Raw genomic sequence first — 65675 nt, 5'->3', positions numbered from 1 at the left:
ATCTATGGTAGGATTATTTCTCTAGGTAAGAACTGGAAGCAAAATGTGTATCTTGGGTAATGGCTAAACAGATTATACCATATGAATGTGATAGAATATCATTCCACCTATAAGAGATTATAAAAGGGACAGACTGAAACCTAGGAAGACTTGTATGAAGTGAACAAAACCAGGACTGTTTTTACAAGTATAGCACCCTAAGGAAAACAACAATGAAAGATTTAAGTACCATGATGAAAGCAATGACCAGTCATGACTCTAGAAAACTGGTGATGAGTTATGCTTGCCATCTTTTGGCAGAGAAGTGATAGAGTAGAGTTACTGAATGAAGCATCATTTCCAGGCATGGAAAATGTGTGTAGTTTTTTTGCTTGACAATATTTATTTTTAGCAAGGGGAGGAGTGTTGGAGGAGACTTATGGGAGGAAGATTGGAATGATAGTGATTCCCTCCTCCAAAAAATGGATGAAGAAGAAATGAAAGAAGAAAACATCAATGAAATGTTTAAAAATACACAGAAGGGAGAAGAAGATTCAGAAGTAAACACAGAAAAGCAGTAGTAGTGTTGGAACTACAGAGCTAAAATTAATATATACTTTAAAAGAAAAACCAAAATGTATGTAATGGAAACCCACAGTGTTACATACAAATATTTGTTCTCATTATAAGAAAATGTTCATGTTTGTTCATATTTGTCAAAGCCTTCTACACACACTGTTGATCTCATCCCATCCTGTCTTGTCAACCAAATTACCCCACCTTCATCTCCACTCTTTAATCTTCAGACTCTCCCAATCTTCTGGCTCCTTTCCTCTTGCCTACAAACACATTTACCTCCCTCCCATCCTTAAAAAAAAATCTCATTTTATCCACCCATCCTAATAGATATTATCCTATATCTCTTCTTTTGAGGCTAATCTCTTTGAGAAGCTGGTTTAAAAAAAGTTACCTTAATATGAATATAATAGTTTCCGTTAAATCAAAGGATTGAAAAACTCATCAGGCTGGCTATCCATGAAAACAACATAGCCCAGTCAGATATTCATTCATGCTGATGCTACACTGGCTAAGCAAAACATAGTTCTCAGCAAACATTCTCAGGGTAGGACAAACTAGCCAGAAAGCTCTTCTTGTACAGCAAAGCAACAGCAATGCCAAACTTTTCTTCCTTTCTACTATTCCATCTCAGAAAGGGACAAAAAGGAAAACACTCTTCTGAGAAGCTTCTCCCTTGGAAGAGCAATAACTACAATTTCCATTAAGCCAATCAGGAACAAGCAGCCAAAGCTTTCTTGTCACCTGTCTGCTGTTGCTACTGTCCTCTTCAGTCTCCTCTTATATCCTATGTAATTTAGGAGTTTAAATTATAGTGTCTCCATGACTCCTTTTTCATTTAAAAGGTAACAATTTACTAAATTTTCCCTATTAAATCAATAGTCCTTTTAAAAATCATCCCTCAATATTTGGTTTAGTTATATGATTTCTTTTTAAAATAATTTTTTCTAATTTTACCACTGAAATAATCAGATTGATTCCATGTCTTTTTTAAATTGACCCTATAACTGTCTAAGTCATGGTTCTTTGCCTGTGAACTTAGTTCAGAAATTCAGCTGACTTGTAATGAGTCAAGTTTAGAAAACTAGTTCTCTTGTTAATCACTGTTCCAGTCTTGTGTCAAGAAAATCTGTTACCCTTGAAGGAGGCAGGTGCACATCAGAGTTTTGGTCTAGTATTCTTTACACCATCAACTCATCCTTCAAGGATACCTAATTTGTTATCCAAATAAGTCTGGTCCTCTATATCTAACCCTGCAGGTGGACTTAAACAATGAACATTCTTAATCACAGGAGGGAAAATGGGGTTGTTGCTAGTTTCTCCTTACCATTTTAAAAATAATCATATTGCCTCCCATGCTTCAGCTCTGTAACTAATCATTTTGATTTCCTAATTCATGATGTTGAACACTTTTCACCAAGTATAACTTGTTTCTTGACTACAAAATCTGTTCTTTGTTCTGTTGTAGTTGTGGCATTTCAGCTGTACTCTTTGTGACCCCATTTGGGGTTTTCTTGGCAAAGATATTGGAGTGATTTGCCATTTCCTTCTCCAGCTCATTTTACAGATGAGGAAGGTTAAGTGACTCACCCAGGGTCACACACCTAGTAATTGTCTGAGGCCAGATTTGAACTCAGGGAGATGAGTCTTCCTGACTTCAGGCCTGGTGCTCTATCCAATGTGCCACTTAGCTTCCTCTTTGTTTTGAACTCCCCAAAATTATCAAAGAAAACTGTCCCTCTCATTTAGGGTCTTAACTTGGCTGAGGAAGCTGAGATTCTACTCATCAGTAAATTCGTGTTTTACTAATAAATTGATCATCTTTGGAATTTTTTTGCTTTAGTCTTTTAACTATTATACCACCTTTAACTTTTAAAATAGCAACATATAAATGATCTAGGAGACTATAACACCTGGTTGCTCTAAATCCTTCAGCAAGGTCCAACATGATGCTTTGTGCCCTTAAAACAATTTCTTTGTACTCATATTTTTCAGTTTTTAATAAGTAAAAATTATTTTGTCCTCCCTTTAAGATATCACAGAATTCGTATAAAAGTGAGGTGTCATCTTACATGTTTTACAAGGTGATTTAATTATATATTCACATAGCAGTTCATTTTCTGTCCAAAACTACTCAAAAATTATATAAAAGCTATTTCTTCAGAATACAATTGAAATATGTGTATTTTTAAATTTTGTCAATTGTTATTAAACCAAAGTTCTTTCCTACTCCTTTCAGGCATCAAAATTTTCAGTAGTAATAACAGTAATGATATCTTACATCTTTTGCAGTTGACAAATATTTTCCTTTATAAAAAATGACTTTTTCTGACCTTTTCTTTGATAAACCGCTCCATAGGAAAAGGACTTTAAAGGGACAGCACATTACATTACTTATATTTTTAATTCCCCAATAGAGAAGTGACCTTTGTACCAGGGCACAGAGGTGTGTGTGGGGGCATCTCCTCCCTGAAACCAGTTCTTGTACTTCACATTATAGTTCACCCTAGCCTGTGGAACAACCCCTCTCAGACTACCATTTTCAGGGATCTGTGAATGTGGCACCCCATCCCATGATTCCCCAGCCTCTAAGGGAATACAGGTTGAACTTTCTAGAGAAAATTACTCCATCTCCTAGTGAAGCTAGTTGTCCTCTCTATAGCTCCAATGGCTATCACCTCCTAACTGAATTTGCTTTAGGCACAAGAGTTCTTAGTAAGGTCTCCCCCTAAAACAGTACTCATGGGATCATAGGAGCATAGATCTTCAGCTGAAAGCAGCCTCAGAGGTCATCTAGTTCAATACCCTAATCCTCATTTTATAGGTGAGGAAACTGAGACCCAAGGAAGTTAAGTAATTTGTCTATGATCATATGCATAGTCATTTTTCAAATAGGATTTGAATCTAGGTTCTCTTTTGCCTAAAGCAGTGCTCTTCCCACTGGGCAAGTCATTCCCTTCCCATGACCCTACCCTGTAAGAACACTTTACAAAGCCTAAAAAGATCCCAGTTGACTTCAAAGCCCAGATGACCAGAAGTTAGATGACTTAAGACTTGGATAAAATGGGTTTAGAAATCCTCTCCTCCTCTAGTTTTTATGGCCTTGAGGTGCCTCCAGTACTAGAATATAATGAACATTTGTTGTTCAGACTCTTTGTGACCCCATTTGAAATTTTCTTGGCAGAGATACTGGAGTGGTTTGCAATTTTCTTCTCCAGCTCATTTTACAAATGAAGAAATTGAGGCAAACAGAACTAAATGACTTGCTCAGGGTCATACAGCTAGTAAGAGTGTGAGGCCAGATTTGAATTCTGGAAGATATCTTCCTAACTCCAGACCCAGCACTCTATTCACTCAGCTGCTCCATAATGAATTTCTCTGATGTCATGTTCTTCTTTGAAAACTAAGGATGAACACATAACAATCCATAATGAACATAGAACATGTTAAGTAAACTTATAGGTTGTTAGAATAGAAAGAAATCAGAGAGAGAATATCTTGTCTAATACCTATATTATGCAGAGTAAGAAACTGAAGCCCAGAGTTGGGATATAGCCTGCTATCCTTTGTTGTGTATCTGCATTCATGGGGTGTTCAGGGAGGACTAGCACCTCTGGTATGAGGGCTTGCTGAACCCTTTTCAGGTCTGTTTATCCACGTTTAGTGTCCGCTTGCTACCTAACTCTCGACTATGGCTTCAAGAAGCTGTGGCACGGGTAGTAGCCACACCATCTCAGCAGATGAGCTAAGCCAACTTGAGGGTAACGACAGACCTCAACTCACCCTCAGGGAGTTAAGAAACTGTTTACCCAAAGTATGTGAAGACTTCCTCCAGTGAAATGGGTGAATGAGAACAATTTGTTCCAATGGCCATGAAGGCAGTTGAGCTTAGAGCTTAGATCTTGGTCAGATATTTGGTCAAACATGGGAGATGTCAAGGTCATCCACTGCATCCTGGGCCATCACCAGTCATCTTGACTCTTGTCTTGCCACTAGACTTGGATGACTCTGGAAGAGAAAGTGAGGCTTGATAACTTTGTGCAACTCTGCTTTACTTAAATTCACTTCATAAGCAAGTCAAGACATCATCTGTCCTCTTCAAAAACAAAGGACAAATAGCAACAATCTTCATTTTCTGTACTATTGATACTGCTGATAAATTATTATATGGTCATGAATAGTGTCTAGTACAAACCTATGCATTTGTGGCTTGAAATTGAGAGGGGGAAGCCAGTCCAAAAGAGGAGAAATTTCTTTGGCTCCTAGTCTGGGGCAGAGGCAAGGAGTATATTTGAGAAAGTGTTCAGTTTGTACAATTTTGGTAATCTATGAGCCTATTTCAGGGTATGCCAGCTAGAATATTTTTGTTCTGGAGGAAGAGTTAATAAAGGGCTGAGACGGAGAGTGAAAAAAATGGAAATTGATCATGTGGTTTTTCCCCATGAACCTCTTGGCACTGCTACTGGCATGTAGCCTTGCTTGGTATTAGATGACCCTTCATATAAACTTTCAGTCTTTGCCTCACATGGGGGATATCCTGGGCTCTGAGGGAGATACAAAGTTATTTAAACTTTAAGTAAAACCCGAAACTTATTCTCTTACTTTTGGAGTTCAGCTCATATGAGAAGAGGTGAATACGGTTGTAAACTACAATGTTACATGATAAGGTAATTTATAGAGATAGGCAAAATAAAATTCTGTAGGGACAAGAGGAAGCCTCTGACTGACTGGTCCCCAGGAAGATTTTGTGGAGAAGGGGGGCACTGGAGTTAGGTTTTAAATAGGTAGGAATTCAACAGGCAAAGGGGAGGAATTTGAGTCAATGCTGCTTCCAAAGTTTACTTCCAGCATGACCTTGGTCAAATCACTTAGCTTTTGGGGGCCTCAGTTTCCTCATCTGTAAAAGGAGGGGGTTAGAATAGACAGCCTTTGAGATGCCTTCCGACTCCAGTTCTGGACGCATTTCATCCTTCTATAAAAGGCAGATGAAATTCCAGGGATAGGGAAAAGAATGAGGTGCGGAGATAGAGACTACTGAGAGAGTGGTCCTCTACACCAAGACTGTTTGCCTCAGTTTCCTCATCTGTACAAAGAGTTGGAGAAAATGGCAAGTCACTCCTGTACCTTTGCCCAAAAAAACCTCAGAAAGGATCAGGAAGACTCGGAAACGGCTGGAAAACGACTAAACGCACCAAAAAAGGTGAATGAATGAACGAATGAATGAACGAACGAATGAATGAATGAACGAATGTTGCTCCAAGCGAGCGCCTGTCTTCATTTGGAAGCAGGTTGTGAGTTTGAAGAACGCGCCGCCCCTTAGCCTGGACAAGCAGCGAGTCGAGCCAGCCTTCGCGGAGGTACCCACCCCGGCCCTCTAGGATACACTACGAACGCACGGCGCCTGCGCAGAGGTAGCGGCAGGCGCAACGGCGGCGGTTCATGGACAGTACTACGCCACGCCCTCCGCCAACTGGTCCGCCACGATCCCGTCAGCCCCTAGCAAGCTGAACTCCGATTCTCCTCGCCTCCTCTTTCCCGTCCTCCTTTGCGGCACAGCGGCTAGATGGCAGCGGAGAAGCAGGTCCCGGGCGGTGGCGGAGGTGGTGGCGGCGGGAGCGGGGGACGCGGCGGCGGGGAGGAGAACAAGGAGAATGAGCTTCCTCCCGCCGGGTCGAAGGGGAACCGACGGTTCGGGGACAGCCTGGGCCTGGAGAGTATCCTGGCCGGCGTGGGCTCAGCCGGGCCCCGGGCCGCAGTGACGACGTGTCTCTCCGACGGGCCGGGGGGCGGGGGAGGAGGTGCCGAGGGGAGCCTGGGCTCGGCGGGAAGGACCCGAGGGCCTCCTCGTCTCCCCCCAACCCCGGGTCTTCCGTTCTGCCAACCGCCCGGCGATCGCGGGGGTGGGAGGTGAGGACGAGATAGATGAAGGCTTGGGGGGGGGCGCCCTAAAAGTCCCCCTTCTCTGCCCCAGGCCCTGGAGGGGAGCTGTGCCCGCGCACACTCTTTCCTCTTTTCCTGCCCCCTTCCCACCTTCCGCATCTGAACGCCACCCTTTCAGCCCCTTTGTCATTGAACGGGCCTTTTGCCCACCTAGGCCCTGGTTCAGTGAGCCTTGTCCTCAGAAAACAGACTTTGTTGGTTCGGTGCCCCCTCCCCCTAAATTGAGGCAGGGTGTGGTCCTGCGTAGCTCTCGGTGGACAGCCTCTTAACTAGTTTTTAAAGCCTTCTAAAAGGATGATCTGTGTATGTTGGTGGGGAGGGGGGAAAGCTCGGATGTGCTTGGTAAAAAAAAAAAAAAAACATTTTCCCGTTTTCTTTGAAGTGTTAGGTTTGAATTGGTGTATGATAATTAGTTTGTAGCCTTTTATAAACTATTTGAAAGAGTAACGATTTCTCGATCACCTCCAGTGTGATAACTGAAAGTTGACATATGGTCTGAAGGCATACGTTGTCGTCTCTCTCCTGGCCCTATGGTGCTGACAGGAACTAAGGCCTTTTCTTCTTTTTTTAAGAAGTATAGCTGTACATTTAAATTCAGTGAAAGGCATGTGTAGATAGTATAAAGAACTTGAAATTCATTGGCTTAGAAGCCAGTTAAATCTTCTGGGGAGATAAGCATCTTGTTTTTGTTTTCTTTTTCATTTTTAAGATTGTACTTTAAGAGTGTTCATTTGTTCATAATCTTTACTTGGATTTGTGGGGATTGAGGGAATTTCTTGAAAAATATGAAATAAATGAGACTAGGAAAAAGTTGTCAAGAAGATCAATATATAAACTCAGATGCTTGGACATTTTTAATTTAAAAGGATTGTCCAGAGAGATCTTTTTAGAGAGGGAAATTTTGGATGTTGTAATATGTGTAATATTATTACTTGTATTAGTTGTGTATGGTGCAACTTCAAATCTGAGGAAAATCACCTTCCCAGTTGAGTAAGAAATGTGAATAGAAGACAGAGGACAAATCATGATAACATAAGGATCAGCTTGAAGAAATTGGGTATCTGGGTCCACTTTCAAATTAATGGCAGCAGACAGAACTGGATATTTTAGCATACCGGCACGTATGGTTTGGATACCAAGCATTAGCCTAATAGATCAATTAATTTTTTTTTTTTACGTGCTTACTGTATGTCGGGCACTGGGCTAATTGCTGGGGATACAAAAAGAGGCAAAAGTCCCTGCCCTCAGAGAGCTTACCATCCAACTGGGGAGACATCATACAAATATGTACAAAGGAAGCTATATAGAAGACAAATAGAAAATAAATAACAGAAGACATTGGAATTTAAAGGGGTTGGGGAAGAAGATGGGATTTTAGTTGGGACTTAAAGGAAGCCAGGGATGTCAGTAATCAGGAGCAGAGGATGGGGAACATTCCAGGCATGCGGGACATCCAGAGAAAATGCTTAGAGCTGAGAGATGAGTTTCTTTTTTCATGGAACAGCCAGGAGGCCTATGTCATTAGAGTGTCTGGGAGTAAGGTGTAAGAAGAAGGGAAAGGTAGGAGGGGGTTAGGTTATGAAGGGCTTTGAAAGCCAAACAGGGCATTTTGGATTTGCTTCCAGAGGTAATAGGAAGCCACTGGAGTTTAAGTAGGGTAGTGCCATGATCAGACCTGTGCTTTAGGAAAAATCACTTTAGTAGCTGAATGGAGTATGGATTGGAATGAGGAAAGACTTGAGGCAGGCTTATATACCAGCAGACTATTGTAGTAAACCAGATGTGAGGTAATGGTGCTTGGACTAGTGGTGGCAGCCAGAGGAGAGAAGGGGATGTATTCTACAGGTGTTCCAAAGGTGAAATTGATTGACATTGGCAACAGCTTGGAGATAGCGGTGAGAGATAGTGAGGAATCCAGGATGGCCCCTACATTGCAAACCTGAGGGGCTGGGAGAGTACTGTTTCACTCTACAGTAATATGAAAAATGGGGGTAGGAGGAGAGAGGGTTTAGGGAGAAAGATAACGAGTTCTGTTTTAGGTGTGTAGAGTTTAAGATGTCTTGTGGATGTCCAGTCCAAGAAGTCTGGAAAGCAGCTGGAGATGGAAGAATGGAGGTCAACAGAGAGATTGGGACAGAAAGGTAGATTTCAGAATCATCAGCACAGAGATAGTCATTAAATCCATAAGAGATGATGAGATCACCAAGTGAAGCTGTACAGAGAGAGAAGAAAAGAGGGCCCCAGATAGAACAGTTAGGGGGCATGATCTGGAAGAGAATCTAGCAAAGGAGACACAGAAGGAGCATGTTTTTAGACAGAGGGAAGTGAGCCAGTAGAGGGGAAGAAATTGAAAATAAGTGAAAGAGAAATCTGCTGGAGGAGATAGGATTGAATTGAATCACTTGAACAACTAGATGGGTTAACTTTTGTAAGGAATAAGTCATGTCAGATGGGTGAAGGAGGAGATGGTGGCAGAAGGCATTTGAATGATAGGATAGAGGAAAAGGGAGTTTATAGAGAGTGGCTTCAATTTTTCTGTACAATACGAGGCAAGATTCTCTCTTGGGGGGAGGTTTGAGGAGGGATAAAGAGGTTTGGAAGACCCTTTGTGGAGAGTGGGATATTGCCATTTGAAGTTGTGTAACATAAGCTTGTGAACTAAGAATAATTTCATGATTTTGTCCACCTCCAACATCCTATGTGTAGGAGCAAAGGTGAGGAATGATGCAAGACTGAGACTTGATTGGGCATAATTGACAATAATATGATAAGGAGGCTAGGGGATATAAGAGTGGAACACAGTATAGAGTTAAATTGGTTCACCAGGGGTTCAAGAAGAGAAGAGGAAAAAGTTGCTAGTGTAGGGGGAGATGGCTTGGAAAGAATGGATCATTTCCCTGAGCATCTGACCAGCCTGATTTTTTTCCACATCTTTAGACCTGCTCTTCGAGACTAGGGTGGATATGCATGTAGCATTAGAATAGGTTTCCTTTTGTCTTGTTGAAATATTTTAAATAAACCCTACCAATCTTTAGGCAATTGTCTAAACTGGACATTTACTCCAAGTGTTATGTGGGAAAGTGGGGTGGAAGGGAGGGCAAGAAGGGTAGGGAGTGGGGAATGAGTTTTTAGGAAATCCCAGTCATCTGCCTCAGTGGAGTTCCGTTTGTTTGGTAAACAAAAGGAAAACAAATGAGTAAATAAGTTTCTGATTTGGAAAGTAACTACACAGAGTCATATAAATGTAAATATTTAGCTGAGTTCACGTCCCAGCTTTGTTTCCTACTACCTGTACAACCTTGGGCAAGTCACTTAGTTTTGCTCAGCTCTCTCATTTGTAAAATGAAGTTGGTCCCTTCCAGTTCTCAATCTGTAGTCCTAGTGCATACAGCACTGGTTCTGAGTGGGAAGTTGGATATGTTTGGGTTTTGTTCAGGATCCTCTTAAAAAGTAGTCTTCAGTTCTTGGTATGCATATTTAAGCTATTTTGTGAAGTGATTCTTTGTGTAAAATAAAGAGCTCTTTTTTAAAGTTACAGAGTAGCATTTCAGTGGTTGATTGTGCTAAGGAAGCTTTTAGCTTACTCTTGAGTATTAAATTTAAAGAGGATGAACAAAATGAACAGTTAATTCATAGTAAGAATATTTAACAGAAATAAAAATCTGCTGGCTCATTTGTATTCATTGTTTTATAGAATCATTGGATTGAGAAGGACCTTCTAGATTATCTAGTCCTGCACAGCTTGTGACCCAAGGGTAGGCTTATGGCCCAAGGGCACCTCAAAGGATTTCCAGTGGCTAGTGTAAAATGTAGATGTTTTCCTCTACATTTTTCAAGGGCAGCCTGAAATCTTTTAGCAGGCCATACAGGTTGTCCAGGCCTGATCTAGGCCAACTCCTATAGATAAATGAATCTTCCCATCTTCCTGGGTTCAAATCTTGACTTTAATTACCTGTGTGACTTTGGTCAAGTCACTTAACTTCATCTGTAAAATAAAGGGATGAGAATAGGTGGCTTTTAATATCCCTTTTGATCTTTGACAAGTGACTTGCCTCTCCTTGACTGCTGAAGTCCCTTCTAGCCCCAAATCAATGATCCTGTGACTTCCAGTGACAGCAAATTCAGTATATCATTCTATTCTCCATTCTATTTTTGAACAGCTCTAATTAAAGGAGACTCAGCAAACATCTATTAAATATGTACTATATGCAAAATACTGTATTAGGGTTACAAAACTAAATATGACTTAAATTGTGCCTGCAAGGAGCCTAAAATCTGAAGGAGGTGGGAAAAGGAATGAAGACATGTACCAATAACTCATACAGAGGGGATTGAAATCATAAAAGAGAAGTCTGAGCAAAGTGAAATGAAAAATCTGAGGTAAAAAAGATGATCACTTTCTGCTGGGATGGGGAAATGTTGGGGACTGCTGTCTGGGAAGGCCTCGTAGGAGAATATGGATACCTAAATTGTTTGTTGAAGGAAGGGACTTCAGATCTAGATAGGGTGGTAAGATTTAAAAGGCATTTATGGATATGGAAGTAGCAACGTGATAGAAAGGGAGAGGCCATGTCAAGAATGTAGAATTGATTCTACAAGCTTTACTTGAGCTATTCTGTCAGGCATTATGCTAGACGTGGGGAAATGCAGATGAAAGCAGTAGTCCTTGCCTTGAAGAAACTTCGTGAGCTTTGAAGAAAACAAGGGATTCTAAGAGGTAGCCGTGAGAAGGTAATGCATTACAGGCATTGGGAGAGGGGGGACAGGGAAGAGCCCATGTAAAGGTATGCAAATGAGGTATGGAATATCTTGTTAGGGAGCAGCAAAAAGAGCAGGTTGGCTGGAATGTAGAATGTAAAGGATGGTAATATGAAATCAGTGTAGAAAAGCTGTTTGGAGCTAGACTGTGAAAGGCTTTAGAAGCCAGTCAGAGGTGTTTGCATATTATCCTAGTGGAAATAGGGAGTTGTTGGAGTTCCTTGGGTGTGTTAAGGAGGGAGAGTAACACAGTCAGGACAGTGGCTTAGGAAAATCATTTTGGTAGCTCTGTGAAAGATTAGAGGAGACATAGGTAAAGAATCTAATTAAGCTGTTGTAGTACAGGTGAGAGGTGATGAGGGCCTGAACTAGGGTGGCACCAACTATAAATAGAAGAGGATGGACAAAAATTATATTGTGGTTGTAGGATTTATAAGACAAGGCAAATGTATATGGAGGTTAAGGGAGTGGAAAAAGTCGAGAATATCAGGCTATAAACTTGAGTGACTAGAAGAATGATTGTATACTTAATCGAAGTAGGGTAATTAGGAGGAAAAGTGGGTTTGGGGGAAAAGATAATGAATTCCGTTTTAAACCTATTGTATTGAGATGCCTATGGAACAGCCTGTTGGAAGTGTCCTATTGCTAGTTGATGTGGAACTAGAATTCAGGAAAGAGACTGTATTGAAAACACTATTTTTTGTCTTCCACTGTCAATCCTTTATTCCTGTTTCCCTTACCCCCACTTCATCCCACCCCCCTTCCCTGCAATGTTTCACTCTAAAACTATCCACCCCTTCCTACTGTGGTCTCTGGAATGCCACAGGTAACAAACTTTTATTTTACATCTCTTCCTTTCCCAATTCCTTCCATCTTCTAGTTCTTATTGAGATTTGCCTCCCTCCTAATGACATGGTCTCCCCAGCTTCCCTTTCTAGAACTGACAGCCCTTTGACTTATTTCCCCACTTATTGGTTGAGATGGAAGAGTTGGGATACTTCTTGCTCCTGATTGCCACTTCCACCATTATTCTTTAACTCCTTCTCATTTGAGATTTACTCTTACCATATCTACTGCTCAGTCAAAATTCTGATGACTATTGTCTCCAAGACCTTTCCCTTCTTTCCTCAGTGACTTCAGGCTCACAGTCTTTATTCTTAACATCTGCCCTATTACTGGGGGGACTTCAACATACATATTGATACTTCCTCAAACACCTAAATCTCACAGTTCCTAAACGTACTTCACAAGACCTCCTTCCCTGCTCTCATTTCAGCCGCACATACCCTGGATCTTGCCATCTCCTATAAATATACCACTTTCATTCTCCTGAATTCTGAAATTCCCTTATCTGATTATAATCAATTGTCATTCCACTTCTTGTGCCTTGTAACCCTAATCCCTGTCCTTCATCCACACTGTGGCTCCCAATCCTTAGACCTCTCAGTTCTTTTCCAGACCATCACCTCTGAACTAGCTCTACTGTTCCTCCCTTCCTCATCTTGACCTCTTGGTGAACCACTTCAAGTCTACACTGTCAGATTCTCCTGAGTACCCTGCCCTCTTGTTGTATTATTGATCTTGCCCTGCTTCAGTCTTAGATTACTCTGGATTACTCCCACCATCAGCAGCCTTTGCTCCAATACTGCTGCTGAATGAAGCTAGAGAAAACCATTAAACGGTGTCAGTTTATCTTTACAGATTTATCTTACATAGCTGCCTTACTTCAAGGCAGTCCTCTCATATGTCCTTAACTAACTCACTATGCCCCTCACTTAAGTGACTTTTCCAAATCTTTTCATCCCTCCTCAAACATTCTAAGACTCTCCCTCCTCCCATCTTCCCAGCTAAGAACTTTGCTTTATATTTTACTGAAAAAATTTGAGGCCATTTGGTAAGAGTTCCCTTTTACTCTGTCATCACCCAGATGCCTTCTGCCACTGTCTTGTGGGAGTAAAAAAAAAGTAAAAAATGGCATAATGAGAGTCATATTCTTTTGACTGCAAATCCAGTCCATACTACTTGCATTATTGACTTGAAGTCCTTGTTTCTCTAGAATTGCATAGAATGTCTGATCTCTCTTTTACATGACAACCCTTCAGGTATTTAAAGAAGGCTGTCACATCTTCCCTTTAAGCTGTTGTTTCAGGTTAAATATCTCCAGTTCTCTCACCTTTAGCTCCTATGACATGGTTTTGAGACCTGAGCTTCATTATCAATTTTTTAGTGTCTGGATTTCATCAGTTTGGGAACACCCACTTTTGAAACTCCTTTCATCTATGTAGAGCAGCAACTCATCTGGAGCAGAGCAAAATAAAGTGACTTATCCATGGTCGTATGGCTATTATGTGTCAGGGATAGGACTTCCACCAGTATTGTGCCAAACTGCTTCTTATCTTTGTTAATGTCCCTCTTAAAATGTGCCAGGGCTTTTAGGCTTAGTCTGACTAACACAGTCCCAGTGGTATTTTCCCCCTTGTTATGGATATTATATTTCTAGTTTGAAGCCCTATAGCTAATAAGCTTTTTTCGTAGCAACTTGTTAACTCCTATTTAGCCTGCAGACAGCTAAAATCTCCAGTTCTTTTTCATGGAAAAAATTGACCTTTAGGCACACTTCTCTCATTTTATACTTGTTGGGTTAATTTTTTGAACTAAAATGTGGGACGTTACATTTTTCCTTTTCTTTGCTTTCATTGTTCTTTTCTGTGTCACAAAAAAATGACGTATCAAAATGATTTTTATAAATGGATTTAAAATATGGGGGACAGATGGTTTGGAATGTATCATTGTAAGTTTTTCCTTAATCTTAGTTCCAGTCCTTCAAATTATTAAGGAATCCCAACAGCAACATGGTTTACGGCATGGAGATTTTCAGAGATACAGGTTAGTATGTAATTATGTTGATAGAAAATGTGTACCACTTTGATATGCCTATTTTATTTTTCAAAATGTATATTGTACCTCCAGAAACAGTTAATTTTGAAAATTGGCCCCATACCTAAATCTTGTAAAAAGAGGCTTACCTATTCAATCTGATGGAATTACAGATTCATTTATAAGGAAATTTCCTAAAATTAAAACAGTTGCAGAAATAATACATTTATATAGTTTTTCATGGTTAGTGAGGTAATGTGAGTATTATTATTTCCTTATTATAGATGACAAGAGAGAGGCTCAGAGCTTAACTTGCTATACAGTATGTATGTTGCAATCCAGACTCAATTGCAGGTCTTCGGTGCCTAAGTTCAGTACTCTGTCCACCACACTGCACTATCACCAGTTGCTGGCTGAATTGGCAGAATTATAACCTCAAGTTATTTTTAGTAAAATGTAGGGCTTTGGGATGTTTTGAATATTGCACATGAGGATGAATGTTCAGAGGTGTCATTAAAGTTGATTTGTAACTCACATGTCATCCTTTGTTGGAAAATAAATCAGAATATAAATAATAAAATTTCACATAATAAGTTCATATTGTGTAATACTTTGATACTTTGGAATCATAAATATCAGTCAATTTGATTAGCCAAGTACAAGGTATCCTAAAAAGCCTTAGTGCAGTTTTAAGTGTAATCAAGCATTTTGGGACACCTTGTATTAAATGCTCTGAGCTTATATAAAATTTATGTAGATTTATGGTAATGGACTTTAAGTTTTGGTAAGAGAAGAAGAAGAACAAAAATTCATAATTGAACTATGATCCATTCCATTTACACTGGCAATATTTGCTGATTATTGAGGACTTTATGGAACACATTCTTCAATGTTAAGACTCATTTCTGGACTCATGTACAGACATGGATGCATGTTTTAGTCTGGATCTGTATTTTATAGTGGTGGTGCGTTAGGTATGTTTGTACAATTGTCAGTTTCATTTTTATTTTGGAAGCAAACATATTAAAATTTGTCTTATTGCATTATGTCAACTAGATATCTCAACTGGCAAAGATGATGTATTTAAAGATTTAGTATTTTAGAGGCAGTGTGGCAGAGTGGGTGGAGTACTGATCTCAAAGGCAGGAAGACTTGGGTTTAAATCATGCGTCAGATATTTACTTAGCCATGTAACTGGGCAAGTCACTTAACTTCTTTGAGCCTCGGTTTCATTATCTGTAAAATGGGTATCAGTAGCACTTACATCACAGGGTTGTTGTGAGGATAAAATGAAATAATGTATGTGAAGCGCCTTGCACACTGTAAAGCAGTATGTTAAAAAGGCAAATGATAAGTAAACGTTTCCTCTGAGTACTTAAAATTGTTTGGTATTTAAAAGTTGCCTCATGTTATTATTTGTCTATACTTTGTTTCCTCTGTTACGTATAAGATCTTTGCAAGGACTGATGCTATATACTTCCTTGTATATCACACAACATGTAGCTAAGTGCCTTGTATAATTTAATAAATATTGAATTATTTTTGGTCAATATATAGCACACATAGTAATGATCTCAATTAAAGTGGTTAGCCCCATTCCCTGACAATGTGAGAGTACTGTTATTGCTGTAAAAACAAACAGAAACTGCTGTTGTTTTGTTTGACTGTGTTTGATTTTTGTGATTACTTGTAGGGGCTATTGTTCCCGTAGGCAAAGACGACTACGAAAAACACTCAACTTTAAGATGGGGAATAGACACAAATTCACAGGAAAAAAAGTAACTGAAGAGCTTCTATCTGACAACAGGTATTAAGTGTTTGGGGATTCATTGCAGCTTTCCAAATATTTATTTAGAATTGATATAGTGGATGGTTAGTATTTGTCAGGCTTTGGGAATCTAATCCTTTTTAAGATTCTAACAAGAGATCAAAGCATAGGTACTTATTCAAGGACAAAGTAAGTTCAAACTTTTCTGTTTTATTTAGAGAAAATTAATAGAAGCCCTTGCTCTTGGACAACCTACAGCCTAGAGGTGGCATTAAACCACATGAAACAGAGAATAAAACATAAACTAATGAAGTACTAGGTTGACTGTAAGTACTATAGGAATTCAAAGAAGGAAATGAACTGGGTTGTACCAGCCAAAGAAGGTTTTATGGAATAGGTAGTACTTTTATGGAACAGCTTAAGTACAAGCTTAATGTTGACTGATGGCTGCAAATTAGGGTAAGGGAGAGGATATTTCAATTATTTCTGTATATACAACTCCCATCCCTAGGAATTGAACACTGCCTTGTAACAAAGAAAAACATTTAAACAAACAAACAAAAAAAACCCATAGTGAATGTGTCTGACATTTGGCCCCCCTCTATTCTCTGGGACTCTCGTTGGTTTTCATTTCCACAAGAGTTCAGCTTCCTTTTAAGTTCTCTTTGTTATTATCCATAATGTTCTTCTTGTTCTGTTTATTTCACACAAATCTTCCCATGTTTCTCTGAATTCCTCATATTTGTTATTTTTTACTGCACAGTAATAGCACATGACCTTTAGAGGTGTTTTAAAGAAGATTAATTTGGCAGAGGATGGTTTGGGAAAAGAAACGAGCAAGTTAGAAAGGCTGTCCAGGAGGCATCTTCTGAATTTGAGGAATGAAGTGGCAAGAGCTTGGATTTGAGCAGTGGTGGAGAGGAATGTAGAGGAAGAAATAGATACAAATATTAAGGAAGAATTGATAGCACTTGGTGACAAGCAAAGACACAAAGATGAAATTCCTTTTTAGAACTCTGGGACAATATGTCACTGAATGCAGCTAAAGGAAGTCTTCACAACCATGTTGACATTACAGATTTATGTTATTTAACCTCAACTGGGCCTTCAGTGCAGCAGGGCAGTGCTTTTTATTCCCTTCTAATTGACTCCCTATCTCATTCCCCAAAGAAGTTATTCCAAACCTTTTCTACTCTCCTAGGCCTCTCCCTCATCCCCCAGGTGAGGACCTTTCCCTTTATTTGACTGAGAAAACTGAAGTTATTCCAATGTGCTTCCTCTGATCCCATTCTCTTCATTTCAGAACCCTTTGACATCATTGCCTATTAGAAAGAGGTAGTCTTCCTCCTTGACGAGGCCAACCTCCATACATGTACACTTGATCTCATCCCCTTCTATCTTTTCCAGCAGTTTACACCCTTACTCACCCCCTCTTTCAAGTCGTTAATCTCTCCCTATTTACTGGTTCCTTCCCTGCTACCTCTAAAGATGCCCAAGCCTCATATATCCTTTAAAAAATCCTTCACTATAGCCTGCCATCCCATCAAGTTAGCATCTTTTCTCTCTTCTCCCTTTCTTAACCAAATTTCTTTTTTTTAAAAACTGTCTACACTCCCAAGTATACTTCCCCTCCTTTCACTCCTTAAAACCCTTTACAGTTTGCCTTCCAACCTCATCGCTGAAGTAAAACTGCTCTGTCCATATTTAACAAAAATCTCTTAAAATGTCAAAAATGGTCTTTTCTCAGTCTCAATCTTTCTTGCTCTACCTGCTGCATTTGAAACTCCTATTCAGTCTTTGCTCCTGGATGCTGTTTTTTCTTTAGGTTTTATGACGCTAGTCTCTCGTGATTCTCCTTCTACCTGTCTCATCTCTCTTCAGGTTTCTTTGCTGGCTTATCATCTATATCATTCCTCCTAATTGTGGGTGTTTTCCAAGATTCTGTCCTAGGCTCTCTTCTCTTTTCACCCTATATGTTCTCTTTTGTTAGCCTCATTAGCTCTCATGTTTAGTTATCATTGCTATTCAGTGACTCAACAGCTCGATATTTTATACCCCCAACCTATACCTAGAGCTTCAGTCCCACATCCCTAACTGCCTTTTAACATTTCAAACTTGATATTTTAGAGACATCTTAAATTCAACGTGTCTAAAACTGAACTCATTATCTTTCCCCTAGATCTTCCCTTTTTCTTTTTTTTTTTTATTTATTTTTTTTTATTTTGTAATGTTTAACAATCACTGCCATACAATTGTGATTTTATCCCCCCCACCTACCCCCCACTCCCCCCCTCCCTCCCCACGACTGCATACAATTCTGTATAGATTCTACATATACTTTCCTATTGAGTATATTTTCACTATAGTCATGCTATGTAGTCAGACTAAGATAAATGAAAGAAATCGTATAGCAAATCAGAACATGATACACAAACACATACACATACACAAACATGATCTGCTACAATATGTGAGTGACTTCCATATTTCTCTCTCTGAGTGTGGCAGGCATTTTGCCTTGAGATCCTCCATTGGGATTTTTTTTTTTTTTTTTTTGGTAAGAAGTTCTTGTGTTATTACACAAATCTAAGTCTACCAGAGAAAACTCTCACACACTGTGGTTGTTGCTGTGCATAAAGTTCTCCTGGTTCTGCTCCTTTCACTCAGCATCAGGTCATATAAGTCCTTCCAGGCCTCTCTGAAGTCTTCTTGTTCATCATTTCTTATGGCACAATAGTACTCCATTACATTCATATACCATAATTTATTCAGCCATTCCCCAATTGATGGACATCCCCTTGACTTCCAGTTTTTGGCAACTACATAGAGTGCTGCTATAAATATTTTTGTACATGTGGGACCCTTTCCCATTTTTATGATCTCTTGGGGATATAGTCCTAGTAGCGATATTGCTGGGTCAAAGGGTATGCACATTTTTGTAGCCCTTTGGGCATAGTTCCAAATTGCTCTCCAGAATGGTTGGATGTGCTCGCAGCTCCACCAACAATGAATTAGTGTTCCAACTTTCCCACATCCTCTCCAGCATTTATCATTTTCTTGTTCTGTCATGTTTGCCAATCTTATAGGTGTGATGTGGTACCTCAGAGTTGTTTTGATTTGCATCTCTCTAACCAATAGTGATTTAGAGCATTTTTTCATATGATTATAGATAGCTTTAATTTCTTCCTCTGAAAATTGCCTGTTCATATCCTTTGACCATTTATCAATTGGGGAATGACTTGTATGATTGTACATTTGGATCAGTTCTCTATATATTCTAGAAATGAGGCCTTTATCCCCGAGCTTAGCTATAAAAATTCTTTCCCAATTTACTACATCCCTCCGGATTTTGGTTGCATTGGGTTTGGTTGTGCAAAAACTTCTCAGTTTAATGTAATCAAAATTATCCATCTTGCATTTCATAATGCTTTCTATCTCTTCTTTAGTAAAGAATTCTTCCCTTCTCCATAGATCTGATAAATACACTATTCCTTGCTTCTCCAGTTTATTCATGGTATCAGTCTTTATACCTAAATCATGTACCCATTTGGACTTTATTCTTGTGTACGGTGTCAGGTATGGGTCTATGCCTAATTTCCGCCACACTGTTATCAGATCTTCCCTTTTTCTAAACTTCTTTTTTCTGTCAAAGATACTAACATCCTTCCAGTCTCTCAGATTTATAAACTTGGCATTATCTTGGATTCCTCAGTCTTTTTCATGTCAAATCATCTGCCAAACTTTGCTATTTCTACCTCTATAACATCTCTTGCATCTCATTCCTCTCTACTCACACAACTATCATCTTAGTTTAGGCCCTTTTCACCTCTTGATTAGATTATTACAGTAGCATCCTGATTGTCTACCTGCCTCAGATCTTTCCCCATTCCAATCTATCCTATACATTGCTGCCAAAATAATTTTCCTTAGGTCTATATCTGACTATATGGTTCCTCTGTTTTTCCCTACAGCAACTCCAATAGCTCCCATGTCTCTAAAATAAAATAAAAATTCATTTTAACTTTCAAAGTCCTTTACAATCTCACCTAAACCTGTCTTGACTTCCCCTCCAGTATTCTGTGATCTAGCCAAACTGGCCTCTTTTCTTTTTCTCACACATGACATTCCATGTCCTATCTCTGTGCCTTTTCCTTGGCTGCCCCACATACCTAGAACTTACCCCCTCTTTCTTCTGCCTCATGAAGTTCCTCTGTCCTTTAAGAAAGAGCTCAGTCACCATCTTCTGCATAAAACCTTTCCTGATCTCCCCAGCTACTATTGCCTTCCTTCCCAAATTACCCTCTGTTTAACTACTTTGTGTATATTTATATTTATTCACCATATGTAGTATATGTACAATCATCTTACATATGTATATGTGTTATTTATAATATATGTACATATATAGGAATAGAGACTATTTCATTCTTGATGTTGTATCCCCAGCACCTAATGCAGTGCTTGGTATGGAGATGGCACTTAATAAATGCTGGTTGATTGATTGATTTTTGAACCTATTGTTTCCCCCCATCTTATCCATTCTCATTGCCACAGATGCAAACTGAATGCTATATTACTTCCTCCTAAAAATCTGTCAGGTAGGTGGTAAAGTGGATAGAGTACCTAGCCTGGAGTCAAGAGCACTTCAGCTCAAATCTGGCCTCAGACACTTATTAGTTGTGTGACCCTAGGCAATTCACTTAAGCCTGTTTGCCTCAATTTCCTCATCTGCAAAATGAACTGGAGAAGGAAATGGCAAACCACTCCAGTATCTCTGCCAAGAAAACTGCAAATGGGGTCACAAAGATTCAGTCAATTTTAAAACGACTCAACAACAACAACAAACCTATGTCCCTTTTCTGATCAACCCTTAGAATGTGGGAACTCTTCCTGTGTCCTCAGCAAGTTCTCCTTTGTTCTTGAACTTATCAGTCAATGCCTTTTACCTCCTTATTTCAATTAAAACCTGGTTTTCCCCGAAGCCAAATGCTTTAAGACCTACTCCATTGGAGATGTCTTTATCTACTCCCCCAGATTCAGAAGGAAGGGATTAACCTGCTTCCTGCTCCTCACTGTCATTCCCATACATCATCCTTCAATACTTTTCTTCTCTGAAAGAAATCCATCTTTCTCACCTTGTTGTTATCAACTACTGATCTCTAGATTATTCTCCCAGCTCTCTGAATGAATTTGGTACCTGGCTTAGTCCTCTCTATTCTGTCCCTTGCTATCATCCTTAAAGACTTCAGTATGCAGACGACTCTCTCTAAAATCCTGACCAATATAGTTCTCAAATTCCAACTCCATATGCTTCATTCAACTTCATTTACATATCAGCATGATCATACCTTGAACCTCACCATTTCATAGAAATATACCACTTCCAAATTTTGAGAATTTTGAAATTTTCTTCTCTAACTACAACTGCCTGTCCTGTCTCTTATTCACTCATGCTAAACCTAATAGTTGCCTCTATCAGGACCTACTGTTTTTTGCCTCCTCTGCTTTTCTAGTTCTTTTCCTTTGTTTTGACTTCATTACTTATTCAGCCTTGACCATGTAATCTAGTACTCCACTATTTTACTAGTTCACACCTTAGAATTACTCTCTTCTCACTCACTGTATTCCTAACTTGCTTTCACTATTCCTAGGTAATAGCTATTCCAGTTTTTTCAATTCTCGTAAATTGCTGAGTGGTTCTATAGAAAGTCATAAAATCTGGCTGATTTTACCCACTATAAATTTATGGTAGATAATGTTAGTTGGGCTTTTACTGGTGTTCAACAAGTTGTCTATCTACTCCATCAAGTACTCTAGCTCATTACACACAGTGGTTATTTGAAACCTTATGCTCTATTTATAAAGTCTTCAACTCTAGTGCCCTACTACTTTGGTTTCCATTTCACTGAGGTTGAGGCCAGAATCTAAAGGGACCTCCTTAACATCCTCCCATCCTTAAAAATTTTTAGCAGCATTATTCACTTCTCTGTTGCAGTCATAGAAGAATAAATATCGCTTTTCTTATATAAAACTAATTCATTTATCCTTGTCCTTAATCTCTTTATACCTCTTCAAGGACCTTGTTCTAGCAATTATTCTGTCTTATACATCTTGTCCCAATTACATGGTTAACAAAATAGCCCTTCTTTAGACCTTTTACCCTTTCCTTCTTGTGCTGCATCCCTGGCCACCTTCCAATTCATACTTCATAATGTAATCAGCTTTATCTTTTTTTATGTGAATTATTTAACCTTATTAGGCCCTGTTTCTTTGATCTGGTTTTACTATTCCAGCTCAAAAACCTTCATTGATTCCTGATAATCTACTGAGTAAAGGTTACCCTTGCCAAGTGTTCATGTCCCTTCACAATCTGCCATCAGCTGTTTGCTGCCTACTATTTTCTACCTTGAACTCCATGATCTTGATAATGTGGACTTCTCTCTGCCTCCAGACATGTTCTGCATATTCCTACCTCCATATCTTTGCTGTCCACATTCCCTCTGGCTAGAATGCTTTTCCCCCTTCTACTATGCCTATTCAGTTCCTATCTAGCCTTCAAGCTCAACTCAAACACAACCTTTTTCCGTTTCTGACATCAAGTAGCAATTGTTTGAATGTCTGTAATAGATTTGTGTTTTATTTTATATAATAACTTTGTGTGTGTCCTGTCTCTCAGCTAGACTATAAGCTATATAAGTCAAGTCAGCAACCATTTATTAAGTGCCTAATATGTGCTAAATGCTGGGGATACAAAAAAAAGGCAAAAAAACAGTCCCTGTTTTCAATACAGTGGGGGAGATAGCATGCCAAAAGCCATAGACATGCAAGATATAGACAGGATAAATTGGATTTAGTCTTAGAGGGAAGGCACTATCCTATCTAAGTTTTGTATGTTCCTCCCTTGGCTAGCAGAGTGCTCTGTACACACATTAGGTACTTAATAAATAATTATTTGTTAAGTCGTGTGAAGGAAAGCTGGGTTATTTAGAGGTGATAAATTTTTGACTGGATTGTGGTATTATCAATGGAGAAAAGTTGGGAGAAAGCTAGTTTAAGGGTAAAGATGATTTGCATTTGTATTATGTTACGTTTTAGAAGGTGACATCTCAAGGAAAATTTCTAGTAAGTCTAGAAGAGGTCTAACTGAAGCATGTGAAGTCAGGACTAATAAAATTTGGCAGTTAGTGGCTTAGAGGTATTTGTTTGAAGCTATAAAGGTAGATAAATTTCCTAAGGGGCCAGTGTAAAGACCTGAGAAGGGGACTTTGGGGGAATGTATTTAAATCTGATATTCATGTCCTGTTTTCTTCCTAGTTTCCCTTTTTTCCTCCTCTTTCATCTTGTCTCCTCTGTCTAGATACTTGCTTTTGATTTTGATGGATGCTGAAAGAGCCTGGAGCTATGCCATGCAGCTCAAACAAGAAGCAAATACTGAACCTCGAAAACGGTTTCATTTGTTATCTCGACTTCGGAAAGCTGTGAAGCATGCTGAGGAATTGGAACGTTTGTGTGAGAGTAATAGGGTGGATGCCAAGACTAAACTAGAGGCTCAGGTTAATGTCAACATCCTATTTTGCTTTATTGAGTAAAGGAAAGGATAATTGTTGGTTTGGGTTGTTTTGTTTTGTTTTTTTACTGAATAGAGTTTCACATGTTATAAATTGAAATTTGGGAGAAACCACTTGTTCTCACTTTTTTGAAGGTATTAATTGGAGCTGATTGGGTTTTTGATGATAACTGAAATTACTGACTTTTCAGAGATAGTACCTTCTTTTCCTTTCATTATAGAAAACTTTTTCTTTTTTATCATTCTGACAAGAAATAACCAGACATGAAGGTACTTTTGGGGCGGTGGGGGGGGTGGATGAACATTTCTATTTCATGCTTATCTTCATATGACCACAAAATAATGTTTGTGAGCTCATTCTATCCAGTTAGTTGTAAGGCAAATTTTTTTTAAAAAAGTTTCCCATTAAGACATCACAATTGCTTAATTGGAAAATGAACGCCTGGTAGTTACAACAAATGTTTTAGATTTCATAACTTCTTTGGATTCGATTTTTGTTTTTAATAAAGAGTGATTAATATCAAATTTTGTACTAATAAGTAAATAGACATTCATTTCCAACACTGATTTTTTTTGTGTGATGCATTTTAATGAAGTTGAACTTCATTCCCTGCGAACTTTTAGGCTTACATGGCTTACCTAACAGGAATGCTGCGCTTTGAACACCAGGAGTGGAAGGCAGCAATGGAGGCTTTTAACAAATGCAAGTGAGTCTTCCTTTCCTAAAGCTGTTTTTGCTTTTAGTTGGTTATATTTAAATTGAATACATAATTTCATATTTGGTTGTGTGCTTGGTTTTACACCTGTTGGAATGGTTCCTTTTCTTTGGAATTAGGATTTTATAGTATCATTTATTGTGGGAGTAAGCAGCCTGTAGTTGTTACAACACCCTATAAAGAAGAAATGGAGTAAAGGATGCCATGAGAGAAATGTATTTTCAAAAAATATAAGATGGCTATCTTGGCAGGAACAAGGGACAACCTGTGGTCATGTAGCATGAGCAAGGGAGAACCTGTGGACAGTAGTGTTTTTTACTAGAATCTTTGTGATGTCCAGAGAAGATGGGGAAGGAAGACCTCTAGCCATTAGGTGTACTCTTTGTAGTGACCTTATTTAAGAACATGGACACAGGTTATATAGGAAGAGCTGGGATGGATAGGTTGTAAGCAGCATTATTAGAGGGAATATCCATTTTGATGATTTCACAGATCATTTTGAGTAATAGCATACCAATTTTGCTATTTTGGTACAAAGACTTCTGCCATGAATTAATAGCTTTCTAGTAGGATTTCTTTAGTTTTCAGCTATTATCCTCCCTATGTTTTGGTTTTTTTTTTTCAGGATAAGACTGATAACAGTCATTTAAATGTGACTTTTCTCTTTTCCCCAGAACCATCTATGAAAAGCTAGCTAGTGCTTTTACGGAGGAACAAGCTGTATTATATAATCAGCGAGTGGAAGAGATTTCACCCAACATACGCTATTGTGCCTATAATATTGGTAAGCAAAGTATTAAAATAGGACCACCTATTTTAACTTGAGACTCATCAGCAAGAGTGGTAGTAGTTGGGTCCCAGTGATTTTTAAAATTTACTTAAACTCTCCCCTTCTGCATTGGCATATTGTCATTACAACTTAAATGTAAAAGTCAACTGTTAGTCGACACAGAAGAAAATTTCATTTTCTTTCTTGCTATGATTTTACACCATTCTGAATGATGTCTGTGCACTGAGTGGTATGTTTTTGGTTTTTTTTTTTAAAGAGTAACTGATTATCTCGTTCAAGTTCATGCTTATAAAAGAATAAACCTTTGGATCAGGGATCAGTCTTATTGCTTGAAATGTTTAAATGTATTTAATATCTAATGGGGCTTGTATAAAATCCTTTTAAAGTCTTTTTGAATCTAGAGAGTTATTGAAACCATTTAGTAGAATTTCAATTCTTTCTTTCTCTTAGGGGACCAGTCAGCTATTAATGAATTGATGCAGATGAGACTGAGATCTGGTGGTACTGAGGGTCTTCTGGCTGAGAAATTGGAGGTATTTCATTATACATATTTTTTAAAATATTTAAGGCTTTCATAAGCTAAGTACTTTGTGTGTATCAAAAGGAACTTTCTTTATTATCATAAGTAAGTACTTTATTAATATATCCAAACATGTTTTAATTTCCTAGTCATTGATCACCCAGACGCGAGCCAAGCAGGCAGCTACTATGAGTGAAGTAGAGTGGAGAGGGAGAACTGTTCCAGTAAAGATTGACAAAGTGAGGATCTTCTTACTGGGGCTGGCTGACAACGAAGCAGCCATTAATCAGGTATAAATGAAAGTGCCACTTTTTTTCTCTTCTTTTTTTTGTGAGAGGGAAAGATGGGGTATATGCAAAGATCATTTTAATTAACAAATATTTATTAAGCATTTACTATGTATTAGGTATTGTGTTCAGTACAAAGAAAAAGCAAACAGATCCTGCCTTCTAATATGGGAGAGGAGGCAAAGAGACAACTAATAGAAATAAGAATGTACAAGATTTATACATGATACAATGGTTTTGACTTTGTGGAATCCATATATGCATTCCCTATTAAACTTTCTTAGGCAGGTAGGTGGATAGAGTGCTAGCCCTGGAGTCAGGAAGACTTGAGTTCAAATCCAGCCTCAGTCTCTTCCTAGCTGTATGACCCTGGACAAATCACCTATCCTTGTTCGTCTCAGTTTTCTCGTTTGTAAAATGAGCCAGAGAAGGAAATGGCAAACCACTCCAGGATCTTTGCCAAGAAAACCCCAAATGGGGTCATGAAGAGTTGGACACAATTTCAGACTTGAAGCTTTGAATGTCAAGATTTCTTATGTTTTGTTCAAATATAGGGTCCTCATTCTTCTTTGTCTAGGAGTTGTAAACATGGAGTAAGAACATTATTAAGTACGAGGAAAGTTTTATGTGATTTGAGGAGGCATGAATGATGGCAGAGACTCATAAGGCTAAGAAAATATTCCAAATTACTACCAGTATTAAAATCCACAACACATCATCCTTTCTCTTAATTCCTTTCTCACCAAACATTTTCAACCCAGCTTATTGAGAGATTTTTTTCTCTCATTTTAACATCAATGAGAACATGATTTGAATTATAAAAATTTACTCCATGGTTAACTCTCTTAGAATTTATTATTCCATAGAATAATGGATACCTGAATTAAATTCAGCAAACTTGTTAAACATTAGGAGTAGGGAGGAAGATGTACAAAATTTAGAAAACTGTAGATCTCTTCTTTCTGTAGCTTACCATTATAACAGGAATTAAGCAACATATAACAAATAATTTTAAAACACAATAATTGCATAGTAAATGCATTACAAAGTTGCAAAGCAAAATGCTACATGAGGTCTGAGGAAGAAAGTTAATTGTAATTAAAGGATCAAGGAAAACTTCATGGAACAAGTAATGTTTATGTTGAACTCTTAAAAGGATTTTAGGAATTTAGTTGGCAAAGGGGGAATGGGCGTACACTTTGAAGCAAAGGAAATAATTTGTGCAAAGACAATGGAGGTGAAAATGTAAAGGGTCTCTTTTAAGGTTAGTAGTTGTGTGGTTAAGAACATAAAATAATGGAAGAGGATCAGTATAATGTAAAGCTGGGAAGGTAGGATAGTGCCACATTGTGGAAAGTTTCAAATACAAGACAAGGGAATTTGAACCTTACTCAGTTATATTTAGTAAACTAATCTTCCCAAAATAAATCATCTCGTACCAGTATTAAGGATGGTTTGAGTCTCTGGAGAAAGTGGCCTAGAAGCAGTACTCAGACCAGAACACCCCTTTCCCTAGGAGTGCCAAAGTTCCTAGTATCCTTTCTATAGATGCCATGGAGAACCCTGAAGACACAGCTCTCTGAACACTAAAGAACTTGGTAACCTAGGACAAGACCAAGCAGGTTTGACCACCCCACCAAAAAGGCAATAGATCTTCAAACCTGGGAACCTGGTTCTCTGGCAAAAAGTTCCAGTTCAGGAACTAAGGCTGGAGAAAGGAGTAAATCAAAGAAAAGATCTATAAGTGTCTAGAGTTATTGTAAATCTAAAGATTATCAAAAAGATGAGAGTAACACTGTAACAGCTATAGGCAGAGGCTTAAAGGAAAAAAATGCCCTTTCCATAAGGACTATATACTTGAATAAATGAAGCAAAAACTAAAGAATGAAATAAAAACTTTTGAAGAAAGAATTGGAAGGAGAATAAATAAATAGCTTAGAAGAGGAACTTCTGGTAAACCTTCCCAAAGTAACAGACTCTCTGAAAACTAGAATAGACCAAAAAGAAATCAGTGACTCCATAAAGATAGCAAGAAATATTGAACAAAACTAAGAGATTTGGAAAAAAAGAAGAAGTATCAGATATTTGATATAAAAAAAAGTTGATCTGGAAAATGGGTCAATAAGAAATAGTTTAAGAAACCCAATAGTCCCTGAAAATAATAATAAATGAAAACTGCCCGAATCTTTTAGAATCAGGGGACTGAAGATAGAAAGAGTCCATTGATAAGCTTCGTAAAGAAATGCCAAACTGAAATCATTTGGGAATGTCATAGCCAAAATCCAGAGGTCCCACATCAAAGAAAAAAATACTACAAATATCCAGAAAGAAATGGTTCAAGTACCAAGCAACCACAGTCAGGATTACATAAAACCTGGCAGCTTCTGTTATAAATAGAGGAGGCCTTAGAATACATGCCTCTGAAAGATAAAATAACTTCCTCTTTCAATGGAGCAGAATCCTACAGGGGGAAAATGGACCTTTACTGGAATAGAAGAATTTTAAGCATTTCTGATAAAAAGATCAGAACTGAGTATGATCTAAGAATTGTAAATATGAGAATTCAGAGAAGTCTATGAAAGTACATTTATTTGAGCAATTGGAAAGAACTGTATGATGGGAAAGTGCTAATATTTGATTAGGAGGCGAATTAACTATCTCTTCAGAATCTTAATACCTTTAAAGGGTATTGAGGAAATCACATAAGAAAAACAGGTCATTGGATCTGGATTGGTTCTATTAGAATTTGAAGAGGGGAAAGAGAAGGGAAGATAAAAAGAATATACTAGTATAGGAAGGAGAACTAGTATGACATGGAGATTCATGATATAATAGAAAAGTTTTTTGTATTCTGCTTTTTGTATGGAAATTAGAACAACTATTCCCTTTTTTTCTTTGGTGTTCAAATACAGAATTTAAAAAAGAAGAAAGGGATTGGTTAGAATAGGAAGACAAGTTAGAGCATGTTGAAATACTAACAGATGGTTATGAAGGTTATTATTAGAGTAGCCATATTAGAAACAGGGAACAAATGGAAAAGATACTGTAGAGATAGAGTCATTAGGGGTTTGATAACTAATAGAAAATGAGAGGTAAAGGAGTTGGAAAGAGTCAAAGATAACATCCAAGATTTCAGAAATTGGAGACTAGGTCAGTGGTAATACCACTGACAGAAAGTAGTGAAATAAGAAGGAACCAGTAGAATGGGAAAGATAATAAACTTTGTAGCATTTGATGTGCTAGTGAAACATTCCAGTGGAAATGTACAATAGGTAGTTGGGAGAAGTGAGTCTGATTCTCAAAAGTGAGGTCAGAACTAAAGATAGAGATTAGGAATTATTTGCATAAAGCTTGTAGTTTTAATTCATGGGAGTGAATCAGATTTCTAAAAATGAGATAAAAGATAATACTGCTTGGGGTTGATTCTAAGAGCTGTGTTCTTGAATAAAATCTGCCTTTCCCCATCTGATTGGTACCTAGTGTTTCCAGTTTTAAGTATAATGCTTATTTAAAAGTGGAAAAGATGTATCTGTTAATTATAGGAGACCCTGTGTCATCAGTATTGGGGATGGTTGATAATCTTGAAAATTTCATCTTCATAGAAGAATTTTATAATTGGTCAGTGAGGTTTAGTCTAAAAATAGAAAAGGTGAGGGAGAGTCTAATGGCTTCTGTGACCTTGAAGAAGCCATTTTACTTCTTGGAACCTCTGTTTTAGGTAAAATGTAGGAGTTGTCAGTAGTAGGCAGTCTTTAAGGTTGCTCGTAGCTCTCATCCTAAAACTGGTGCTAGCTAATGTTCTGTGCCCAGTAGGTGGTGCATTGCCTCACTGTTTGTTTCTTTTTCCTCTTAGCTAAAGGAGCAGTGGAGATATTTACCTTTTGGTGTCCATTTATCCTTTTGTTGCTTGGACAAATCAGTCTCTCTTTTTTCTGTTCATTGAGAGAGTATATTCAAGCTAGAATATTTTTCTGTCATAGCCATACTATTTATATTTCTTCGTAGGTTGACCTTTATATTTGAAGGCAATATGACATGGTGATGATTGCTACCTAAGATCATTTATCCTCTGTTGAGCCTGATTTGGGTAAAACTGAGAATGTTTAGGAGAAGTTTATTAAACTGAGAGTCTAATCTGGGATAAATTATACTTCTTCAAGAGGACTGCCTAAATTGCTTGATGCTACTGAATGATCAGTGAAGTAGGAGAGACAATGTCTAGGGTCATCTACTTGTGTAGAACTCTTTGTATTGAGAAATCTTATTTCATCTGATCAGAAAGCCATACTTTCTTCATGCTTCTTTATCAGTAGACCAGAAATTACTCACATTTGCTATGTGTGATATTATTTTCCATTGTCACCTGCTTAATCAGGACTCAAGGAAAAAAAGTGAAAGAAGAGCACAGGAGAATCTTAGGTAACTTTCCTCTTTTGACTGTGGTGGAATACTTTCTTCTGGAGTCAGGCTATGGTAGTTAACATAAATTGTGTTTTTTAAATTAGTGTAATCTTGGTTTTAATTAATCAAAATAATTTATGCCTTTTTTCCTCTTAAAAATAGTACGTTCTTGTAGACCTTATTGAGTTAAAGAAAGTGTTCTTAGGTCAAAGAGAGATAAAAGGATCCTATACCTACCAGAATAGTTGTAGCAGCATTTGTAGTAGCAAAGAACTGGAAACAAAGTGATGCCCATCGATTTGGGGAATGGCTAAACAAACTGTGGTATATGAAAGCAATGTACGATTATTTCACTCTAAGAAATGATTAATATGGATAATAGAGGGAGGCATGGGAAGATTTATGAAATGATTCAAAGTGAAAAGTGTTGTTCAATCATTTTAATTGTTTCTGACTCTTCATGACCCCATATGGGTCAAAGATACTGGAATGGTTTGCCATTTCCTTCTCCAGCACATTTGAAGATGAGAAGACTGAGGCAAACAGGGATAAGTAACTTGCCCAGGGTCACACAGCCAGTAAGTATGTGAGGCCAGATTTGAACACTGATGAGCCTTCTTGACTCCAGATCCAGCACTCTATCCACTGTGCCTCCTAGCTGCCCCAAGTGAAAAGTAGGTTGAACCAAGAACATGATAGACATAAGGACTGAAGGATTGTCGATGCAGAGGCTGAGTTCTTCTCTGACACACCCTCACTCTGTGACCATTCGCAAATGATTAATCTCTTAGTGTGCCAGCTAGCTTTTTAAGTCTACAAATTATAGATGACTTATCTACCTGCATTGGTAGAGGCAGTTTCCACACTGGGAGTACCAATATTGATTAAATCTCAGGTATAGGCACTCCTCCTTTATAAAATTTGTATACATCAGTAACAAATAACTTCAAATTTGAAATTGTTCAGTTAAATTTATTGTCATAGAGAATGGAGATCAGTGAAATTTACAATTTAGGAGACACCAAGCCTAGTAGCCTAGTTAATCAGGAAGGACCTAGGTAAGCAAACGATCAAGGCCAATATGCCTTTTAGTGTAAGGAAGAGCAAGTGATTATTGTAGATTTAAGCAGGGAAAAAGTTCAGGATACCTTGGTTTAAGTAAGATGAGCCCAACTTCAGTAAAAAGTCAATACCTTTAAAGTAGCAGGAAAGGATCATGGATTCAGAAATGTGAGCCAAGTTCAAGGTCCCGAAGATCAATAAAGGCGAAGAAAAACAAGTGAATCAATATGAGATGAACCAGCAAAAACAATATTTTGTCTCTGACTCTAGGGCAGAATATGTTTACTCTCTACCTTGGTTTATGTTCTTTGCTGCATAGGCAGACAGGGAAGGTTTGTAGCCAGGAACATCTCTTTGATGGAGAAAGGGTTCTAAAATCAATTCATTTCATGTCTTTGCTGATTATTCTTATATTAGCTTCCCTATTTTGTTTGTTTCTTTCCCCACTTCACAATTTATTTCTTTTAACACTGAATTAGACTAGAGAAAAAGGTTAAAGTATCTGTAAAAGTTAACTTAATTTGGATAATTACTTCAATAGCCGGAATCCAAGTGTGACTTAAAAAAAAAAAACCCTTGTCAAACCTACTTCTCTAATACATTATTACCCTTAAGCCTTAGGTTTATTCTAGCTGAAAGAGGAGCTAATTTCTTTGTGTCTGTGTTATAGCCAGCTCTTCCAAAGTTGTTAAAAATTGATAGATTAAAGGAGAGTGAATGAAAGATAATGTGTGGCCCTGTAGAGACCACTTTTATTCTCTCTGTACAAATACAAAGTTAACAAAACTGGTTTCCATAATGCACAGAAAAACATCATCATTATTATTTTATAGTCATGTTTATCTAAGAAATTTCATATCTATTCATGGTAGCTTTACAACTTTTAAAACAAATATTTTAGCAAAAAGCAGAACAAGAAATTTGATTTAAATTTTTTAAAATATCTAATACTTTATGTTTTTTCAAAAATAATTTTTCAGTCCTGATTTAGTAGATATAGCTTCTTTTAGACAGAAGCAAATTTATGCATATCATGATTTTGTTTTATTTATTGTGTTTGGTTATGAATAGTCTTTTCAAGGGAAAAAATTTGGCAAGCTTAATTCAATAAACATTTATTACGTACCTGCTATATATGTAAGGCACTTTTTAATAAAGATATCTTTGACACAGACCCTATTTCTAAGGAAATTATAATAGCAAAGATACAAAGTAATAAAAATAAATACTAAAACAAATTCCTTTTAACAGGTATGAAGTTCTCTGGTAAAGATGAGATATTTTATTTTGTGATGACATCTTTTCCCAGAAAACCCCAAAGCATTTTATATCTCCTTATCTTACCAGCATCTTTTAGGTTTACTGTAATTATTGTATATCAGTTTTGTACATCTATAATTCCTTTCTTAGTTTTAAATGTGTATGATTAGATGTATATGTGTAAATATAAATGTATTATATCCCATTTATTCTCAACATTATTTTGAGGCAAAAGAGAAAAACAAGTCACTGTTGTTCTTACAGTTGGGGTAAACAGGCCCAATTTGGTTAAACAACTTGCTTGTTTAACCAGTAAATGGAATAGCCATAAATGGAACTGGGATTTTCTCAGCATTGTGCTCTTTTTGTTAGACTCCTGCTGTTCCATTTTTATATATTCATTAGAGTTGTGGCCAAAATCACACCTTGAATAGTATTCATTGGCATACTTTATTTAATCTCCTGACTCCATTTTAGGGTTACGTTACCAGTTCAAACTGTTTCTTAGTCAAACTGTACTGGCAGAAAATAGTTAGAAAGCATTAGAAACCACAATTTTAAATCCAAAATTATGTTATTGTCTAGTCCACACCTTTCCATCTTCTCCACAAGAATTATATGAGACACTTTCTCAAAACTTTGCTGAGATCTAGGTAACTATATCCATGTCATCGCCCCTCATTTGCTAGTTTAGTAACCCTGTCAAAAAGGTGAGGTGAGTCTGGCATGACCTGATCTGAATGAAGCCAATGCACAACCATCTCCTTAATGATGCATTTTAGACTTTTCCTGGTAACTGAAGTTAAGCTTCCTGGATTGTAGTTTGTAGATTATGTTTTCTTCCCTTTTGAAAGTTGACGTGTTTGCTCTTCAGTCCTGTGGCAGCTCCCCTGTTTCCCATGGAAGCATCCTATTCTTTTAGGAGTGAGGATGTCATTCATATGGGCCAGCTGACTTGAGTTTTATTGACAGCCATATGCACTCTTATGACCCTTTTACTTACATTGGATATCAACTCCTTGTTTGTCCATTTCTTCCTATCTTTCCCAGCGCAAAGGGAATTTTCTCCTTGGAAAAGAAAGCACAAGCACAGTCAGAATTAAGCATCTCTGTCCTCTCTCTGCTGTCACTTATCATCCTTCTACCAACCCCAGACCCAGTCTCATTCTTTCTTTGATCCTACAGCTCCCCTCCCCCAATGTCTTTAAAAAAAAACAAACCACCAAACACAACCCTTTTTTTTAAATTATATTTTGCTTTCCTCACCAGCCTTAGCTCATTTTAGACTTTAGTACACCTGACACTAATTTGATAAGACCATCATACATTCCTGCATTTGTTATTTTGCTTGCCTTTCATCTTTGGTACATTTCTTTTTAAAATCTGAGGTTGGTGAATTTCCTATGTATCTACATCAGTCTCTTCAAACAAATCCCATTTTTCTTCCTCTTTGAAACTGTCTTTTGACTTTCACTCTTAAGCATTTCTCATCCCTCCTGGGCTGACTTGTCTTACTCTACGTGGTCTTAGTTCTCCTTCCTCTGAGCCCTTTGAAATCTGCTTTTGCAAAATCTAGGGTGTATGTTAAAATGAACCCAGATTTCCTCTCCTTTATCACAAACTTTAGGAGGAAGTCACTTTCCCTCCATTTACCCCAGGTTTTCCATCATTTCTACTCCCCAGCAACTGTGTTACCTTGTTACACATGTTAACCATTTGGCAGTGGGCAGATCATTTAACCTCTCGATGCCTCAGGCCACTCCAGAATACAAATTTAAGATGAGCTGCTGCCCAGTTTCAGATGAAATTACAAGCCTAAGCCTCCCCACACACACCCCCTCAAAAAAGAATAAAAAGACCTGATTATTGCTAATTTTGGAAATAAACCCTTAAGAAGGAGGAACACATGGTAAAAAATGGTTAGGTTAGCATACTCATTAGCCAGATTCTACTGTACCAAAATCAATGGGCACCTCCTAAAATTTGAATCGGAGTAAATTCAATTAAAAAAAAATGAAGTAAAACAATAGTTAAAATTTAAAAGCTCACAAACTATATTTTAATTAAATAAATTTTCTGGTTAATTGAGGACTTAGCCAAACAATACTTTTGAAGTTTTTATTCTATTTTTAAAATAACCTTTCTAGAGTTTTAGTCTATTAAACTGTCTTAGGAAGTAGAACATAAGAAACCAAACTAATCTTCTGTGAATTCCTTACATTGCTTTGATAATACTATTCTGACCAACTCTGATCATTGTATCAGGCTGTAGAAGGTATAGGAAATTTGACTGAATGTGTCCTACACCCCGGGAGTTCCCCTGAAAGTTACCTTTTTTTTTTAACCAATTCCCCAGTACCATGGGTACAAAGATGGTCTTGGAGTCAGGAAAACTTGGTTTCAAGTCCTGCCTTTGGTCTGTCCTGTTATGTGATTACAAACAAACCGCTTAACCTCTCAGTACCCCCCAGGAATCTTTCTTAAGAAGATATATTGTTGATCTGCATTGGTAGAAGGAGTTTCCACACCAGAAATCCCCCGGGCTGATGAAATCACAGGTCTTGATTTAAATAACAAAACCTTAGCTTGATGTGAGTGCTTGATTTAGAGTCAGGATATAGAGTTAAATTCCAGCTCTGACCCTTTCTACCATTGTGACCTAGGGCAAAGTGCTTTTCTCTCTGTGACTCAGTTTCCTCATCTACAAAAAGAAGAGAGTTGGGCTAACTCGATTCCCTTAGATTCTAAATCTTATGATCTTTAATCCTGTGCAAATATAGTTGGTCAGCACTGTACTTGAGAGAATGAAAGGAAGAAGAAGTTTAGATATACAGAATACAAAAAGAAAAGTTGATCTGACTTTGTTGAGTGCCAGAGTTTAGTGGCAGACTCCTTAGCCTCTGATACCAAGCTTCAGACCTCTCTCTCTCTCTCTCTCTCTCTCTCTCTCTCTTTCTCTCTCTCTCTCTCTCTCTCTCTCTCTCTCTCTCTCTCTCTCTCTCTCTCATTCACACACAAACACACACACACACAACCTCATTCTCAGTTTATCCTACATTTCTGCTATCTACTTTTCTTAAGGTTGTACTTCAACTGAAATATTACTGGCAAATGCTTTGTAGTAATGTTTTGGGTCTTGTTTGAAACATTCTTTTTCAGTTTGAAACATTCAGTTATCCTTTTCAGATTGAGAAGAGGACAAGAACGGGTCTTTTAAAAAAGTTTTTCTAGCATGATAGCTTAATGCACACCCCTACCAATTCTTCTTTTATTTTTAGTACTTTAGGTGAAACTTTCTTTTGTTTCTGTCTTTCCTTCCTTCCCTCTTCTCTTCATCCCCTGCAAATGCTATCCTATCCTTCTGTGGGTAGGGTTCAGAATGCAACCAGACTTGCCTTGTTTTAGTACTTCTTCATCTTACCATCTTCTAGCAATTTCTGTGGATCGAGGAAAACAAAGTAGGAACTGAATGTGCTTTAGAAGCCAAGGGGTATCTCCAATCTATGGGCACTTTCCTAGGGTATTTGATTTTCCTTTTTATTGACCAGCCTTAAAAAAAAATATAGAAAATGACCTTGAGCTGTAGAAAAGCACATCCTGGACTGTTTCAAACTGACCTGGAATTGATCTTTTTAGGGCTTAAATAAAGCACAAGATGCTAGACCTTTGGTTTTCCTTTCTTTATGTCACCAGCTTATTATCCATGTTTCATCTCTCTCACTTGGAAAATTGGACCAGCAAGACCAGGATACCTTCTTCATTCTACTAGTGGCCAGTCTATTATGTGATTTTTGGAAGACCTAGGCTTAAATAGTGTTACCTTTAAAACATATTGGCAGGATGCCCCCCAGAGTGGGGTTTTGTTATTTATTTTGCTCTGTCATCTTTTCATTAGTTCCCTTGATGTTGAAGATAGATTTGCAAAAAATAGTGAAAGATCCCTAATAAAGGGAAGACTTCCTGTTTGAAAGACAGTTCTGCCTCACCCTGCCCTGCCCTCCTCTGCTGTGCCCTGCCCTAACAAAATCATTAGTAGCACCTCTCAGGAATAGTAGACTCTGATTCATCTTATATGTGGGTGTTTTGAAAATACAACTAGTCAATTACCTCTCATTTCTCTCATCTTCTTTTAAGGTTACCATTAAACACTCACTGAAGCTTAGAATTTTGCTTGAGTCGTCTGCTTATTCAAAATGATTATTAGATGACAGTTGGCAACTAAACTAATCTGAATTTTTACTTCTGAGCCCTGCCCTAGCCTCTTGTTGACACAAGCACAGAGGATATTCTTGTTAAGCTGGTAAAACAAAACTTTAGCTTTTCTCCCACCGCACCTCTCATACCTTTCTCCCCAACCCCTAACACCTGTTTTTAAAGAACCCACAACTTTTATATCATCTCCATTTCCTGATTCCTCTACCATCCTCCTCTAGGGCGTCCCTTTTTAAGAGTAACTAATACATCAGAAAAGTCCTCATCATTCCACCTCTCTTCAAAGGAGTGGGAGAGGCCTAGCTCCTACTTTAAAATGATGTATTGGTATATTTTTGCATTGTGTAAACTGATACAACATTTCCTATGCCCTGCTAATATTGATTTTTGTTGTTTTTTAAACAATGCTAAACATATCAAGGGCCACTAGGTGGCCTCGTAGATAGAGCCCCAGGCCTAGAGTCAGGAAGACCTGAGTTCAAATTTAGCCTGAGGCACTATTTGTGTGAACTTGCCTGGTCAAGTCATTTAACCCTGTTTGCTTCAATCTCTTCTCTGTAAAATGAGCTGGAGAAGGAAATGGAATACCACTCTCGGTATCTCCGCCAAGAAAACCCTCAAACAGTGTCACAAAGAAATCCATATGACAGAAATGACCAAACAACAACAACATTAATGGCCCATTAAAAACTACCACAAGCGTGCATAATTCCAGGAAAGTTTTTAGTTGGACACATTTGGACAGTGGGTTTGATTAATAAGTAATTGGAAAGCACTTAGTTCTGGAGTATGAAATAGAATGCATAATATGCAAAGGTGTATTTCTCTAGTGTTTCTCTTGGTTAATTTTGTTTGCCTTGTAGATTTAAATAAGTAGGTTACATTCCTATGGGCCTTTAGTTTTGGAAAGCTGGCCCAGATCTCTTATTATCTGTGACCAAAACTAGTGAGTTTTAAGTAGGTGAAGCATGTTTATGATTATGTCATTGATTTTTTAAAATTAGCAACAAGGAAATAAACCTGATTCTTCTTAAAAGAACAATATTTTCATTTTTCTTTCTCCCTGCCACCTTTTAAATGAATAGACTGCCCTCATTTTTCCTATGGAAATGTTTGTGGAAAGTCAGTTGAATGTCAAATGGCTTTTAAAGATTTTACATCTAGTTTCTGTGAGAAGTCAAATACCATAATGGAATGTTGTTTCTTTTCATTTCACAGCTGGTCTGCCAGTAATACAAGCCCAGCTTCTTTCTCCTTTCTTCTCATTCCTATCTGTTCAGTCAGATTCTTTAAAATAGTAACGTGGTTTGGCAAGGGTTCACTTAATGAAGCACGTTTTCATTTGCCCTGTAGATGTTCAGCCAGGTTACATGCCCAACAGTGCTGCTGAGAATGCTCCCCTAACCATCTTTCTTGTCTGTCCACATAGTCGTCCAGCAGGGGTCATATCTTTAATCTGCTTAATTTCTGTGGACAAGAAGAATATAACTTTGCCCACTGACAATGTTTGTTTAGACCTGGGGAAGAAATATAGAACCTCAGGGCTTGTTGCTTATTAGAAATGAGTAATGGTGCTCACAATACATGGTCGCTGGGTACAATCTGTGACAGGGGCAAGAAAGAAACAAAGGCAGACTCCTTCAGTCTACAGTAGGGAACCTTGATTTGTAGTTATAAAATATTCAGTTGAAAATTCTTTGCAGGCACGTGTAAGGGAAATTAGATTGAGTTTATCCAACGAGTCCCATGTTATTTACCCTTTCACATTTATGACCATTTCAAGGCAAATAGGGACATTGAGAAGATAAATTGTACATTAAACAATACCAATTGCAGTGACATTTCTAGTTGGTCTGATGGTGTGAGTTTGTGTGAATTAGTCACAGAGCTCTAAAGCTCTTTGTTCTTTGACTATGAAGTATCATGGTGGTCTTGAAAAGCTTATGTTTGTGTCTCCAACTCTTTATTTAGGCTGAAAGTGAAGAAACCAAGGAACGTCTGTTTGAGTCCTTGCTTAGTGAATGTCGGGATACTATACAAGCTGTCCGGGAAGAGCTCAAGCCAGACCAGGTAAAATCGCTGAAACTCCCCTCCGACATGTATTTCTATATTAACCTCTTAGTACATGCAACATCCTGTATATTCCTTTAGCTAGAATATTCATTTATAACCCTAGTCCACACATTCTCTTAGCCTCTCGTTTGCTTTACTTTATGTTCTACCCTGTCCTTGCCTCTGTCTTCAACTATTATCTCTTGGCAGCTGACTTCCAGATTTAGGTTTCTAGCCTTGAATATATAATCTGTTTCTTTTAAAAGCACCATGTTTTTCTAATCAGTTAAGCTCAAAACCTCAGCAACTTTTATTTTCCTTTTCTCTAACCTTCTATATCTAATCAATCACCAAGTCTTGATTATTTTTTTTAACTTTTTAAAAAATATTTTGTCTTAATCAACCAAGAGGCACATTCTCATCTCATCCTCCCACCCCATCCACTTGAGAGCATGAGAAAAACCAGACCTATTACAAACATGTATAGTTGATCAAAACAAATTTCCATGTAGGTTGTATCCAAAAAAATTTATCTCATTCTGCATTCTGAGCCCTTCACTTTTTTGTCAGGAAGTAGGTAACATGTTTCAACATTAGTCCTCTGGAGTCCTGGTTGGCCATGACACTGAGTTCAGCATAGAAGGATTCTATCACATTTATATCCCTCAGATTCCCATCCTTTGCCATCTCAAAAAGAGCTATAAGGTTTTTTTATACATCCTTAGAGTTTATTCTCACCGCTCCTTCCTCCCTATACACCACTTTACCTCCTATTTCCTTGTTATGCTAAATTTATTTCTTACCCACCTCTGTGTTTATGTATGTCTGTGCTGGAGCACATGCTTGTGTGTGTGTTTATTCTTCTTTTAAACAGTTCACATAAAAGTGAGGTTCAGGTATTACTCCACACCACCTCACCTCCTGGTTTGTATAGGTTTCTCCTTGTGCACACTCATTATATAAGACAATATTCCTTAACCTTCCCTTCTCTCCCCACCCCCTCACCTTATTCCTCTACTCCCTCTTCCTCTTGCTTCCATTCTTTTGGTCATCTAGACATAACTCCCAAGGGACTTCCTCTCTGAACTCTAATGATGCATAGGGTTCAGAAGGAACACATGTATCATCTCATATTTGTAGGTAAGGAGTTTATCCTTGTTTAGTTCTTTATCATTGTTCATTCATGTTTACTTTTTTTATTTTTCTCTTCATTTCTGTGTTTGAACTTCAGAGTATCTCCACAGCTCTGGTCTTTTCATCAGAAATGCTTGGAAGTCCTCTTTTTCATGAAAGGTCCATTTTCCCCCTGTAGAATTATACTGCAAAAGTTATTCTAGAAGTTATTGCCTTCCAGAATATTATATTCCAAGTTCTCTGCCCCATTGTATTAGTGGATACTAAATGGTGTATGATACTGACCGTGACTCCTCAGTGCTTGAATGCTTCCTTTCTGACTACTTCCAGAATTTTTATTTTGAGCCAGAAGCTCTGGATTTTGACTGTGATGTTCATGAGAATTTTCATTTTGGGGTTTCTTTCAGAGAATAACCAGTGTATATTTCTATTTTTACTTTAACATTTGGCTCTAAGTGATCTGGACAGTTTTCTTAGATTTCTTGAAATAGCTTGTGTAGCTGGGACTTGGCTTATTAGAACACCTGAGAATGCCTACAATGGCAGCGTGAGGAGGACACACCCCCACGAGGACTTTATTTGGACATTTTGTTTTGGATTGAGGAGAAGGAGCTGGTTGCTCACTCCTCAAAGATTGACACACACACACACCCCCCAAAGAATGATGTTATGTTATATATTCTGCAAATGTAAATAAAGTTCGTGATTTTGTGGGAATTATGTTGTATTTGCTTAAGAAATGTTAATGCCTTAAAGTTTATTATGGCAGATACAAGTTGCCCATGTAATGGATGTGATCTTGGGGCCCAATGTAATGGTAATTATGAGAGTTAAAGATTTCCCACCCATTAATGAGCTGTTCATTTAGGGAAGTTTAATTAGGAGAGATTTGTTTTTAGGAAGGCTCACACCTTTTGTTAATTTCTAATGAGGCACTGGTTCTCAAGGGTTGTGATACCCTCTGGCCCTGAAAAGTGTATAAATATTCTGAGCTGAGTTTTTGTTTTGGGGCTTACTAATTGGGAGTGCTTGTTTAGCCAGATGAGACTCTGAGGAGCCAAGGAGCCACCTGCTTTGAAAATCCAGGTGTTGATGCTTCTCTCTCTGGTAACTATGTATGTTCAGTCAGACAGTTGGATGTGTTTGTTCATCTGTAATGTATGTATTGCTTATGGTCAGACAGTTGGAAACCTTGTCTGTTGGTTTTTATTTCTCTGTATTTTCTCTGAAGTTCAGGGTGCTGACTTTTTCCCCTGAACTAAGTGAATTATGTATGTGTGCTTGATTAAAAAGATTGTTGACCCCTCAAAAAAAAAAAAAGAAAGAAAGAAGATGTCTAGGCTCCTTTTTTGGTCATAGCATTCATATAGTCCATTGATTCTTGAATTTTTACTCCGCTATATTCTAGGTCAATTGTTTTTGCTGTAAGATATCTTAAATTTTCTTCTATCTTTTCAGTCTTTTAATTTTGTTTTAATATTTCTTGTTGCCTCATGATTTCATGGCTTCTATTTAATCCATTTGAATTTTCAAGGAGTTTGATGCTTGGGCAAGGTTTTTTACCTCTTGTGCCAAGTTGTTAATTCCCTTTCTAATCCTTTTAGATTCCATAGCTCTCATTTCCTTTTCGATTTTTCCTCAAGCACTATCATTGCAGTTATAATTATATATCTTTTACTCTTTTTTTCCCGTTTAACTCTTGCTTCATCTCTTCTAGGAATTCTAGTTCAGTTTGTAGATATTTTGGAATTATTCTCTTCTGCCTTTGTGTCTTGAGCATTTTTGCCACATAGCTTAGTATGGTGGGGTTCTTTTTTGCTTTGACCATTCTTCTAGCCTACTTCTTGATTTGGGATTTGGTGTTAGGGCTGGGCTCTGCCACACTTCTGGAGGGAAGGACTAGGCTAACCCTGTTACTCCTTTCTTGGGGTATTGATTGTTGTGTTATTCCAGGATTTCTGGGACAATCCAAGGCCTTGTAGGCATTCAGTGTTCCCAAAGGGATCTGATCCATCGTATAGTGTCATTGCTGCCCAGCTTGGTCTGAGCTCTTCAAGTTTCTAACCTAGGTTTGGGTCTGTGCAAGAATAGACTGCTACTAGAATCTATCCCTATTAGTAAATTGGAAAACTTTTCTTGGTTCAAAGTGTCAACACTAGACTTTGCCTCATCCTGTCTTGGTTGTTCCTCTGCAGGCTGGGCTTGATGCTGACAATGAGACCCTGGCCTGAGTCATGCTGTTACTACTGCTAGCGTCTGAACTTACTCCTTTTTCAGTACACTGCCCAGGAACTGGGAAAGATAGTGGCATTGTGAAGCAGTGCACAAGTCCCCTTCTTAGTCTGCTCTGTATCTGTGACCCAGGATTGGGTAGTGGATGATAAAGCTACCAGTTGACACCTGTCCCGGTTGCAGCATCCTGGTGTGGGTCTGGGTGTGCCCCGGTATGGTTCTGGGACCTCCTTTTTTGCTGAGGTGCAGCCTCTCCCTGGGTGTTGGAGTGTTCCACAGCGCTCTTTCCCTAAACCTAGTATCTTCAGACTTCTGGATTTGGTCTGGTGCGTTTTATTTATCTTTTTGGAGGAGTTGCAGATGGGAATTCATCTGCTTTGCTTCTTTCTATGATTCTTAAAAATGTTTCTATCTCATACCTGCAGTAGTTTCCTAACTGAACTTCTTGCCTCTGATCTCTGCATACTCCAGCCTGTAGTGAAGCAAAATGAATCTTCCCTCTAGCTACTCTAGCTATTCCTTTACATGAATCCTCAGCCAAATTGATCTGCTCACTGTCCCTCAAATGCATCTTGGACTTTTGTCTTCTGTGTTTTCACCTATAATCCCCCACACCCCTCTCCATTTTTCAATGCCTTACCTAAAATGTAGCACCCAGAAGTGAACACAATATACCAGCTGCAATCTCTGCCCAGTATATCATAGTACTATCATCCACTTTGTTCTAGTCACAAAGGTCCTTTTAGTGTATCCTAAGATTGCATTTATTTTTTGGCTGCCATGTTATACTGTTGACTGACACTGAATTTGTAGTCTGCAAAAAGACATGAAGTTTTACCGAGCCATATTTCCCCCACCCTATATTTTTATATATGACTGAAACCAAGTGTACAACTTAAGATTAATTGTTATTAAATATTACCTAATTAGATAAGATTAATTGTTATTAAATATTACCTAATTAGATCTGGCTGATTTGTTCTAACCTTTTTGGATCCTGGCTCTGTTTATGCTACCATATTGTAATCTGAAAATTTGATGAACATGACATGTATAAGCCTTTATTCAAGTCATCAGTAAAAATGAAAAACAAACTAGAACTCTGGGACACTGTTCTAGAGACTCCTTTAGGTTGACATTAAATATCCATTAATCAGATAACTACTTAGATCCAGTCATTCTTCAAGCAGTCTTAAACCCTTCCATCTCACAGTGACCTACCAGTTTGTCAACCTTGTCATACTCACAAAGAAACCCTTTAATAATATATTCCAGATTTTTGGTTTTGGTTTTCTCATCTCTGCCAATCTTATGGGTATGAGTTGGAGCCTTGGATTTTATTTTGCTTTTCTTTTATTATTAGTGATTTGGTACATTCTTTCATATAGGTATTGATAACAAACCTTGCTTTTGAAAATTGTCTGTTCATATCCTTTGACCATGTGCCTATTAGAGAATAGCTCCTGTTCTTAAATATTTATATTAATACATTGCTTAGCATTTCAGATAGAAGAGTTGGGAGAAGTGGCAGGGGAAGGCATTCAGAACATAGAGAAGAATGTAGAGAAAGACATGGAGAAAAGGAAGCACAGAACAGACATCTGAGGAATAGAAGGAAGACAACTTGAGACATAGAACATATAAAGGGGATTAGTTGAAATTTAGTTTAAAGTGTAGGTTGGAGCCAGATTGAGGAATGCTTTTAATTGTTGGGCGAGTAACTTGGATTTCATTAAGTTGATTGCAGAAAAACAGTGTTTCTTTCAAATATGTTGAGTAACATTGAAAGATGTGCTTTAGGAAAATAATTTGTTAGGAACCTATTACAGTAGTCCAAATGAGAGATAATGAGAGACTAGACTAAAATGATAGCAGTGAAAATAGATGAGAGGACAGATGTGAGAGGCATTTCAGAGGTAGAATTAAAAGATTACTGATTAGATTTAAGATTACTGATTAGATGAAACAACAGTGTTTCATATGTGGGTGACTGATTGGTGCTGTTGACAGAAATGGTTTAGGGGGAATCAAGAGGATCATATTTCCGGGGGAGATGGATGATCTTAGTTTGAGACATATTGTATTAAAGTACTGGTGGGTGAAATATCCAAGTAGAGATACCCAGTAAGCATTTTGGAACCTGGAAATGAAAATCTGAAAAGGTCATAAGAGAGATAGAAGTTGGAGATAAGGACTTGGGAGCCATCTGCAGAGAGGTAGTAGTAGTCAGTGTCATAGAGTGTGTGAGGCCACCCAGGGATAAGCGTAAAAACAGAAGAAAAGACCAAGGAAGGAGACTTGGGGAAATGTTTGCATTGAGAATACAGAAAAAATAAGTCTCAGTATATTATCATTTAATTCTGTATTTTAATTGTTTATCTGTAAGTCATTGACCCTACTGGTTGCTAAACTGGACAAAAACTGTCTTATCTTTTTTTATTTCCCACAATGCTCTACACAGTAAAAAATAGTCAATAATGAGCTATTCATTTATTGGGTGGTTCATTGATCACTTAGTTATTTATTTGATTTATTATTTATTTATTTATTGGGTGCCTGATGTATGATAGACTATGCTAAGTGCTGGGTATTCAGAAAGAAAAAAGAAAAAACAGTTCTTGCCCTCAAGGAGTTTATAGTCTGATGGTAGTATTAATAATTACATCCCATTTTCTTTTCTTGATTATGGCTTTCAGAGTAGTCCAGTAATTCTTCCTGGATCACTTTTCCAGGTCAGTTGTTTTTCCAAAGAGATATTTTACATTTTCTTCTGTTTTTCATTCTTTTGATTTTGTTTTATTAATTCTTGATGTCTCATAGAATCATTAGCTTCCACTTGCCCAGTTCTAATTTTTAAGGAATTATTTTCTTCAGTTAGCTTTTGTACCTCCTCTTCCATTTGACCAATTCTGCTTTTTAAGGAGTTTCCTTTTTCCAACCTGTTCACTCTTTTCTTCATGATTCTCTTGCATAACTCTCATTTCTTATCCCAGTTTTTCTTTGACCTCTCTTACTTGATTTTTAAAATCCTCTTTGAGCTCCTCCAGGAAGACCGTTTGGGTCTGAGATTAATTCATATTTCTCTTTGAAGATTCACAAGTAGGTGGTTTGACATTGTTGTCTTCTGAGTTTGTGTTTTTATCTTCCCTGTTGCCATAGTAGCTTTCTATGGTCAGGGCTTTTGTTTGGGTTTTTTTGGTCATTTTCCACCATGTTTAGTGACTTTTAAAGTTGGACTCTGCTCCTGGGATACAGAGGCCAGTGTCCCAAGCTTCTTGCATGGGGGGGCAGGGCTTTCTGTACTGGGGCCTTTCGGTGCCGATTGTTCAAAGCTGCACTAGAGTCCCCTGGTCTAGTCTAGCTGGCTGTGCGAGGGCTTCTGGATCTGGCAGACCTTACTACTGGCCTGCTGCATCAGGGCTGGAGACCACTGGATCACTGTGCCACTGGCTTGCTGAACTAGGGCCATAGGGCCTCAGTTGTTGATCTGTGCCTCCTGCTTGCTTGTCCAGATAACGTCTGCACTGGGCTATACTTCCCTTTTACCCAAGTAAAACAGACTTTTCCTACAGTTCTTTTAAGTTATCTTGGGCTGGAAAATTGTTTTACCCCATGCTTTTGTGGGTTCTGTTGCCCCAGAATTCATTTTGAAGCCTGCTGTAAAGTTGTTTTGAGGGAAATTGGGGAGAGCTCAGGCAATATCCTGCCTCTTCTCCACCGTCTTGGCCCTTATCCTACCTTCTGCAGAAGGACTTTCTCAGTTCACCTTGATGCTAATGCCTTTTCTCTGAGATTAGCAGTGGTCTACTCTGTGTATATCTTATATGTACAATATGTATATAATTATTTATTGCTGTTTTCCCCATCAGAACATGAGCTCCGTGAGGGTAGGAATAGTATTTTTACCTTTCTTTGTGTCCTTAATCCTTAGCACAGTGCCTGGCATATAGTAAGCACTTAATAAGTACTTATTGACTGACTAATAGTAGCCCACTCTTATGGTTTATAAAGTTCTTTCTATATATTATTTCATTTGATCCTCACAACAATCCTATAAAGTAGGTACTATTATTATCATGCTCATCTTACAGATGAGGAAGTTTAGGTTCTGAGAAATAATGTGACTTGTCCAGGGCCTCATAGCTAGTAAATGTTTGAGGCAGGATTTGAATTTACTTTTCTCTGACTCCAAGTCTAGTAACCTGTCAACCAGCTAGAACAGTGCAATGAGGTGCTGATAAAAGTTGAAGTGGTCATTAGTGTCACATACAAAAGAAACATTAAGAGGAATGAAAACTGAGAAAAGGCTATTGATTTTTGTGTAGTGGGAATTATTGATAACTTGAGAGAGCAGTTTCAGTAGAATTGTAGCAATAAAAAGCAGATTACAAAGGTTGATGAGCTAATCTAGTGTCAGCAAATGGAAGAAGGCACATGGGTGCTGACTAGAGAGGTGACAAAATCAGAGGAATATTTGGTGAAAGATTTTGTTTGTTTGTTTTGATAAAGGGGAAACCTTTATATTTGGATTCAGAGAGAAAAAGAGATAGGAAAATATACAAGATATTGAGGCAAGAAAGGAAGATTTGTGTAATAAGGACCTGGAAGAGGTAATCTAGGGTGGGATTGAGAACACACATTCACAGGTTTATCTTTCCAAGGGAAGGAGCCGATGTCTTGTGAGATTAGAAGAAAGAGAGATGGGTGAAGGTACAGGAAAGTGTTGGGGTTTGAAGTTTCCATGGAATAGCCTAGATCTTTTGTTTAGAATTTTGAGGAAATTAGAAAAGGTTTTTGAGGGAGACAAGTTCTTCATTTTACAGATCCAGAAAATGCGGATGAGAGTTTAAATGATGTGTCCAAAAACACCCAGCTGTGGGGAAGCAATAGAGAGTCAGTAGGAGAAGATCAGTTTCAGCGCAATAGCAAGAGTCTGTCTCAGGTTAGATAGTGTGATTTTGTAGGGGAGCCAGTTGGCTGGAGTTCACAATTTCCTTCCAACAATATTTGGCAGCCTGGGATCAGGGAAATCAGATAATGAAATTATCTAGGTTTGGAATTTAGTAATGCCATATGTCAGATTATGAATGAGGGATTCTAGGATGCTAAATGAGAGCATTGTGTCATAGCATTGTGAAATGGCTGGCTTTGGAATATAGATAGCATATGAAGAGAAGTGGAACTGGCTGGACTAGTGAAGCATTAGGAGTATTAGTGAGAATGGAGAATTTCAGAGTCCTTAGAAGTAGAACAATTGTGAGTAATAATATCCAAGATATGGCCTTGTTCGTCAGTGACTGGAGTGCTGTGAATTTGAAGCTCATTGGACAGGTCTATAATGGTCTGGACTTGGTGGCACACACCTGTAATCCCTGCTACTGGGGGAGACTGAAGCTGGTAGCATTATATGAGTTCTGGCTACAGTAGGGCTAAAGTCAGTCATATGTTCACACTGAGTCTAGGCCAAATTTGATGAGCTCCCAGGATCAGAGGATCATCAGGCTACCCAAAGAGGGATGAACCAACCCAGGTTAGGGTGGATTAAAGTTTTTATGCTAATTAGTATTAGGATCAGGCTGTGAGTGGCCACTGCACTTCTAGCCAGCATGATACAGGTAGAAGACCCCGTCCCCTCTCCCTAGCCACCACCACCAGACAAGAAATATGTACAGTGTGAGTTCAGGACATTTTAAGGGTCATTGGTATTTATCATTGTATATTCTAAGAGAGGGCTAGATCATACTTAAAGTCATTTTGAGGAAGATGGAAAAGTAACTTTGAAGTTGGTAGATGATTAAATACGTTATATTTTTTTATTTGCCTACCCAGGAAAGTCCATGTCCCTTTTTCAAGTGTCCATAGCAACTGAGTGACCAACTGTTTCCAACGTAAATCTTTTTTTCTGATTAATATTAGAGCTGCCGCAGTGTGCTAGACTATTGTGCCTGCATTTCAGTGTTGCTTGTACATCATACCATTGAGTGTGATCAATACAGCCACCAAAGGGTTACAATTTTGATCTAATGGTCTTTCCAGTAAGATTGGGAACAACTGTTCTACCTGATCTCTTTTTTCTAACTTTTGCAGAAACAGAGGGAAAACAGCCTTGATGGAGAGTCCGGGAAAGTGTCTAATTTGCAATACCTGCACAGGTAGGAGGTGTTTCTGAAACTGGGGCAAGGCATGGGGGAAGTTACTAAGGTTAGTTTGCTACTTTTGGAAGTTTCTCTTCTATACCTGTGATTGAGAAATTGACTGCTTAAAGCCACTGCATATGACTTATGTCTAGTGAATAAGAAATATTCTCAATCCTTTTCTTTCCATTCCATTTCTATCCCTTAATACCAAGTTTCACAACAGTGGCATTTATGTGAACTACTGAATGACCTTCACTGAGCATAACCTGAGCTGTTATATGGTGCCTTCTAGCTACCTGACTTTCATCAAGCTATCCACTGCAATCAAACGTAATGAAAACATGGCAAAAGGTCTGCAGAAGGCCCTGCTGCAGCAGCAGCCAGAGGACGACAGCAAGCGCTCTCCTCGGCCCCAGGACCTGATCCGGCTCTATGACATCATCCTTCAGGTGACATTCAAGACAGGGGAGGAAGGGCCCCCAACCTTTAGGGGTTGTCTGGGTTTATTGGACAAAAATAATGTGAAATGGCCTTCCGGCAGGTAACACCTATTACCTGGTAAGCTTCAGTCAGGCAACTCATATTTATTAATTACTTACTACATGTAAGACATCCTGCAGGGTGCTAGGAGATCCAGAGGGAGATAAACTGTGTTCACTGATTGCCTTCATAGAGCATACATTCTCATTGGAAAGATGATAATTAGGACTTTAAGATATACAAAGTGATTTTCTCACCACAGCCCTATAAGTATTATCCCAAATTACAAGTAATGAAAATGAGGCTCAGAAAGGTTAACAGATTTGCCCATAGCCACCCAATTGGTAAGTGTTATATTCAGGACTCAAAGACCACTGTTCTCTCCACTCACCATAACATATACATATACCAGAAGTACAGTACAAGGCAGCATATAAGTCCCAAATGAAAGATGAAGGTAGTAGATGCCATAGTTCAGATGAGGGGGAGATCATTTTTATTTTTTTTTAATTGAATTATTTAATTTGTTTTCAGTGTTCAACAATCACTTCCATATATCTTAGATTTTTTTCCACTCCCTCCTTCTTATTCCCGCTTCCCTCCCCACTCGCTCCCTGAGAAGGTGTACAATGTCATATAGGTTCTACACATACATTCCTATTAAATGCATGTTTCATAGAAGAATTAAAATGAATGGGGGAAATCATAAAACAAAACAAAACCTAACACTGATACAAAAGAAAATGATCTGTTTCTGTCTGTGATCCAGTTCCATTGTTCTTTCTCTGGATGTGGAAGGTATATTGCCTCAAGTCCATTGGAAATTTTTTAAGTCCATGCATTTCAATGAAGTACTAAGTCTACCAGAAAAATTCCTCACACCCTGTGGTTGTGCTGTGTACAGAGTTATCCTGGTTCTGCTCCTTTCACTCAGCATCAGTTCATATAAGTCTTCCCAGGCTTCTCTGAAGTCTTCCTGTTCATCATTTCTCATAGCACAATAGTATTCCATTACATTCATATATCACCACTTATTCTTCCATTCCCCAATTGATGGGTATACCCTTGATTTCCAGTTTTTGGCCACCACAGAGAGAACTGCTATAAATGTTTTTGTACAAGTGGCACCCTTTCTCATTTCTATAATCTCTTTGGGATAGAGTCCCAGAAGCGATATTGCTGGGTCAAAGGGTATGCACATTTTTGTAGCTCTTTGGGCATAGTTCCAAATTGCTCTCCAGAATGGCTGGATCAGCTCACAACCATCAACAATGAATTAGTGTTCCAGTTCTCCCACATCTTCTCCAACATTTATCATCTCCCTGTTTTGTCATGTTAGCCAATCTGATAGGTGTGATGTGATACCTCAGAGTTGTTTTGATTTGCATCTCTAATCAACAGTGATTTAGAGCATTTTTTCATGATTATAGATAGTTTTAATTTCTTCCTCTGAAAATTCCCTGTTCATATCCTTTGACCATTTATCACTTGGGGAGGGATATCATTTTTAGCAGAAATGATCAAGTAACACTTAATTCAAATCAACAAATTATGTGATTACTATGGACAAGGCATTATTGAGGATACAAAGACAAACATGGATGTTATGCTCTTCAGGAGCATAACATTTCCTAGGGATGGGAGGAGTAATGAGGGCAAAGGAATGCTCTAAGAATATTTTGAAGAGGGAGAGAACGTGCCACGTGGAGGGTGACCTGGAGAAGATGGCCTGTGAAGGAAGAGAAGAATAATGAAAAAGTTCTTTCTGAACACGAAAGATAGCTTTTGCAGATGCTCAGAGGCAGGAGGCAGTAGAGCTAGTTTGGCAAATAGCTTATTGTCCAGCATGGCTGGAACATAAGAATGTGTGAGTAGTGGCAATGTGAAATAAGATTGAAGAGGTTGGTAGGATGCAGATTGTGGAGGGCCTTGAATGCTAGTCTGAGGACTTTAGGTTTTATCCAAGGTGCAGCAGAGCCATTGAAGATCTTTGAGCAGGAAGTAACTTGGGCATATGCTTTAGAAAGATGATTTTGGCAGGGTGTGTGTAGGACAGATTGGAGAGGGGAAAGGCTTGAAGCAGAACAGCTAATTAGACCATATAATAGTTTAGGCAAGAGGTGATGAAATACTGATTTAGGGTGGTGTCCATGTGAGTAGTAGAACAGGAGGCAGATTAAGGATGTGACATTTGAGTGGATGGGTTTGGGTGATTATTGAATGTTGCTGTAATCTCTGAGGCGGCAGGCTGAAGCCTCCAGTTGCAAAGGGCTGACGAATGTAAAATGAGGAAGTGGTGAGGCAAGGTAGAAACCATTTCTTAGACTTCTCTTTCTAGTAGGTTAGTAGTAAAAGGGAAAAGAGAGAGAACAAGTAGTTTGAGGGAATGAGCAGGTCAAATCAAGTGTGGTGTGGGGTGTTTTTGTGTTTTAAGGCTGTAGGATAAATGAATGAAGAAGCATTTATTAAACATTTTCTTGTGCACAGAATTGTGCCAAGCTCCAGTAATACCAACAGAAATACAAGACAGATCCCTAAGGTCCCTTCTCTTAAGCAATTTACCTTCTCATTTTTGTTTAGTCATTTTTCAGTGGTATCTGACTGTTTGTGACCCCAGTTAAGGTTTTCTTGGCAAAGATAATGGAATGGTTTGCCATTTCCTCTGTAGCTCATTTTACAGATGAGGAAATGGAGGCAAACAGGGTTAGGTGACTTGCCTGGGGTTACACAGCTATTAAGTATTTGAGATGGGATTTGAACTGAGGAAGGTGAATCTTTCTGACTCAAGGCCTGGTGCTCTATCCACTGTACCACCTAGTTCCCCACATTCTGATAGGGGAGACAACATATATAGGAAGTTTCAGCTACAAGTCATACGGGAGCAAGTGAAATAGACAGTAATATATCTTCTTTAATGTAATTTCCATGGATAAAATCATATCCTTTGGACTATTTGATGGTGCCAAGGAATTTGGTGAACTTTCTTTTCTGGGGCTTCAGTAGCTATGGCTGCTGAGGACGCAGGAATTGTAGCAGCAGAAGGTTGCCAGATTTCATCTCCTACAAATGATGGCTAAGGAGCAGGGCTGGTGGGGGGAGGAGGACTCTTGGGCCTACCTTGGTAGCAGTTGGTTATCTTTTGGTGTTGGTGGTGCCATGAATGGGTGACAGTCCCCTTTTCTACAAGGATTGTTCCCCTCCATGACTATAGGAGTCAGGTAAGCTCCTGAGAGAGATAGAGATGAGTTTGAGGGAACCTGTAGAGGAGTTCACCTTGGCATGGAGAAGAGCCATTTATTCTTCCTAAGTCTTCTTAAGACTGGAGCAAAGTAAGAAAGGATAGGTCAAAAAATGTAAAAAAGTTTTAAGATGAGAGAACTCAAGATGAAGTGGCCAGCCTAATTTTTCACAGTAAAATAGAAGATCAGGGTGTCTACTAGGCTCTGAAGATGCTATTAGGGGGTTGAAGGAGGAAAAAGAAAGTTTTGGGAAAAGTGCAATGGGAAGTGTGAGAGAATCAGAGATGAATCAAAGAAGGATGATAAGTGGCCTGAGTAGTAAGATAGATGACGTGAATTTATAATGAATTCAGTTAAGCAGTATGCCATGAGGGATAGGGGGCTTGGGAGGAGAGACAAAACAAAGCAGATCATAGGGATGTTCCAGGATGAGAACAATGGCAGCACCTGGTGGCATGGAATTCAGGATGGAAGAAAGTGCTTTGTTGGACTGGTTAACTATAGGGTCAAGACTTGAATGAAGGAAAGTGAAACCAGAACATTGGTGATGGTCTGGAAGAACAAGGAAAGAATAGATGAAGCAGAGAACATGGTGAAGATGAGAGGCAGGTTTATTAAGGTAGTGGGAGTATTGAAAAGAGATTTTGATACGGGGAAGTTTCAAAATTAAAATAATAGAAGCAGAAGATTTTTAGATAAAAGTGTTATCTTAAGGTGTCGCTACTGTGAGAAATTAATAAGTTGATGAACTAGGAACATAGGATATTCAAAGACAAAGTGTATGAATATTAAAAGCATCTAGGATGAGGGTAGGTGTGAGGTGGAGAACACTATGAGCTAAGTACTAAGGTAATTGAGAAACAAGAGAGGGTAGCCTGCAGATCAGTAAATGCCTACAAGGATCTGGACAAGGGGATCTATAGGGATGCAGTTGGGACCAGGGTGAGGGTCTGGCAGGAGCAGTAGGGAGTGAGAAATATGCCATTTCTTATGGCCTAGGTTTTTGGGGGCATGAGAAAAATAGCATGTGAAAGGTTGGCAAAGTTGGTTTGGGATTTTGGGGGAGTAGGGGTGTGTGCAAGGGTTTGGTCCAGACTCATGATTTCTTCTGTGTTGAAATGCCAGGTTTAAAAATCTCCACAGAGGAATAGTATTTCGTGCCTTCTCAATGGGTGGGGGAGGGAAGGACTGAGAATTTGAACTGAAAATAAAAATTTAATAAATGAATGAATGAGTGAAACAAGTTCAGTGTTCTTTTCACTATACCACTTTGCCTCATCACCAAATCATACCTGAAAGGTTTTGATGATGACGTTGAGATTTAATGTCTAGATTGTTTCTTTTTTCCCTTTCTATTCTTCCTACAAACTCTTCTCCTAAACTCTAAATTTGAGATCTTTTCCTTTTTGAGCAGAATCTGGTGGAACTGCTCCAGTTGCCTGGCTTAGAGGAAGACAAAGTTTTCAAAAAGGAAATAGGACTCAAGACACTGGTCTACAAGGCTTACAGGTAGCTGCAAATATCAGCCTCAAGGCTCTTGTTTTTTATAACAAAGGAAGTTAACCACCTCAAGAAAATTGTCGTATTTTGTTTGCCTATAACGTGAGAATTGGAAGCACATCTCTTTCTGTAAAGAAATTGAAAACCACTGCAGTGAGGGAAATTTGCTCAGTAACTAAAGTTATCATTTATTTCCATAAAATTTATTCCAAATGGTCTTTTTTTTTTTTTTTTACCAACAGTACCATACTTTACTAATAATGAGGGGACAGTATATGTTCATATATCCTTTAGCCCCCTTTTTTCCCTTCCCCCTCCCAATAAAAGAAGAATAAGGACTGAGTAGAGAGATATTGAGCTGAATTAGGGAAAGCAAGATTTGCAGCCTTTCAACCTTTTCTTGATACTTAATTTGAGAATGAGCAAACTTAACTCCTGGCTCCAAGAAAAATTGCAGAATTTATTTTTCCCATTCTTTGATTACCCTTCCTGAACTTGTTTTTACTTCCTTTTTCTGTCCTTCAGATAGCCTGTGTCCTCTGTTTGTCCACAATCCTCCAATTAATCCAAAATTTCCCCTTTCTTTTAACCCCAATCAAAACTCTGTCGCCCTGAAAGCTCAGCTGCACTCACTAGTTGATGATCTGATTAAATTCATACTAAGATGTAAATAAAATTTAACTCTCTAAAGGCAGAGCTTAGTATCAGTGATCCTTTCATTAATATAATATATTCAGGACAGTGGCTCCTCAGGGTATCCTGAAAAGATCCAGTTATCAGTATTTTTGATTTTGGAGAAAGGAATGTTCTTGTACTACTTGTCTACTCCAGAGGACCACCCTTTTTCACTTGTTCAGCCAGCAGTTAAGAGGCATGGAATCAGCATTAGAGATATGATTCAAGTACTTCTCAAGTACATAGGGATCAGTGCAGCAAACTTAAATATTTGAAATCTGGAGACCCTTTTTTTTATAACTCTGTTCTGATACTAGAATACTTGTTACCTTAGTTAAAATTTAGTCTGAGCAGTTGTAAAAACTAAGGACTTAAGTACATGTTGCTTTAGATTCCTGTGGTTTGTTTCCCACCAGGTGTTTCTTCATTGCTCAATCATACGTGCTGGTGAAGAAATGGAGTGAAGCCCTTGTCCTATACGACCGAGTCCTTAAATATGCCAGTGAAGTGCAGTCTCAAGCAGGAGCTTCCCAAAACAGCCTAAAGGTTGGAGCTGTGCTCTCCTTGTTTCTAAGAGAAATAAGAAGTTCTTCAGTGAAGCTTTTTATGGGGAGATAGTGACGATGATGATAATGATAGAAAAAAAATAATAATAGCTAACATTTTTATAACTCTTACTATGTGTCAGGTACTACACTGAGTGCTTTACAATTATCTCATTTGATCCTCACAACAATCCTAGAAGGGTAGGTGTTATTATCCCCATTTTAAAGATAAGGAAACCGAGGCCCAAGGTCACACAGCTAATGTCAGGAGTCAGATTTGAACTCAGGTTCTCCTGACTGCAGGCCCAACGTTCTTCTACTGTGCAACATAGCTGCCTCTAGATGCTAGGGGCAAAGTAAGTGGGCTCCTTTTTTAAGCTGGACTTGAAAGGTAACCTAAAGAACACAGCCCTTGTGGGCTACAGATTTGTGACCTAGTGGCAGAGCTGTTCTTGGGCTTCAGGCACCTAAGTTCCAGGAGGAGCTGGGGTTGTAGAAGGGAAAGTCTACTTTTAATTAAAATCATGCCAGGTTACAGTGGTCTGAAAGCTTTGCTGCTAGGTATGAGGAGATTGGTTGTTCTAGCTCTGGGACCTGTAAAACAATGAAAATTTTAATTCAACTTGTGAAAGAAGTGATTATAATGTTCTCCAACTGCGCAGAGGTGATTATGATTTTCTTACACTACATTATATAATAGCTACCTAGCAAGTCAGAAAGTACTCCACATTTGTTGTGTGCCTAGAATTATAGTTGGTGCTGAGTAGCAAGGAAAAACACATCTACATCTATGTATCGATATCAATATAGATATAACATATGGGTTCTATTTTCCACAAGTTCATTATTTTGATAGTAAGACAAGTTGTTGTTTTTTTCCTACATATTAAGCTGTTTTTGAACTTTAAAGGACATTATATAATGTGTTCAATTTGTGGTACAGACTAATGTAGTAAGAGTCCAGTGTGAGCTGAAGTAGGAAAGGCTTCTTAGAGGAAATGGGGCTTTGGAGTTGTCTGCTGTGGACAAAAGCAGACAGGTGGGAACAATTGTATGTCTCTATAGGGCAGAAAGGAGAGTGGCCTAGCTAGACTGCAGAGGAGTAATAGGAGATAACGTTAGCTAGAGATTTGGGGCTTTCCATGCCAGGTAGAAGAATTTGAACATATGACACCCCTGATTAAGAATTTGCACTGTTTGCTGATTGTCTTTTGAACCACATTAAGAGTGTTATTTCAGGAAAGTTCATGTGGCAGTAGTATATAGAGTAAGTTAGGAAAAGGTAGTGATAAATTTGGGGTTTGGGAATGGAAAGCATAACTGGGGACCGTTTAATGTATTTGCTTTACTCCCAGCTGTCACTGGATCCTTTCTAGTTCTGCAACCAAAAGAAGTGAGACAGGAAGAAAAATCCTATAGATTAGTCCAATTGAATTGTCCTCTCCATGTGAAAGAGGTTAAAATTGTATATAGGAACAGAGAATAAAGTTCTTTGAAGAGGTTAAATGATATTATTTCTAAGTGGTGCCCATTCTGCCGTACTATTATAGTACTTTGTTTTGCTAACCCTCTTCTCATCATGAACTGATGTTTTCTAAAATGTTATAGGAACTACCCGATGTCCAGGAGCTGATTACTCAGGTGAAATCCGAAAAATACTCCCTCCAGGCAGCAGCTATCTTAGGTAAGCTTCCTAGTTCTCAGAGATTGTATTGTAAAGTCTGTACTCTCCTTATCTCTGCCCTTTTTCTTTCCAAAGTGTATCCACATATCCTCCTTGTTCTTCCTCTAAGCTGCTTTTAGAAGGTGGTAACTTAAGGCTTCAGGCTTTCTTACTGGTGATCCTTTGAAACTATTTGAATATACTAACTCTTGACTCTTCCCTGTTGAGCACTAAGCCAGATAATTTAAAAGTAAGTGTTTTTAAGCTTTTTTTGTGTCATAGACCCCTTCTCAGACTAATGCTTTTAACTGTATAAAGTAAATAGTAAGAGTGATAGCAGCATGTATTTAGCCTGTCAATATTACCTCATTTGATCCTTGCAGCAACCCTGGGAGGTAGGTGCTGTTGTTGTTGTTATACTGTTATTAAAGTAAAGCTGACAGTTAAGTAATGTGCCTATGGTCACAGAGCTAGTGAGTGAATGAGATCAGTTTGAGCTTGGGTCTTTCTGACTCCAAGTCCAGCACTCCATACAATGTACCACCTAGTTGCCTCAAGATACAAAGAAAACTAATTATATTGAAATACAGTTATCAAAATATTTAAGAAATTAAAACAAAAAACCAAGCCTGGACCCTAGGCTAAGAACCTCTAATTTAGAAGGATGAGGAGAGAAGTTGTTGTGCTGATTCATCGCAGTCACTTAACAAACATTTATTAAACTACTTCTTTTGTTAGTGTCACATCCCCACCCAGGCAGTTCCCACCAATTCACACTTGCAAGTTAGGTTCTCAAAAGGACAACTGCTATCTCAGGTATTCTGTGCTTCTGTACTCCTAAAACTGGAGCCCATGGGCTTCCACCAGTAAGCCAGCCAGGAAATGCAATTGACATTCACTAAGATGGCATAATAGGAAGAATACCTACATAATATATTCTTCCCCTCCCCTCTCCTCCCCCCTATAACCCTGGGGCTTCCTGTCTCACTGATACACAGCCTCTGGGAAGACTGGGCACAAACATGTAGAGAGAAGGGGTAGTGAAGCATACTTGTAGGAACACATGGCCAAGGTAACTCCCATGTCTTGTACTGCAGGATCCCAGTTAGCCTTTCTGTTCTGATGTAGTTCTCAAGGTGCTTCCCTCTGGTTTTAGTGCCTCAGTTGAGCTACTTGGGTCTGCTTCTGTCTGCAGCTTGGCTGTTCACTGCTGGGACCAGTTCTTTATTGAATCCAGAGTCAACTCTCTTCTCTGCTGCCAGAGACCTCAGCCTTTGAAGCCACTTTCTGCCTGGAATGCTGCTTTTCTTGTGTTTGTCTCTCTGGAGAGCTTGTCTTTCTGCTCCCTGCCATAAATTGATGGCTCTTAGAACTGTTAAGACTGTCTCTGGGGTTTGGATTTTTCAAGGCCTCTAAGGATATAGCCAGTCTTCTTCCAGCCAGTGGCCAGATGTCTGCCCTTCCATTTGGTTCAGAAAATTTCTTCAGGACCTTTAGATGTGTTTTTGAACTTGGTTAGCAAATGAACCACTGATTACCTCTTCTAGGTGCCCCTACTTTAGTGATTTCAACTAGCTACAAGGAATATGGAGAGCTAGGGAACCAAATCCCTCCCACCATATTAGGAGATGGAGGGGATATAAAGATAAGTCTAATATTTTTTTTCAAAGAAATGCTAGTTTTCCTTGGACTAAATATATTTCCAAGGTTTGTTTTTTATCTGTCCCAAAAGTGTAGAACAAGGTCCTGGAGTATCAAAGACTTGTTGCCTTGACCATGTGTTCCCTACATATGTGCTTTACTATCAGAAGTTGGACCAACACCTCCTACATAGTAGATACCCTTTTATCTTGGGATTTAGGACTATAAGCTGTCTTTGTTCATATCACACACAAATGCCTTACATCTGTCTTTTATATATAATGTATGCACTTTAACGTTTTATTGTTCCCCTCTAAATCTTTCAGATACAAATGACCCTCATGAAACAGAAAGTCCCTCCCAAATCAAGGATAATAAGGTAAGTCTAGGCTTTGTTACTCTGGGAAGAGCTGTGAAAGTAAGAGACTAGCTACTTGCTATGTAGTACTAGGATATGAGATGTCATTTGTTAACACTTCACCAAAAGCCCTGAAATATCATTTCTATAATACACATTTATTAAGTCTTTAGGCCAGTGGTCTCCAAGCTTTTTTTGATTGCACATACTTAACAGTAAAAATTTTTGAGCATAAACTTCCAGTATATGCATCTTTGTTTATAAATTACATACCTATACTAACATATATAATAACAAATAAAGATAGAAATGAAAAGGAATGACACATTAAATCTGTTTTTAAAATTTTATCAATATAGAAACTTGCTATTAAAATATTATTTTGTTCATTATTACTTGATATTATAGTGAGCAATGCTATTGATTATGTTTCATTATTTTCAGAAAAATCTCTGTGGTTTCCTGGGAAATAGAGTAAACTTGTAAATATTACTCAGTTAATTTACTATTGTAGTCATCATGAGAGTGAATTTTTTTTTTTTATTTAAAGATGATTAGTACCGTGCCTGGCATGTAGTTAGTGCCTAATACTTGTTGATTGGTTCATTGAATATAGTCAAGTGAATGGAACAGTTTTCACGTTTCTCCCTGTGTAGATATTCCCCTCACACAATGCAAAAACAATAAGCAAAAGCAAATTGTGTTTGATTTCAACTTAGCAGAAAATTTTCAGTACAAATCTATTCTTTATACTGTTCTGCTTAATGGATGATGTCATACCCAATTTCCTATCCATTTTTGGATATTTTAATTGTGTTTTTGTTTGAGTGTGAGGGACAGCAGGAAGGCCAGTGTAACTGGGCTGTAGGGTGAAGAAAGGACGGACACACACACACACACACACACACACACACACACACACACACACAGAGCTGGAAAGGTAGATGGGGGTCACACTATGAAGGGCTTTAAATTCTTTTTTTTTTCTATCCAATAAACCTTTGATTTAGTGTCTATTGTATACAAAGTTATGGAAATACAAAGATAGGTGTGATGTGATACAGACGTGCATTCAAGGAGTTAGCAATATCATGGAGGCACGGGGGCCAAGATAGTACACAGAGACCTGGAGTACAAAGAAGAGCAATATAAGGACAAAGGAAAGCTCCAGGGAAAGTGCTATGGGGAATTGATTCCAGAAAGATCTCTTTTGTATGACCAAGTTTGGGACTTGATTGAGGAGAGTTACACCTTTGAAGGGAGATACAAATCAATAGGGAGTGGCATTGGATCATTGAGGAAGGGAGGGAAGAGTGAGTAAAAACATGGATCTGTGAGAGAGAATCATGAAAACAAAGGACAAAGAGAAAGTGGTTCCAGAATGTCTGTTGAAGGACATTGTTAAGATGTACTTATACTGAAAAATAAAAAAAGAGATGTGTTAATAATGGGGGGAATTTTTCAAGTACCTTGATTGGCTAATAGGGAAGATATTTTTGCTTAGAGAACTTTACTGGTGCCCTTCAAATCACACCACCTAGGCTCTTGCTATACTAGGTCATGCACCAACTTTCTTAATTCTCACATCAGATTAGAATTGCCACTGAAACTGGTAGGCATTTAAGATGTCTTTCACATCAGTTTCTTTCTCAGATGATTTAAATACTTCCTCTGAGTGCTGAAGATTGATTCTACTTACATTCGAGTATGATTTTATTTTCCTTTCTGAAAGCTGAGAGTCTTGCTTCTTGTGTCCTTCTCATAATAGTGTATTAGGGGCATTACAGTCCTCATGGGAACTCTGGAGCACTTTTGGTTCAATCAGCATGCATTGAACTCCCACTGCATACAAAGCTCTGTAGCCTACTTTGTGAAGGATAAAAAGATGAGTAAGGCATAGCCCATTTCCGTTAAGGAACATATGATCTGGTAGGAGAGATGAGACATAGACACAGTAACCACAGTGGAAGGCAAAATAAATGTTTTAGAAAAAGAGGGAAAACAAGGTTTACAGGGACTCAAATGGGAGAGTTCATATCCTATAGCAGACATTCTTAACCAGTGACACATGAACATGTTTAAAAAATTTTGGTTACTATATTTTAACATAATGTCTGCTTTAGAAGCCTATATATTTTATTTTGTATACTTAAAAATATGATTCTGAGAAGGGCTTCATGGATGTCATCAGATGGCTAAAGGGATTGATGACACACAGAAAAGTTAAGGACCTATGTCTTGTAGAGTGGGAGAAATTAGGAAGGGATCTATGGAGTAAAATTTGTGTTGGGCCTTGAAGGAAGGATAAGATTTTAATAGATTGAAATTGGGGAAGGTTACTCTGATTAGACAGAGCACTATATGCAAAGGTATGGAAGTGGTAATGGATGAATGAAAAAAGTATTAAATGCCTACCGTGTGCCAAATGCTATGCTAGATGCTGGAGATACAAATACAAAAGGGAACTATTTCTCAGAAGGGCTTTAAATTCTAAACAGCAAAGTTTATATTTGATCCTAGAGGTAAGATGGAGCCACTGGAGTTTACTGAACAAAGCAGGGAAACCAAATGGAATATTACAGTAATCCAGGCAACAGGTGATAAGGGCTACAACCCTGGTCGTGTGAATGGAGAGAAATGGATGGATGGATGGATGGATGTTTGGATGGATGGATGGATGGATGGATGGATGGATGGATGGATGGATGGATGGATGGATGAGAGATACTGTAGAGATTTGGCAGTTGCTTCACTACATGGGGTGAATGAAAATGAGTTGTCATGGATAATACCAAGGATGTAAACCTATATGACTAAAAGGATAGTGATGCCTTCAACAGCAGTAGGAAATGGGAAAGTTTGAAAGAGAGGTAGGTTTTGGGGAAAGATAATGTAATAAGACCTGCAGTGTTGATCATAACCCAACCATGTCTCTTTATCCTTTTCAAATCACCTTGTACTGCCCCAAAGCTCAAAGCCTGCCAAAGCTTTAAGGTGATATAGGGGGACGGGAAGAGGGCATTCTGAGTGGAGGGAGGAATTTTCCCAATGACAGCTATGTGGTAGGGTCATAGTTAGGCTGTAACTGCCCTTTAGGCTGAGCCTCCGTTTCACAGAAGGGCAGAGGCTGAGTTGGGTGATAATTGGTGAAGGATAGTTAAGGTTGTATGGGGATGGTTAGATGTAAACCATCTTTTCACCCTAAATGATTTTTCAGACCTCTTGAGTTCATGCAAGGACCCTCACTTTAAAGATCATTGCCCTACACTGCTTCAAGATGGGATGTCAGTTGCTATGCATAATAATACTTAGGATTTAATTTTTGTTTGATTTTTCAGCCTCTTGTTGAACGATTTGACACTTTTTACCTGGATCCTTCTCTCATCAGCAAGCAAGCCAACCTCGTTCACTTCCCACCAGGATTCAAACCCATCCCTTGCAAGCCTTTGTTCTTTGATCTGGCCCTCAATCATGTGACTTTCCCACCTCTAGAGGACAAGGTGGAACAGAAGACCAAGAGTGGCCTGACTGGATATATTAAGGGAATTTTTGGATTCAGGAGCTAATTAATATTCTACAGTGGGGGATTTAGATTCTTACTCTGTATTGTGAAAAAGCTTCAGAATATTAAATTCAGGTCTGAAATTTCCCAGGGTAGGGGTCTTAACATCTTCCCTATGTCCTCTATGTGTATGCATTTGCATACTTAACTAATGTGTTAGAGGGAAACCATATTCTTTCCTGATCAGTGTGTGTGAGTTTATTCTGTCTCCCCTAAGACCTGGGTAAGGGGCAATGCAATTCTGTCCCATGTAACTCTTGGAACTTATATTTTAATCAGTGATGCATTCAGGGAGAGTACATACCAGTTATGGACCATACCTAGAATAATATTTTTCCCATCAGTAAAATGGATTTTAAACCAACCTGTCATTCCTATGGAGTTAATTGTTGAGCATCTAGAATCCTTGGATAACATTTATTATTACTATGAAAATGTATAAAATGTTAGTCCTGCCTTACTTTTCACCCCCAACTCAGTTATAAAAAAAGCTGTAGCATAAGAAAGGATCTTTATTTTTAAAGGAAATATGTTCTGAAATGATGAAACCAAACCTTGTATTAAAAGGCAAAAGGTAGTAGACACCGTAATACATTTTTATATAGCCTAATTTAACGTTTAGTGGTATCTTCCTGAGCTTAAACCTTGCTACTACCTTGATTTTTCCTTCTGGGGTGATACCCTATTATGTGTCTACCCTACCAAGGTCTACCTGGTAATTTTACTATTGATGATGGTAGACATGGATATGTTAGAGGAGCTATCTTTAAAAAGAAAAATTCTATCTTGGCATTTCTAGAGACAACTTACTGTTGCATTTGTCAGTGTTCTTCCTTACCCTTCCATTTTAAAATGGAGTTTTTTGCCTTGTCCATTTCAACGTTCACACCAGAATTTCTCCTTTACCTCTTAATGTCACAGTAAGTTGCTCCGAATGAAATTTTATTGTCATAAGGATTAGAATTTTTAATGAGCTAGTGGCAAGGGCTTGTGCTACTGTGTTTAGTATTAAAGACAGTCAAGAAAATAGATTTAGCACAGGAGCATTCTGTCCAGATAGCTTAGCCTTTCGCATAGTGTCAACTGGATATCAAACAGATTGGTTGTAAGAGGCTAAGACAACCAAATGTAAATGTATGTACATCTCCTGGTCATCGGATGCAATCAAGTTGTTCCTATGGTTGGCTTTGTTGTGAATGGATTCGGGATCAGCATTGTGCACAGAGCAGCTCGTGTTGATCCCTGGACTGTTTTATACAATGATATTTTAGATACCAAACAAAATGCTTCCACTGGGATAGGAAGTGGGGAATGAAGTTTTCTGGTATTATGAATTTGACATGCACTTTGTCCTAAGTGGTGACTTTCATGTTCCTTTGATTCATTGTTTTCTAACCACTCTGGTACTATCAGCATTGGGATTTGACCCACCATGAACCTTCCATCTCCCAAAGTGGGGAGAAGGGTGGGGGGGAAGAGAAACAATTCAATCTCCATTTATATTTTTAAAACAAACCCCTAGATCTGCTGGTGTTAATTTTCATTTTAATTAAATCTATGAGATACACAGTTTGGGTGAAGGGGAACAGGGTTCCCAAGTAAGCAAGATTTAATCTGAAGGAGCTGATGTTAACTGCTGTCTTTTAATTTTAATTTATCAAGTAATGAAATTTTAAACATCCTTTTGGGAAGGTAGTGATTTATCTCAATCTGTCTTTCTTAATGCCTTTCTTAATTTGTTCTGTTTAGGAAAATGTTGAGTTGAGTCAGCTAATGGATTGGCCCAGCTCCTCTCTGAGTGCTGTGCCTCCTGGCTTTTTCCTCCTTTCATATACATTGTTTTGATGTCCTGTCTCCTTTTCCAGTTTTACATTAAATCAAGTGAGAGTTCTTTGTTTCCTTGTTTAAAATAAAACATTGGTCTGGTTGAGTTCTCTTCCAAGTTGCCCAATGAAGCACCTGTGCTTTTCACCATTAGCCGTGAAGCACCAAATTGTCCCACCTCCAGCAAATTATTGGGGACAGGAGCTACCAGGATACTTCAACTTTTGCGTTTCATATCTTAAGATCACAGCTTAACATCAGGGCCTTCAAGCAAACAACATCCTGCCTGAACTTGAAGGTGGTGTCTATTCTGAAAACTGATGACCATTAGCTTCCCTGAAAAGAAAACTACCTCAGGTTTGACCCACTCACTTTAGTAGCTTAGTGTTTTTTCCACTTCAGATATGAATTTCTAGCACCTTCCTTACCACTAAATTTAATTTAAAAACTAATTGAAGGGCAGCTAGAGGTGGTACAGTGGAGAGCACTAGTCCTGGAGTCAGCAGTACCAGAGTTCAAATCTGGCCTCAGACACTTACTAGATGTGTGGCCTATGGGCAAGTCACTTAATCCTGATTGCCTCAAAAAAAAAAAAAACAAACCTGAAACCCCAAACTAATTGAAAATTTCTATATAGGATATCGAACGAATTCAATTCAATAAACATTATTTTGGAAAGCTTGAAATACCAGAGTCCCAGGAAAATATCCAAAGATAGAAAAGACATATACTGGTTATAACTACAGAGAAATAAAAACCAGATTCATCTCTAAAATGTTTCCATTTTCATTCTAACTCACTACTGATTAGAGAAATGCACATTAAAAATTCTGAAAAAAAATTGAAAAATTCTACCTCATACCTTTTAGATTGGCTAATAGGACAGAAAAGATAAATGAGAAATACTAGAGGAAATGTGCAGGGGAAATGAGATATTACTGCACTGCTGTTGGTGGAGTTGTGAGCTGATTTAACCATTCTGTAGAGCAATTTAGGACTGTGCCCAAAGGGCTATAAAACCATACGTATCCTTTGACCACTACTAGGTCTCTATCCCAAAAGAGATAAAAAAAAAAACAAGGAAAAGGAACCATGTGTTCAACGATATCTATAGTGGCTCTCTTCTGGGGGCCAAGAATTAGAAATTGAGGAGATGGCCATCCACTGGGGAATGGCTGAACAAGTTGTGGTATGTGGTTATGATGGAATACTATTGCACTATAGGAAATGATAAGCAGGATGCTCTCAGAAAAACCTGCAAAGAGTTGTATTGGCTGTGAAATGTACTGTATACAAAGTAATAGCAATATTTTAAGATGATCACCTGTGAATGACTTAGTTATTCTCAGCAATACAGTGATTTAAGACAGCTCTGAAGGACTTAGGATGAAAAAGTGCTCTCCATCCCCAGAAAAAGAACTGACAGCTATAGGCTGAAGCATAAAATAAGATGTTTCCACTTTCAGAACAAAAATAATAGATTAGGAACTTCAAGAGTCCCTCCCATGGAACAATAAAAAGCTAGCATCTCAGTCCCTGAGAAGCCTTTTTGGTACATGAGAGACCACCTTTGTGTTGCACACTTGTGAACTGGATATGTTTCAGTAAGTGAAAGGCATGGAAAGTGGTTATCCATCACTGAGTGCTGAGATACCCAGCCCAGCACTATGCTAGTGGCCAAGAGGTGCAGAGGTCTGGATTAAACATGATCCCAGATCCCAAGCAGATGAAAATAAAGAGCAACCATCTGAAACCAAAGGTCATGATTAATTTAACATCACTTATTGAGATCATTATCATGAGGTCTTTCTTTTCCTTGATATTAAGCTATTGAGAATCAGAGTTTCTTAGATGCCATCAGTGAACTGCTTTTACTTATCAGTTGTCCCATACTGTAGCAAACTGGTTGGGATTTGGCAA

The 65675-nt window shown here is 38.3% G+C and overlaps 1 protein-coding gene across 1 annotated transcript; it reads left to right on the top strand.

The window, feature by feature from the left end:
* The first annotated feature begins 5855 nt into the window (after positions 1-5855).
* On the top strand, positions 5856-63861 carry SRP68 (signal recognition particle 68). Its single transcript, XM_072645770.1, has 16 exons — positions 5856-6269; positions 14073-14139; positions 15824-15937; positions 23256-23451; positions 24090-24172; positions 24856-24965; positions 25422-25504; positions 25641-25781; positions 38685-38783; positions 48219-48283; positions 48561-48717; positions 53402-53496; positions 54579-54708; positions 56316-56391; positions 58338-58390; positions 61708-63861. Exons 1-16 carry the CDS (start codon positions 6119-6121, stop codon positions 61933-61935), a joined length of 1848 nt encoding a protein of 615 aa, XP_072501871.1. The 5' UTR covers positions 5856-6118; the 3' UTR covers positions 61936-63861.
* The last annotated feature ends 1814 nt before the right edge of the window (positions 63862-65675 follow it).

Source organism: Notamacropus eugenii, chromosome 2 (genome assembly GCF_028372415.1).
Source record: "Notamacropus eugenii isolate mMacEug1 chromosome 2, mMacEug1.pri_v2, whole genome shotgun sequence".
In the NCBI taxonomy this organism is placed as follows: Eukaryota; Metazoa; Chordata; class Mammalia; order Diprotodontia; family Macropodidae; genus Notamacropus; species Notamacropus eugenii.
This window is presented reverse-complemented; position numbering and strand designations above follow the sequence as displayed.

Excerpts from the sequence above, each read along its gene's own strand:
- SRP68 (XM_072645770.1), top strand. The coding sequence starts at position 6,119 with ATGGCAGCGGAGAAGCAGGTCCCGGGCGGTGGCGGAGGTGGTGGCGGC. Across the intron at positions 25,782-38,684 it reads ACGAAGCAGCCATTAATCAG|GCTGAAAGTGAAGAAACCAA; the intron begins GTATAAATGAAA and ends CTCTTTATTTAG. Across the intron at positions 58,391-61,707 it reads CCCAAATCAAGGATAATAAG|CCTCTTGTTGAACGATTTGA; the intron begins GTAAGTCTAGGC and ends TTGATTTTTCAG.